The sequence below is a fragment of the Elephas maximus genome, chromosome 8 (assembly GCF_024166365.1).
Source record: "Elephas maximus indicus isolate mEleMax1 chromosome 8, mEleMax1 primary haplotype, whole genome shotgun sequence".
Taxonomy (NCBI): domain Eukaryota; kingdom Metazoa; phylum Chordata; class Mammalia; order Proboscidea; family Elephantidae; genus Elephas; species Elephas maximus.
The window spans coordinates 134,310,237-134,382,325 of record NC_064826.1 but is presented as its reverse complement, the minus strand read 5'-3'; the positions used below and the strand labels follow the sequence as shown (position 1 = coordinate 134,382,325).

At 39.3% G+C, this 72,089-nt stretch overlaps 1 protein-coding gene, 1 long non-coding RNA gene and 1 pseudogene across 2 annotated transcripts in view; 2 read left to right on the top strand and 1 right to left on the bottom strand.

Annotated features, from left to right (window-relative positions):
* Positions 1 to 4,427: 4,427 nt before the first annotated feature.
* On the bottom strand, positions 4,428 to 5,373 carry LOC126081736 (olfactory receptor 2W3-like; annotated as a pseudogene).
* Positions 5,374 to 38,910: 33,537 nt separating this feature from the next.
* LOC126081627 (proliferation marker protein Ki-67-like) lies at positions 38,911 to 68,759 on the top strand. Its single transcript, XM_049893571.1, has 8 exons — positions 38,911 to 39,038; positions 46,828 to 46,906; positions 46,997 to 47,112; positions 49,507 to 49,594; positions 61,956 to 62,184; positions 65,023 to 65,204; positions 66,536 to 66,650; positions 68,653 to 68,759. The coding sequence occupies exons 1-8, from the start codon at positions 38,947 to 38,949 to the stop codon at positions 68,757 to 68,759; spliced, it is 1,008 nt and encodes a 335-aa protein (XP_049749528.1). The 5' UTR covers positions 38,911 to 38,946.
* A 1,992-nt stretch (positions 68,760 to 70,751) lies between these two features.
* LOC126081740 (uncharacterized) overlaps positions 70,752 to 72,089 on the top strand; it is an 11,045-nt gene continuing 9,707 nt past the window's right edge. Inside the window, exons 1-2 of the long non-coding RNA XR_007518432.1 lie at positions 70,752 to 70,882; positions 71,765 to 71,849. This is a non-coding gene — a long non-coding RNA (uncharacterized LOC126081740). The remainder of the gene's footprint in view (positions 70,883 to 71,764; positions 71,850 to 72,089) is intronic.

The following is a 72,089-nucleotide window of genomic DNA, read 5'->3' as shown; positions in this document are numbered from 1 at the left end:
TGGTGCTGGCCTAATTGAATATCCACCCGTAAAAAAGTGAAACAAGACCCATACCTCACACCATGCACAAAAACTACTTCAAAACGGATCAAAGACATATATATAAAATCTAAAATGATAAAGATCATGGAAGAAAAAATAGGGACAATGCTAGGAGCCCTAATACATGGCATAAACAGAATAGAAAAAATATCTAACAATACACAAACACCAGAAGAGAAACTAGATAACTGGGTGCTCCTAAAAATCAAATACTTATGCTCATCAAAGGACTTCACCAAAAGAGTAAAAAGACAACCTACAGAATGGGAAAAATATTTTGGCTATGACATATGTAATAAGGGTCTAATCTCTAAAATCTATAAGATATTACAAAACTTCAACAACAAAAAGACAAATAACACAATTAAAAAATGGGCAAAGGAAATGAACAGACACTTCAAAGAAGACATTCAGGCAGCTAACAGATACGTGAGGAAATGCTCATGATCATTAGCCATTACAGAAATGCAAATCAAAACTGCGATGAGATACCATCTCACCCCAACAAGGCTAGCATTAATCCAAAAAACACAGAATAATAAATGCTGGACAGGCTGTGGAGAGACTGGAACACATACGCTGCTGGTGGGAATGTAAAATGATGGTACAAACACTTTGGAAATCAGTCTGGGGTAGTTACTGTCACATTATAAGGATTGCAACTAGTGCCACATAAGAATACGTATATAACTTTTTGTTTGAGAAATAAACTTGAGCTGTAAGCTTTCACGTAAAGCACACACACACACACACACACACACACACACAAATCCTTAAAAGAAATTAAAGAAGACTTTACTAAATGGAAAGATATTCCATGCTCGTGTATAATATGGCTATTATCAGAAAATTAGAAAATAACATGTATTGGTGGGGATACGGAGACGTTGGATCCTCAACCACTGTTAATGATATTATAAAATAGTTAAACCACTGTGAAAACTGTGTGAGTGGTTCATCAAAAGGTTAAACATAATACCACCATCTGACCCTGCAATTCCACTTCTAGGTGTATACCCAAAAGAAGCGAAAGCAGGTGCACAGATTCTTGTGCACCAATGTTCATTACAGAATTATTCAAAATAGTCGAAAATCTAGAAACAACCCAAGTGTCCATCAATGGATGAATGGATAAATAAAACGTAGTTTACACATACAATGGAATATTATTCAACCACAAAGAGAAATAAAATTCTGATACATGCTACAATATGGATGGACCTTGAAAATACTATGCTGAGTAAATAAGTGAGACATAAAACGGCGTATATTTTATGATCCCACTTATATGAAATATCCAGAATAGGCAATGTATAGAGACTAAAGTTTATTATTATTAACAGAGGTAGGTTTTTGTTGCTGTTGTTGTGTGCCCTTGTGTTGATTCTGACTCACAGAAAGAGTAGAACTGTCCCATAGGGTTTCCTGGGCTGCAATTCTCTTACAGAGTGTCTGGTGGGTCCAAACCTCCCACCTTTTGGTTAGCAGACAAGTGCTTAACCTTTGTGCCAGCAGGGCTCCTGCCAGAGGCAAGTAAACCAACAAAAACCCACTGCCCTTGATTCCGACTCATGGCGGCCCTATAGGTCAGAGTAGAACTGCCCCCATAGAGTTTCCAAGGAGCGTCTAGTGGATTTGAACTGCCAACCTCTTGGTTAGCAGGCATAGCACTTAACCACTACGCACCAGAGGCAAGTAGGAAGGCGGAAATGGAGAGGTACTACTTAAGGTTACTGAGTTCCTTTTAAGGGTGATGAAATATTTGGAAACAGGGGTGATGGTTGTACAAGATGGGGGACATAATTAATGCCATTGGCTTATACACATAAAAGTGGTTGAAATTTAAAAAGTTAAAAACTCAATAACAAGAATGCTGAATTTACCAGAAAAAATGACAAATTCATTCCGAAATTATTTTAAACTGCCTTTCTTTAACGTGGTGTAGAAAACATGGCTATGAAAGACAAAATGTCCCCCACAATTGAGGGGACAATTTTATCCAGGCAGTTTGTGCTCCACTACTAACACAAAGGTTGGTGGTTTGAACCTACTGGCAATCTGGCAATCTGCTTTCCTAGAGATTATGGCCGAGAAAACCCTATGAAGCAGTTATACTCTGCAACACATGGAATTGCCAGAATCGACTCGATGGCAACAGATTGTTTTATTTATTTAATAGAGAGAACATTCTTTAGTAAGGAATATCCCAAAGAAAAAGAATGGGCCCGGGGATTTACAGAACCATTAAACAAGGGAGTCATCTGCAAGTCTTATAGGAGTCCTGAGGGAGAGAGGAGAGAGGGTTTATCTGAGTTATATGGTGAAGGGTGTTTTTTTTTTTTTTTTTAACTGCAGTTAGTTGTTCCTAGGACACAAAAGGGAGGGGTATTTATTAGCTGCCATGATCTTCTGGGAAGATAGGGCTCAGGCAAAGTCAATATTATCCTGGTTTAGACACGGGGAGTCAAGTCTCTTACACAATTTCAGAGGAACAATTTTTACTGGTGACAGGTTAAGAGGATGATCCAGAGGGAAAGCATCACTCGCCGCTCTGAAAAACAATGACTTTCGTACCTCAGAGTTAGGCAAGCCTTTTGTATTCTCTCTGGAGCATTTTTTCAGATGGAAGGAACACTGGCAACTTCAGGGCCCAGAGGGCTGCATCATGGGATCCGCTTGGGTCTTCCTATGAGTTCTGTCCAAGAGGACTGGTTGGGAGAATCCCTGAAAGCACTTTTTAGCAGTTGTCTATACTAGGAACCATTGTGGAGTTTTTTTTTTTCTTTTCTTTCCTTTTCTTAACTCAGGAGAAAACTGTAACTGCAACATAGGTAACCCTCACACCCTTAATCACCATCAGTCCACCGACATCATTACTTATTTAAAAGAACAGTTTTGAATGTTTAGACCAGAGTCAAATTGGAGCACAGGAAACTCTCTTTCAGTGGCCGTTTCGTCCACAATGACCTCAAGTGGCTGGTGCCCTTTGAGCAAGTATTCTCCCAGGTGAGGTATAGGGGAGACGGGGTTAGGAAGGCAGGATAGATACAGGCCATGGTGGAAAGGAAGAGACTGTGGGATGGAGGAAACTGAGAACAGATCCCCCTCAGCCAGGCTTTTCATTCCCTCCTGCCCATTATTCCCCCTTGGTTTATGAGTGCTAACTCGGCTTTTTGCAGAATCTACCTGACCTCTGGATGCTCATAAAGAAAGTGTTGGATCATCTACTTCCTGGACCTGAACCTCAAAGTGCGGTCTGAGGACCAGTGGCAAGGTCATCCACTGGGAGCTTTGTAGAAACAGAATCCCCACCACAGAGGAAATGAATCAGAATCTGTATTTTAATGAGATCTCTAGGTGATTTGTTTGCACAAGAAGTGGTAGTAGCTCTGCACTGTGTTATGCAAGTAATGGGGGCTACACAGGCTCTTTAGACCCCAAAGTATCTTTGATAGCTACTTATCGAATGGCTAAACGTTTTTATTCTTTTTAATATTCATTAAGCAGTAAAAACAGCAGGAACTAGGAATCAGAACTTGGAGTTAATTCCTCGATCAGTTCACCTTGAGGAAATCTCACGTCCCAAGTGGGTAAAATGAAGATAATGGTAATCATCCTGACCTGAGACAGTTGCTGAGAAAAGCAGATGAATCACAGGCACCTGGCACATAGCTGAAACTTAACAAACACGAGGTCCTTCTCTCTAAAAAAATAAAATATACCTGAGAAATAATTATACTTTCAGATGTTAATGACCCATGTATCATTATTATAAGTTAACTTCTTAGTTTATCTAGAATCTGAGACAAGAGAATGGGAGAAGTTCCAGATGTTAATGGTGAATGGTAGAAAATAAATAGTAAGACTTGATGAAAGGCTTTGGATGAGAAAGCAGGAAGTAGAAAACACCAAACTTTGGTGAATTCCAATGTTTGATGGCTACCATGTAAAAGGGACACTTAGTCCATGTTGAGATCAGCGATGGTAGAAGATTTATGATCATTCTGACAAAAAAAAAAAAAAAACATCCAGAATGCTGCAAATGAATTAAAAACAAACAACAAACCAAAGTGTCTGATTAAGAAACCTGTTTCCTACTTGGCACTCTGGTATATGTTGGTGGAAACTCACCTTTGTAACAAGTTTTCTCCCTTTGCTCTTTGGACCTCTTTATTAACCATCTAGGGAGTATAGTGGGGTGGTATGTGTTGTGCAGTTCACACATTGAGATGTATTATTTCAGAACTGAAAGTCTTTTAGAGACCCAAGAAAACACAAATAAGGGAGGAGTCACAGGCCAAGACCAGATCCAATACTTCCGGGCACCATCAATGGCCCATAATGGAGATTGTGGTCAAGGCTTGGCTCATAGGTAGGAGATGCCCTTACTCCTTTCCTATCCCCCTGTTACCCAGCATTAGCCTCCTCAGTGCCCCCTTCACCTCTTTGTTTCTGAGGGTATGGGTCAACGGGTTTAGGAGGGAGGTGACAATGTTGTAGAAAAGGGTTAGGAACTTTCTCTGGGCCTTAGAGGAGCTTGTTCCTGGTTGCATGTACATGTAGATGATGTTTCCATAGAAAAGTGAGACTAACAGTGAGATGGGAGCCACACGTGTTGAAGGCTTTATGTCTCCCTGAGGTTGACTGGATACTTAACACAGCCTTCACGATGTAGCCATAGGAGACTAGGATAAAAGCCAAGGGTTATAGCACGACGCCTACTGCCAGAAAAAAGGCAATGCCTTCAACTGCAGCTGAGTTGACATAGGCCATCCAAATCAAGGCTGGCTTCTCACACAGAAAGTGGTCAACCTTGCGGTACCCACAGCGGGATAATCACAGGGTCATTGGCGACATAATCAAAGAGTTGGCCACCCCACAGACCCAAGCAAGAGATACTAAACCCAGGCAGAGCTGAGGATGCATCATGATCACGTAGTGTAGGCGTTTGCAGACTGCAACAAAGCAGTCATATGCCATGACAGCCAGGAGCAGACACTCTACACCACCCAGACCCAGGCATAGAAGGAACTGGATGGCACAACTAGTGTAGCTGATGGTCTTGTCATATCCATTAAGATTGTAGAGTAGCTGGGGGATGGAGCTGGTAGGGAAACTGAGATCCAGGAAGGAGAGGTGGGTGAGAAAGAAATACATAGGAGTGTGGAGGTGAGGGTCCAGCTGGGACACCAGGATGATGGTAGTGTTGCCCACAAGGGTCAGGAGATAGGCAATCAAGATGACCACAAAAAGGATTCTCTCCAGATGGGGATGGTCAGAAAACCCCAAAAGGATGAAATGGCTTTGGGGGCTGTTATTGGTTACATCCATCATCTCTACTGTACCTGAAGACAAAAATAATGATATTAGTAATAACAAAAACAATAGCAACAACAGCCAACATTAAGGGAGCGCTTCCTTTGAGCAAGGCAGTCTTCTAAGTTTTTTACATTTATTTATTCATTTAACCCTGACAACAATAATACTGAACTGGCACTATTATTATCCTCAGAAAGGAAAACTGAGGCATATACACAAGTAAATTGCCATATCTAGGAAGGTGCAGGTACAGAGCTTTGATGTTTGAACCCAGGAAATCTGGATTAGCATTGTCATATCCTAACCACTGGTGATATTGCTCATTTTAAGAAAGGGAAAGATAAATTTTGTCACGGCAAACCATTTATTCTCCAAGAGACCCAAGTTCTTAAACTCGTGCAGAAACCTCAGAGACCCAAAATGAAGTCCCCAAGTAATTGATTAATTAGAAACAATAAAACTTGCCATAGAGTCATTTCCAATTTATGGCGACTCCATGTGTGTCAAAGTAGAATTGCACTCCTTAGGGTTTTCACTGGCTGTGACCTTTCAGGTGTAAAACACCAGGCCCTTATTCTGAGGTGCCTCTGGGTAGATTTGAGGTGCAAAGCTTTTGGTTAGTAGCCAAGTGCTTAACCATTTAGGCCACCCAAAAAGAAAAACCAAACCTGTTGCCTTCGAGTCGATTCAGATTCATAGTGACCCTATGCCACGGAGGGACTCCAAATCAATTAACAGAATGTAGGAAATATCCATTATATGTAGAACTCTTTACCAAGTTTTGATCCTAAAGACACGTCTCACCACATTCAAAGCAAACCATGTTTGTGGAGATAAACTACAAGTCTTAGAGACAAATATAAAGAAATAGAATAAAACATCTTGTTCTACAGTCCCAAACTTAAATGGTCCAATCCTTTGTCCAACACTACACAATTGTGAAATCTTGGAAAGTTCATTTGGTTTTTCATAGTTTTCTCACCTAATCAGGCCTGGCTTACTTATTTTACAGATATATTTTGAGATTTGCTTTTTAATATGGAAGAACTTTAAGCACAAAAGTTGTTATGTAGGATAAATAAAGCCGTTGTATTATACAAACAAGGAATGGGAAAACAAGCCCAGGAGACTAGGCAAGGCAATTCTGAAAGGGGCAAGGGGTTTGGGGGGGAGGGTGGTGGTGAAGAAAAAGTCCAATGAGAGGAAATGATTCACAAAAAATATCCAAACATATATTGAAAATATAATCAAAACATAATTTGGTGACTGACTAGTCATTTACGGGGCAAAAAGTGTGGATCTCTACTCCACTACTTACACCAAAACAAATTATAAATTATATACTTAAATATTGAAAAAAAATGACAACTACTATAAGAAAGCATAATAGGTTTTTTTTGTTTGTTCCCAAATCTTGGATTTGGGTAGAACTCATCAGGAAAACTGTAGTTCTCTCTCTCTCTCTCACACACACACACACGCACAAGTTGCCATTGAGAGGACTCTGACTCACAGAGACTCTATAGGACAGAGTAGAACTGCCTTATAGGGTTTCCAAGGAGCAGCGGGTGGATTTGAATTCAACATTTTGGTTAGCAGCCAAGTTCTTAACCACTGTACCACCAAGGCTCCAATTCTCACACATCTGTGAAGAATTTTTCTCAGTGGGCATCAAGTGTAGGTTAATGATGTTGGTGTGACTTGAACAACAATAGTGATAATGATTGTACAATTTGAAGAATGTAATCAGTGTCACTTAATCTTATATTTACGGGTCATTGATATGGTATATGTTTCGGTATGTATACTTTCGTCACAAGAAAATTTTAAAAAATATGAAACAAAATACAAAAAAACGCATATTTCAAAAGAATCTGCATTTAAAGAAGCACTACTAACAAATTCTAAAGTTTGGCAATGCTAGAAATTCAGTGTCACAATTGAATGTCTACCTTTCTTAGTTTTAATTTTTTTAATTAGTAACAAAAAGATGAAACCAAAGAAAAATAGTTAATAAGTTGAAGAGGCAGTTCACAGAAAAAACAAATGATTTACAAAAAAAAAAAAAAAAAATGCAACGTATAAACACTGGAAATATTCTCACTGATGATTAAGACTATAAAGATTAATATATAAAGATATTCAAATTTTAAATAGATAAATATTGAAAAACTTCATAATATACATGACTGGGAAAAGTGTGGGGAAAAGAGCATATTCTACCAAACTGTTGTGAGTTTACTCTGGAATAGTATCTTTGGAGGGATCTTAAAAAAATAAAAGATCAACATTTAAAATATACATATTTCTTGCCATTGTATAATGGTATTAAAAAGAAGAAACACCTGGCCTTAAAAAAATATAAAATTCCATTTTTGACCTATTAGTTCTGCATCTAGAAATATGTCTCGTATTTATTATGCCCCCCAATATGTGAATACACATCCTAAAGAATCTTCATTCTGGCATTGTAAATACTTGGAAACAATGCCTATGTTTATAGTTATAGAAATGATTTAAAACCACACCTTCGTGAACTGAATTCCTACTGTTAAAAGAGAGAAACTAACCCACAGGAATTGACAGATTCCTTTTTTTTTTCTGAATGTATCGGAACATTACAAAGGTCACTAGCTGTCACGGATTGAATTGTGCCAACCCAAAATATGTGTCAACTTAGCTAAGACATGATTCCCAGTATTGTGTGATTGTCCTCCTTTATGTGATCTAATTATTCTCCATTTTGGGATGTGTTGTAAATCCTACACTCTATGCCTGTGGTTGGAGCCCTGGTAGCACAGTGTTTAAGAGCTTGGCTTCTAACCAAAGGTGGGCAGTTCAAATCCACCAGCAGCTCCTTGGAAACCGTATGGGCCAGTTCTACTCTATCCTATAGGGTTGCTATGAGTCAGAATCGACTCGATGGGCAACGGGTTGGTTAGTTAGTTATGCCTGTGGTTATGGCCCTTTTTTGGGAGCATGTGTCATTATGTAAATGAGGCAGGATTAGGTCATGTTAATGAGGATTCGGTTATGTTTGTTATGTTAATGAGGTAGGATTAGGGTGGAATGTATCTTGAGTCAACTCTCTTTACCACCCTACAAGAGAGAAAAGCAGAGAGAAGTGAGCAGGGAGAAGAAGGGGAATGGGAACACGGTTGCTGCCCAAAGCTGAGGTGGTGGGGTTGCCATCACCAAGGTGCAAAAGCACAGGGCCTTTCAGGGCCAAGGGGGTGGGGTCACCACTCAGATGGACTGGGAGAATGGGGCTGCCCAGAACCAAGGGAATGGAGTTACCTTCCCAGTGGCACTGGAAGGCAAAGCTGAAGGCCAGGGTTCTCCAGCCAGAATTCAGAGGGTGGGAAGAACACCCACGTCTGGAAGGTAGGGTTGTTGGTCAGATGGTCCAGCTCTGCTGAGTTTTGGAGTTGCTTGGTGCCTGTTATCCCGTCTTTCCATTTGTAATGGAAATGCCCCCCTGTGCCTGTAGTACCATTGTACTTTGGAAGCAAATGACTTTTATTCTAGATTTCATAGGTTCACAGATGAAGAGAAATGCTGCAGAAGATGAGATTTAGGACTTTGAATTAAGACTTTTGGGATGATATGATGGAGTAAATGCATTTTAGATATGACAAGGACATCAATTTTGAGGTGCCAAGATGTGGAATGTCAGCTTGGCTAGACCATGATTCCCGGTATTGTGTGGTTGTCCTCAATTTGTGATCTGATTGTCCTCCATTTTGTGAATCCTAGTCTCTGTGCCTGTAGTTATGGTCCCATTTGGGCGTGAGTTGACCACTATGCTAATGAGGCAGGATTAGGTCATGTTAAAGAGGATTAAGTTATGTTTGTTATGTTAATGACGTAAGATTGGGGTAGGATGTATCTACAAGAGATAAAATCAGAGAGAAGCAAGCAGAGAGAAAGGGACCTTCTATCACCAAGAAAGAAGAGACAGGAGCTGAGCACGTCCTTTGGGTCTGGGATCCCTGCCCTGAGAAACTCCTACACCCAGGGGGAGATTGATGACAAGGACCTTCCCACACAGCTGACAGAGAGAAAGAGAAAGCCTTCCACTGGAGCTGGCTCCCTGAATTTGGACTTCTAGCCTCCTAAACTGTGAGAGAATAAAATTCTGTTAGTAAAGAATTAGGAGTACAAATGTTTAAGCTCTCCTAGCCCAAAGGTTGGCAGTTCAAACACACCCAGAGGGTTTTGGAGAGACAGGTCTAGCTATTGGTTATTTTTTTCTGTTTCCTTTTTTCCTTAAAAGCATTATTGTAACTACTGTGCATCAAGCCATTAGTTTTTTTAGAAGTGAAATGATCTCCTTGTATGGGTACAGAATATTTACTCAAATAAACCCTACATATTTTGGTGCTTTAATTATTTTTTAACAGTACAAAATAGGAATAGGCATATGTATATATACATGCCTACATCTACACACTTACTATACGTGTGTGTATATATATATGTGTATATATATATATATGTGTGTGTGTGTGTGTATGCCATTGAGTCTGTTCCTACTCACAGCAACCCTATGCACAACAGAAGAAAACACTGTCTGATCCTGTGCCATCCTCACAGTAATTGCTATATTTAAGCCCATTATTGCAGCCACTGTGTCAATCCAGCTTGTTGAGGGTCTTCCTCTTTTTTGCTGGCGCTCTACTTTATCAAGCATGATGTCCCTCTCACCAGAGACTGGTCCCTCCTGATAACATGTCCAAAGTATGTGAGACAAAGTCTTGCCATTCTCACTTCTAAGGAGCCTTCTGGCTGTACTTCTTCCAAGTCAGATTTCTTGAGTCTTCTGGAAGTCCGTGGTATATTTAACATTCTTCACTAATACAATAATTCAAAGAAATCAGTTGTTCTTCAGTATTCCTTATTTTTTGTCCAGCTTTTATACGTATATGAGGCAATTGAAAATACCATGATTGGGTCAATCACACCATAGTCCTCAAAGTGACATCTTTGCCTTTTAACATTTTAAAGAGGTCTTTTGTAACAGATTTGTTCAATGCAAAAATTGTTTGATTTCTTGACTGCTGCTTCCACGGGTGTCGATGTGGATTCAAGTAAAGTGAAATCCTTGACAACTTCAAACTTTTCTCTGTTTATCACGATGTTGCTTATTGGTCCAGTTGTGAGGATTTTTGTTTTACGTTGAGATGTAATTCATACTGAAGGCTGTAGTCTTTGATCTTCATTCTATGTGCTCCAAGCTCTCTTCACTTTCAGCAAGTAAGGTTGTGTCATCTGCATAAAGCAGGTTGCTAATCAGTTTCCTCTAATCCTGATGCCACATTCTTCTTCCTACAGTCCAGCTTCACACATTATTTGTTTAGCATACAGATTGGATAAGTATGGTGAAAAGATACCATCCTGACACACATCTTTCCTGACTTTAAACCATGCAGTATCCAGTTGTTCTATTCAAAAGACTGTCTCTTGGTCTGTGTACAGGTTTCACATGAGGACAAATAAGGGCTCTGGAATTCCCATTCTGTACAAAGTTATCCACAATTTGTTATGATCCACACAGTTGAATGTCCTTGCATAGTCAGTAAAACTGAGGGAAACATCTTTCTGGTATTCTCTCCTTTCAGTCAAGATCCATCTGACATCAGAGATGATATCCCTCCTTCTAATTCCTCTTCTGAATCCAGTTTGAATTTCTAGCAGGTCTCTGTTGAGATACTGCTGCAATCTTTTTGACGTATCTTAAGCAAAATTTTCCTTGTATGGGATATTAATGAAATTGTTCGCTAATTTCGGCATTCTATTGGATCACCTTTCTTTGGAATGGGCACAAATATAGATCTCTTCCAGTCTGTTGGCCAGGTAGCTATCTACCAAATTTCTTGGCATAGAGGAGTGAGCACTTCCACGGTTACATCTGTTTGGTATTCTGTCATTTCCTGGAGGCTTGTTTATCACCAATGCCTTCAGTGCAGCTTGGACTTCTTCTTTCAATACCGTTGATTCTTGATCATATGGTACCTCCTGAAATGGTTGAAAGTCAACCAATTCTTTTTGGTACAGTGACTGCGTGTATTCTTTCTTTTGATGCTTCCTGCATGGTTCAATATTTTGTCCGTAGAATCCTTTGATATTTCAACTCAAGGCTTGAATTTTTTTCTTCAGTTCTTTAGGCTTGAGAAATGCAGAGTGTGTTCTTCCCTTTTGGTTTTCTAACTCCAGGTCTTTACACATTACATTATAGCACTTTACTTTGTCTCCTCGAGTTGCCCTTTGAAATCTTCTGTTCAGCTCTTTTACTTCATCATTTCTTCCATTCGCTTTAGCTACTTTACATTCAAGAGCGAGTTTTAGAGTCGCCTTTTACACCCATTTTGGCCTTTTCTGTCTTTTTAATGTTTTTTTTTTTTTCCTTTCTTCGTATATGTCCTTGATGTCATCCCACAACTCATCTGATCCTTGGTTTTCAATGTGCCAAAACCCAGGTGGGATATACTCAAGGTCATATTTTGGTTCTCGTGGAATTGTTCTAATTTTCTTCAGCTTCAACTTGAATTTGTATATGAGCAATTGATGGTCTGTTTTGTAGTTGGCCCCTGGTCTTGTTCTAACAGATATATTGAGCTTCTCTGTAGTCTCTTTCCACAGATGTAGTCAATTTAATTCCTATGTATTCCAACTGGCAATGTCCACGTGTAGAAAAAAATACAGTCGCTGTTAATGTTGTTTAAAAAAAGGTATTTCCAATGAATGGGTCATTCTCCTGCAAAATTCTAATATGTATCTTCAGCATTGTTTCTGTCATCGAGGCCATATTTTCCAACTACTGATCCTTATTTTTGTTTCCAACTTTCGAAGTGCAGTCACCAGTAATTATCAATGAATCTTGATTGCATGTTTGATTAATTTCAGACTGCAGAAATTGTTAAAAATCTTCAGTTTCTTCATCTTTGGCATTAGTGGTTGGTACATAATTTTGGGTAATAGCCACATTAACTAGTCTTCTTTTTAGCCTTATGAATATTATCAATTGACAGCTTGTAATTCAGGTAGATCTTGAAATGTTCTTTTTGGACAGTGAATGCAAAGCCTTTCCTCTTCAATTTGTCATTACAGGCATAGTAAATCATATGATCATATGACTCAAAATGGCTAACGTCATTCTATTTCAGCTTACTAATGCCTAGGATTCTATATTCAAGCATTCTATTTCATTTTTGATGACTTACAATTTCCTAAGTTTATACTTTCTATATTCCATGTTCTGATTATATATAAATATATATAGTCTTAGATATCTAGGGCTGCTATAACAGAAGTACCACAAGTAGATGGCTTCAACAAAGAAATTTATTCTCCTGTAGTCTAACAGGCTTCAAGGCCAATTTCAGGGCGCCAGCATCAGGTAAAGGTTTCTCTCTCTGTCAGCTCAAGGGGAAGGTCTTTGCCATCAATCTTCCCTGGTCAAGGAGCTTCTCAGTGCAGGGACCCTGGGTCCAAATGATGTGCCATTCTCCTGGCTCTTGTTTCTTGGTGGTATAAGGTCCCTATGCATCTCTGCTCACACTTACCTCTTTTATATCTCAAAAGAGACACAATCCAATCCTGTAGACTGAGTCCTGCATCATTAACATGAATTCTGTAATTCCATCTCATCAACATCATAGAGATAGGATTTATAACACATAGGAAAATCATATCAGATAACACAATGGTGGACAATCACACCATAATAGGAATCATGGCCTAGCCAAATTGGTAGACATATTTTGGGGGGGCAAAAGTCAATCCATGATATAAATATACATATATATATTTGTAGTGAAACAAGTTTCTCTAACACCTTCTGCAACACAGAGATTTTTATTGTGACATATCAGAATATAAAATGGAAAACAGGCTGCAAGAACTCAGGCTATAAACAGACCAAAATCCAAGGAAGTATAAGTCCTTTTTACATAATTTTGACAGGTGCTGATTCATTATGAGCAAGCGTTTTTCAACACACCCTTTATAATCATTGCAGCACTTACCTATGAGTAAGTTACTTAAAGATTTTGATTGGTTAAAGTAAAGGCAAAGAACTAAAATCATGATTGGGTGACCTTTTCATGTTTTTCTTTTCTAACAATTTGGTCTCTTGGCTTAAGGGTCTTGGGTCTGTCATATGATTTTATTTATTTATTTATTAATGTGGCATATGTGTAGTATTGGGTAGATCTTTAACTCTTCCTGGGATAAATTGCTATTTAGTTTTGGTACACACATCCACAGTCCATTGAACCAGTTAGAACACTCTATACTAGTTCTTATTATTTGAAGTCCTGTAGATTCTTACAGACAAGTTGGGCTTTCGTGGCTATGGCCTGATGTTAACTCTTTCTCAATATATATAACACTTTCTCAATATTTTTAGGTTAACCCTTCTCAATATATATGTTTTTATATACATACACAAGTCATGGGTTGAACTGTATCCCCCAAAAACATGTGTATCAAATTGGCTAGGCCACAATTCCCACCATTGTGTGAGTGTCCACCATTTTGTCATCTGGTGTGATTTTCCTATGTGTTGCAAATTTTATCACTATGATGTTAATGAGATGAGATTAGCAGCAGTTATGTTGATGAAATCTACAAGACTAAATTGTGTCTTAAGCCAATCTCTTTTGAGATATAAAAGAGAGAAGCAAGCAGAGGGACAAGGGGACCTGATACCACTAAGAAAGCAGTGCCAGAAGCAGAGGTTCCTGCTCCAAGAAGCTCCCAGACCAAGCAAAGAATGATGATAAGGAACTTTCTCCAGAGCCGACAGAGAAATACTTCCCCTGGAGCTGTTGCCTTAAATTTGCACTTGTAGCCTACTAGACCATGAGAAAATAAATTTATCTTTTTTAAAGCTATCCACTTGCGTTATTCAACTAAGACAATATAGATATATATATATAAGTGTGTGTGTGTGTGTATACACGTATATAAAAACAATAACATTTCAAAGAATGGGAATTCCAGAATACTTAATTGTGCTCATGAGAAACCTGTACATCGATCAAGCGGCAGTTGTTTCCACAGAACAAGTGGATACTGCATGGTTTAAATTCAGGAAAGGTGTGCATCAGGGTTGTATCCTTTCACCATACCTATTCGATCTGTATGCTGAGCAAATAATCTCAGAAGCTAGATTATATGAATAATGTGACATCAGGATTGGAGGAGACTCATTAACAACCTGCGTTATACAGATGACATAACCTTACTCGCTGAAAGTGAAGAGGACTTGAAGCACTTACTGATGAAGATCAAAGACCACAGCCTTCAATATGGATTACACCTCAACATAAAGAAAACAAAAATCCTCACAACTGGACCAATGAGCAACATCATGATAAACAGAGGAAAGATTGAAGCTGTCAAGGATTTCATTTTATTTGTATCTACAATCAACAGCCATGGAAGCAGCAGTCAAGAACTCAAATGATGCATTGCATTGGGTAAATCTGCTGCAAAGGACCTCTTTAAAGTGTTGAAAAGCAAAGATACCACCTTGAAGACTAAGGTGCACCTGACCCAACCCATGGTATTTTCTATTTCATCATATGCATGTGAAAGCTGGACAATGACTAAGGAAGATGGAAGAAAAATTTACACCTTCGAATTTTGGTGTTGGCAAAGAATATTGAATATACCATGGACTGCCAAAAGAACGAACATATCTGTCTTAAAAGAAGCACAACCAGCATGCTCCTTACACGCTTTGGACATGTTGTCAGGAGGGATCATTCCCTGGAGAAGGACATCATACTTGGTAAATACAGGATGAGTGGACAAGAGAAAGACCCTCAATGAGATGGACTGACACAGAGGCTGCAACAATGGGCTCAAACATAGCAACAATTGTGAGCCTAGCACAGGACTGGGCAGTGTTTCAGTCTGTGGCACATAGGGTTGCTACGAGTCGGAACTGACTCAATGGCACGTAACAACAACAATGTAGAGACGGTATCTGGAAGTATGCACTGGAAACTGAAAAAAAGACTCACTTCTAGGGAATGAGATGGAGGTTAGTGTAGACTTTGATTTTTACATATTCCCTTCCTTATAAAGTAATAATAATAACATGAATTAGATTTTAAATTAAGAAGTACATATATGCATGCAAATATAATGTAATATAATATAGTACAATATTTAGGAAATTTCTCTAGAAATGATTTTCTTGAATTGATTGAAATACTACTCTATTAACTTTGGCATTCTTCTTTCTTTTTCAGCCATTACTCTCCCCCCCCCCTTTTTTTTTGAGTTAAGAAATTGAAACAAAACGAATGAATGAAGGCAGGAAGGCAGAAAATCAGGAATACAGGAAGGAAAGAAGACTGAAACAAATTCTTAATCACCATAATTACTCCAGTGTTTAAAAAAAAAACTGATGCACCACTTCATGTTTGTGAATTTGAGCATCCTGTGAAATGACAGAAAACAGATTAAGCAGCTGAAAATAAGGCTGAATTCAGTGAAGGGGCATGAGTTTTATTTTGAGTATAAATTGCATTCGAATCTCCTTCTGAATTTTGATGTTTTTAGCTGCATTGTGGAGAGGAGGGGTAAGAATGATCTCCTCATGGGAATGTTTGTGACAATTTAAAGGGAATGTTGATGCTAATGTTTCACCCCATGTCAGCTCTAAACCAAGACGCCTTTTCATCTGTCCTCTTACAACAAGTGGAGCTCTCATATTACCATTGTGGCTCTGGGATGGGGCATCCATAAGCCCTACATGCTGGCAAAAGCCTCCATCCATGGAAGAAATGGGTTTCTCACATGAAATACAAAAATGCCTTCACTTTGCGAATGGAGTAGAGAAGGTGCAGATACATTCTATCCAAACTGAAACTTTGGAAAGAATAAATCAATTGTCTTCTCTCTGTGTGGAGGTCCTTGTGAGAATTATAGTTCAGCATTTATAGCGCCCCCACCATTCCCAGTTTACGTTTTGTAAACACCTACTACACCTACTGTAAATACCTTTATATTTAACCTAATTGTACATCTATTCTTGCATGAGGGAAACTTTACTGTAGTTTTCTATGAATTTATGACCACCTTCTGAAGTTCGTATCCTCCTGAGAGGAAAGACTGGGTAATATCCAGCTTTTTATCTTATAGATTTGGACTATTATTAACATGACGGCAGTAGTGGTTCAGTGGTAGAATTCTTGTCTTCCATGCTGGACACCTGGATCCAACTCCCGGTCAATGCACCTCATGTGTAGTCACTACTCCTCTGAGCGTGGAGGCTTGATTGTTGCTACAATGCTGAAAAAGTTTCAGCGAAACTGACATCCTAGAGGTCTACTTCTGAAAATGAGCCAGTGAAAACCCAGTGTGTCACAAAGATCTGATCCCATTGTGGGGCTGACTCAAAGGCAGCTGTTGTTGTTGTTGTCGTTGGGTGCCGTCGAGTCGGTTTCGAAACACTGCCTGGTCCTGTGCCATCTTTACAATCGTTGTTACGCTTGAGCCCATTGTTGCAGCCACTGTGTCAACCCACCTAGTTGAGGGTCTTCCTCTTTTCTGCTGACCCTGTACTTTGCCAGGCATGATGTCCTTCTCCAGGGACTCATCCCTCCTGACAACATGTCCAAAGTATGTAAGACGCAGTCTCACCATCCTTGCTTCTAAGGAGCATTCTGGTTGTACTTCTTCTAAGACAGATTTATTCGTTCTTCTGGCAGTCCATGGTATACTCAACATTCTTCGCCAACACCACAGTTCAAAGGCATCAACTCTTCTTCAGTCTTCCTTATTCACTGTCCAGCTTTCACATGCATATGATGTGATTGAAAATACCATGGCTTGGGTCAGGCGCACCTTAGTCTTCAAGGTCACATCGTTAACACTTTAAAGAGGTCCTTTGCAGCAGATTTACCCAATGCAATGCGTCTTTTGATTTCTTGACTGCTGCTTCCATGGCTGTTGATTGTGGATCCAAGTAAAACGAAATCCTTGACAACTTCAGTCTTTTCTCCGTTTATCATGATGTGGCTCATTGGTCCAGTTGTGAGGATTTTTGTTTTCTTTATGTTGAGGTGCAATCCATACTGAAGGCTGTGGTCTTTGATCTTCATTAGTAAGTGCTTCAAGTCTTCTTCACTTTCAGCAAGCAAGGTTGTGTCACCTGCATAACGTAGGCAACTAACAACAGCAAAAGTTTAGCACGGAGTAGGAGCTCAATAAAAAAAAAAGAAAAATGAGCAATTAATTGATTTACTAATTAATGTGGCAGTTCACTTCTTTCTTTTCCAGTGATAAAAGTTGAATTTTATCAGAGCCCTTTGTTAAAGAAATCCCCCAACCTTTTATGTTCCAGAAAACAGTGGGGCTTATTGCAAATAACTAAACAAGACTTAAAGATGTACCCTGTTGGAATTAACTTTAGTTTCTCCTTTCTTACTTTCTCCTCTCCTTCCTCCCAGGTCTCCTAGTATCCAAGAAGTCTTAGCGTAAAAAAAGAAAGCATCCTGAGCAAAACGGCACTAATTGCAACCTCAGTACATCATTCACCCAATCCCCCTGAGCTTCTTTTAAAAAACTCCCAGTGTAGGTCTCAGGGGAGTTGGAGTATAGATACAGTTCTAGTATCTTTATCCCCACTGCGGTGGTCTCATTGCCCCATTACAGTGTTCCTCCCTTCTTTCCTTCCTTTATTCTTTCTCCCTCCGTTGTAACTTCCATTTGAATAAAAGCCTTTTTTGCCATGTTTTCACTTTGTCCGTGCAATTTTTTCTTTGACAGAAGGGGAAACATTTCCTCCTCGTGACATAAGCTATTACTAAACGTCAAACTGCAGAGAACTAAGTTCTTCTAATACTAAGTCAGGGTTCCTCCTCAGGAGAGGTGGCACATGAAAAGGTAGAAAAATCAATTTAATGACTGATGACGCATAGTTTTTTAAACACGGTATTGCATGGAAAGGCAGATAGTATGAAGGTACTATTGTAAAATATTTGCCTGTTTGTGTATTTGCAAGTGTGCGTGTGTGTCCACAGTGAATCACAAGGTAAACTATATATTCTCTCTGTAACTCTGATTCAACAGTGTGAACATCAACTCCTCAGGTACACAGTTCAACACAAACTGTAAGTCAGTGACATGTCCTATTTCAGTGGCTGGAATGGGTGATGAAGTAGGATTTACATGATTACATGTTTTAGTTAATTTCCAAAGCATTTTTTAATTCTGGGAATTAAAAAGTCTTAAATTTTATGAAAGGTGTGGGTATAATGGCAGGATGAAAGGAGACAGGATCAATGTTTTCAGAGTGGGGGTTGAGTCCAGATTTTTCTAGTCACCAGCTGTTAGTCCCCCATCTCTCCCCACATGAGGCTGATGATAACCTTCCCAATGTTATTTTTTTTAATGAAACATCTCAGATCTCATTTTCTACTCTTTAAAATTATTTAGGATATACTAAAGACATCATGAAACATCTTAAACCCCCATTATCCTCAAGTCGAATGCCTACTCATATTGACCCTTATTAAAAAATAAAATCCAAATTTCTTAACATATTAATGACAATCCTACGCTTTGTCCTACACACATAACATTTGGGTTCAGTCATTTAAATCTGTAGTATGGTGTTTCCCATTTCTATGATCTTTATCCTATTCTCTTTTTAGAGAAGTTTAACATCATGCACATTGATTAAATATATATTTCAAATTTCTCTTACAATCCTAGCTTCTTCTATGAACCCTTTATTGACGTTTATACCCCCTCAACTATGGCTTTCATCATATTATAGATATTATTTGCTTGTCTTGTTCACTCTATTAAATCCCTTAAGGGGAGTAAGTAGGTTTAGTTTTCTTATCTTAAGCCTTTTTGCATGATTTAACACTGTCAAAAAACCAAAATCAAACCCATTGCAGTTGAGTCGCTTCCAAATGTTACAGATTCATAAAACATAACTACAATGTCACTCTGTTACAGGAACTTACATTGATCCAATTGCTGGACTCAGGGTATGATAGCCTCAGAAATCTGCAAGAAAAGCTTGATGTGGGTATTCTTGATGTGAAACAATTTATTCCATATCTGAGACAGAAATTAATAATAATTGCTAACAATCACATCCTTCCAAATCTTTGCAGCTTATTAACTTATTCCTCATCATTTCTAGTACAGCTTTCTCACTTCAGAAAATAAAACAGCTTTTTGTTGTTTTACTTCCAATGATGCCTCCCTCTTGTGCCTCTGTCTTTGACCATTCTATTCCTTGCCCTTAGAATGTAACAGTCTTCTCTCACACCTTTAGACCTAGTTCAAATCTCATTCATGCTTCAGTCTTAACAAGCTCCAGTCTTAACAGCAGCAACAAAATATTTTGTTTTCTTATATTTTGTCTACTCAGTACTTTATATTTCATCCTTGAAACCTCATTTCACATTGGTAAACTTTATATTTGTTATGTTTGAACAACATGAGTTGAGATGTGTATGTATGTATATACATGTGTGTCTTGGTGTGTCATAATCTATAAATTTTCCAAAAAACATTTTCTGTTTTTCTCTTCCTTTGAAAGAACTCCACATGGCTTTTTCATTGAACAAGGCTACCAACAAGTGCTAAACTCTGTATTGAGCCTATAAATCCAGAAACTGACTCACCATTTTGATTTGAATGTTGAGAGGTGCCATTAATGTCAGGAGGCAGAAGGTGTGGATCTAGCTGGAAGACCTCAGGTGTTAAGCTAGTGAAATGTCTTCTCCCCTCCTGGGCACGCACAGGCACTCCAGCCCGCGGCAGTTCCAGATGTGTAGGGACTGGAGGTACCTCTCTCCAGCTTACCCCATTCATCTATAAATTCAATGGACCACAATATTTGTGCAGAGGGGGTTTATGGTGACCAGAGAAGGGGTGCATCTCTCTGGAGGAAACATTGGAAAGGGACTCTGAGGGTAGTCTGGATTCATCAGCAGCCCTAGGTCCCAGGGAACTCCAGAACTTCTGAACCCAAAGTGTCATTAATGAGGCTTGCAGTAGGAATGCTTTATTCAAATTTTTCAATCTCCCTCTAGAGCCCAGAAAGAAAATGAGGACCATGAGAATTGGTAACTTGATATAAAAGTGTTTATTACATCATGTAGCTAAAGCCAGGAGAATCAAATCATTGTTCTAAGGACATAAACAAGAATAAGCCATTTTCTGGAAATTAAAGAGTCTTAAATTTTATGAAAAGTGTGGCTGTAATGGCATTATTCCCAAGCATTATTAGGTAATGACAAAATAGCTGAAGCATAATCACTTCCATCCTACTTGGTTTGTTTTTAGACTTACTTAAAACAGAGCAAACATAATTTGACATCTTCTTTTTACTAATAATTTAGTATATGAAAAGGGAAGAATTCATTGTTTGAAGTAGTGTGAAAATTTCATAGGTATATTGATTAATAGAAACTTTTATTCTTAAATGAAGGAGTTAACTTTGTAAACTATTTTATTGTATTTCTTCCGGGTTTGAAAGGAGGATGTCAGCATACATGGATTTATACTTCAAAAAATAACTAGCAGGATTTGAGCAATTATTAATTCCCTGATCAATTTGATCCTGGATATTTGGCCATGTTCTTAATGTTATTGTAATGGCTAAAATGACATGACATGGCTGAAAATTTATAAATAAAGTAAACAAATAAAGATGGAGTCCCTGTAATCAGCCAAGCAATATCAGAGAAAACTCATACTAACTAACTTGAGTCAGTTGACTAAGAAACTGATCAAGTTGTTGCTTGGGTAGCTTTGAGTAGATCACAGAATCAAAGAGTAAAGAGAATATTTCATGTAAGTGAACATGTTCTAGATCTGTAGAATACATATTCTATGCATTTGCAGGTCATCTTCCTTTCTTCCTCTCTGAATAATAGAAGAGAGAATCCATGGAGGGCCTGGTAAACATACTAAAGTGTGCACAGAATGCATAGAGTGATCAGAGAGCAGAAGGGTTTAATAAATCCCAGCGTTCCTCGTTACTCTGTCCTTTGGGACCCTAGGAGTCAAAATCACCACTCTAATTTTGCTCAATAATTCCTGTCTGCTAATGAGACTTTTATTTCCCACTCACCAGCATCCCCATGAATCATCCTCCTCTACTTCTCTTTAATCAGAGCTTTCCCTACCTGCCAGAGTAATTATTTAATCAATTCACTTAACAAACCAATTATTTGGGGTGAATGAGAAAAAAACAAACAAACATAATATTTGTTGTTTTAAAAAACATTCGGTCATCTGCTAAAATATAGACATCGCCGTAGGGAGTTAACACTTAGGAAAAAACTAGAATCTAGTGTTGGAGCTTGATGTTTCAATCAGTTTTCATTAGGAAGAAAGGAATTTGTTTGTGATGGTAGTGCTTAAGGAAGTGTCAGAAAAGAAAAAGAAAATCATAAAGATTTAGGTTGGAAAAAAGCCCAGTGTATAACAGAGGGATGCACAGAGCAAGAGATGGAAGGATGGCAGACCCAAGACCTCATGTATATAGAGAAAGTGTTCCTGCTATACAGTTTGGATGAAGAGAGGCACATAAAAAAAGAGTCAATAAAAGCAAAAAAAAAAAAAAAAAGCGTTTTTAGCTCCTAAAAGTTTATAGGAAATTCCCTAAATTCCTAAGGAGTTAAGGGGTGTAACATTGTCCTGGATTGAATTGTGTCCCCTCATAATATCTGCCAACTTGCTAGGTCATGATTCCCTTGTATGATTGTACAATTGTCTATCATTTTATCTTCTGATGTGATTTCCCTATATGTTGTAAATCCTATCGCTACGATGTAATAAGATGGATTAGGGGTAATTATATTGACGAGGTCCACAGACTAGGTAGTGTCTTAAGCCAGTCTCTTTTGAGATATAAAAGCAAGCAGAAAGACATGGGGACCTAATACCATCAAGAAAGCAGTGCTGGAAGCAGAGCCTGTCCTTTGGACCTAAGATTCCTGTGCTGAGATGCTCCTAGACCAAAGGAAGACTGATGACAAGGACCTTCCCCCGGAGCCAACAGAGAGAGATAGCCTTTCCCTGGAACCAGAACCCGGAATTTGGACTTCTAGCTTACTGGATTGTGAGAGAATTAACTTCTCTTTGTTAAAGCCATCCGCTTGTGGTATTTCTGTTATAAACCCAGAAACCCAGTGCCGTCGAGTCAATTCTGATTCATAGCAACCCTATAGGACAGAGTAGAGCTGCCCCATAGAGTTTCCAAGGAACGCCTGGTGGATTCGAACTGCCAACCCTTTGGTTAGCAGCCGTAGCACTTAATCACTACACCACCAGGGTTTCCATTTCTGTTATAGCGGCACTAAATGACTAACACAAACATTTTGAAAGGTGGTTTATGAATTGAGTAGGAGACAATGCATAATTCAAGAGTGTCATTGGGGTGTCTTAGGAAACCAAGATTATAGGAAACTCAATAGGACAACTTCTGGGTTTGTCAAATTATTGTGTCACTAGACTCTATCATCTTTACGAGCTTAGTTTTCTATTCAAAATGTCTCTACTTGAAAATTGATTTTACTCATTTAGCACTTGACATTAAAGGTTATTGGTTGGGGTTGCTTACTTATAAATAATAACAACACTTTAGTATTTTACAATTCACAGAACACTTTCGAGTCTATCATTTAATTCTGCCTCCAGATATTTAATCATTTATTCATCCAACAAATAGGAACTGAATGTCAACCATGTACAAAACAGGTTTTAGGTGTTTGGTATATGTCAGTGGACAAATAGACAAATAGACCTTCATGGTGCTTCCATTTTATCAAGAAAAGACAAAACATCAAAACAGACCTAATAAATAAGAAAACTATATATTAAAAGTCTGTAAGTACTATGCAGACAATAAGGACCTCTTCTGAACCCTGGAGAAGAGAATGGGGAAGGTGGACTCTAAGGCCTGTCAGTTGCCATCTAAATATGTAATCCTTACTGGGAAGCTGGGATTTGAGCAAGTTTTTTTTTATAGGAGGGAAAGGAAAGACTCATGGGGGAATCTGGAGGAAGGGAATTCCCAGCAGTAGCACAGCTGGAAGAAAGTCACTAAGGTGTAGACCCATCCAGGAGGCCAGTATGGTGAGAGCAGAATGAATAGAGAAGTATGTGAGGGCAGATGGAAACAGAAGGAACTGGGGGCCAGATCCATTACCATCTTGTGAAGATTTTGGCTTTAACCCTAAGTTGAAATGGAAAGCCACCGCAGGGTGTTGCACAGAGGACTGGCACATCTGACTTGCTTGTTAAAAGGATCAGTTCAGCTGCTGTGCTGAGAATGGATGGAGTACAGACAGGAGTAGACCCAGAAGTGCTGTTAGGAAACTAATGTGGTAACCCAGTAACGATGGTTATAGCAATGAGATATTTAGGACCAGCTGAACTCTGGACATATTTTTAAGGTCGAGCCACAGTGTTTGCTGATAGACTGGATATGGGCTGGTAAAATTGTGAGAAAAAAGTCAGCCACATTTATGGCCTAAGCAGTTGAAAGGATGGAGCTGTCATTCAATGAGATGAAGATACTAGTGTTTTTTTTTTTTTTTTGAGGCGTCTTGACTAAGTTCAGGGTTAAGTTTTAAGGATATCGAGTTCAAAATGTCTATTTTGATGTCAAGTGGACAGTTGAATATGTAAGACTGATGTTCTTGAGAAAGGTTACTGGAAGAAGGTATTGGGAATGTCAGGTAACAGGTTTGGATTTAGAGGATTTTGCTGGTAATGAATCAGAATTCCAGTGAGAACAGTAGAAGGCTTTTTGGAGTTTGGAAGGAGGGAGATTGAGTCATAATAGGAGAACCACAACGCTTTGTAAAGCTTACAGTGCAAGGGATGAAGAAAGGCTTAGGTTCACTTAGTGATTTACATAAACCATGATAAAATGCATAATGAGATGCCAGAATTTGAGGGAGATAGAGATCAGGCTGTTAGGTTTGGTGGCAGGTGGGGGTGCTCTGGGACTTCCTGTTCATCCCATGAAGAGTAGACATGTGTGGGCAGTCTCAATCCCACCCAGCAGATTTCCTTCTCCTGATGAATGGGTCAATCTATCAGTGAAGGTGTGCTCTCAGTACAGTAACTTTTTTTTTTTTCTGATCTCTGAGGGAAGGGCCTTATTTCTCTGAGAATGATCTCTGTCATTACTCCTGGTGATAGAACAGCCACCTTCCAGCAAAGCCAGCCCCTTACATTAAGTTGTCACCCCCACTTTACCCCTGACTATTGGCAAGAGCGAGCTGAGGCTCAGCACATGTGCCTCTTTCCAACCAGATCATGGGCAGAAGATGCATAGAGCATGCATGGTCTGTAAAGTATGAATAAGAGGAGTATGATGATATGTCATTTTACTTTTGTTTCCAAATGAGAAACTGATACAGAGAAAGAGATGGCTTGCTAATAATGACACAGATAAACAGCCTAGAAAGAAAATTAAGTTAATAATATACATGAAAGGAAAATTATACATACCAAGACATCTCCCTGGAAGGGGAAAAAAAAATGTGAACTTCAATGTAGAGTGAAAGAGGAGGGAAGATTAAAGTTTTCTGACTCATTATGATTATCAATATAATGTTCTCTGATTTTGCCAGTAATTAAATTTTGTTTCACAGTTCAGAGAGTTGGAGTCCTTAATTAGTTATTCTACACAGATAAAGAGATGACAGCAAAGTTACCTTCAATAACTTTAAGAATCCTTGTTGGGTATTACAGAATATGCTTTAAGAATAAGTCAAATAGGGTGGAGCCAAGATGCTGGAATAGACAGATGCTTCCATCGAGCCCTCTTTACAACAAAGACCCAAAAAAACAAGTGCAATGAGTATATTTGTGCCAAGTGGGAGCCCTGAGCATTAAAGGCAAGCTTAGACAACGAACTGAGTGGCAAAGGGAGGAAGAGGCCATTCAGAAGTGGAGAGGAGTTACCGGACCTGAATCGTGGGGAGCCCTCAGGCACCATTCCCGGAGTGGCGGCGGCAATGGGCTGGTACTAGCGTTCGGCAGCAGTTTCCTCAGAGAGAAGCAGCCAGCCACACAGCCCACTCACACCTCCAGAACCTGAGGAGAACGGCACTCTCAGCAAAAGTTAAGTACTTGCATATATTTTACTGCTCCCCCCCGCCACTGCCAAGCCGGCTTCAGTGGCTGAATCCCTGGCATGAGATAGACCCTGTTGAGCACCTAGAGCCATCCTCCCAGCCTTGGGGAAGGAAAAAATTTGCAACTGGGGGAAAAAGATAATTTGCCAGCTCCATTAACTGGGGGAGCTCAGGACAGAAGCAGCTCCTGTCCAGGCATAAACCGTCCGTGGACCTTGAGCACCTTTCCCTTCTGCATGGACCTGTGTGGGCCTATTTTGGCAGAATAGGCCCTTGTTGGCAAACTCCAACCATTTCAGCTGTGCGGTGGAGAGGTGGGTGTTTGACGTTTGACATTGCTTTGCTTGTTAAACAAGGTCCTCACCTACCCACATCAGGGATCTAAGGACTGATAGCTCCACTCAGGTCACACAGCCACCCGCAAAAGGGGTCCAAAGATAACTGCTACCTCCCAATCCTTACAACCAAAAACTTTGGGTGCCCATGGTCCCTCTGCAGAACCCACCCATCAGCACGTTCTAGGCACAGAGACGTGTTTTCCTCAGAGACACTTGGGGGTCGGCCTCAGCCCCCTGCCTTGTTCAGAGCTTGACCTCCTGCTGCAATCAGATGCTGGTATATACGCCAATCACCCATGCCCCCCTAAGACTGTAGGACAGAGCCTGGACCACACACTTGATATCAGCTACCTGGAAACCTGAGCTGAATTCATACAAGAAACTGAATGGACTCCTAGACTGATATACCTGGTAACAGTTCTAGCCAGCTTGGGGCAGGACGCCAGAGCTCCAAAGGCAAAAATAATCAAGCTAGCTCACTCAAGCAACCCATAGGGCTATACCAAAACAAAACCAAGCAAGCAGCTACGACACAGCAAGCAAGCATAAACTAATACAATAACTTATAGATGGCTTGGAGACAACAGTCAATATCAAGCCACATAAAGAAACAGACCATGATCACCTCAACAGGCTCTCAAAACAAAGAATCCAGGGATCTTCCAGATGAAAGTGAATTACCAGATGCAGAATACAAAAGTTTAATATACAGAACCCTTCAAGACATAAGGAAGAAAATGAGGCAATACGCAGAACAAGCCAAGGAACACACAGATAAAGCAACTGAAGAAATTAGAAAGGTTATTCACGAACATAATGAAAAGTTTAATAAGCTGAAAAAATCCATAGACAGACAGCAATCAAATTCAGAAGATTAACAATAAAATTACAAAATTAGATAACTCGGTAGAAAGCCAGAGGAGCAGAATTGAGCAAGTAGAAGCTAGAATTTCTGAAATCGAAGATAAATCACTTGGCACTAATATAGTTGAAGAAAAATCAGATAAAAGAATTAAAAAAAAAAAAAGAAGAAACCTTAAGAATCATATGGGACTCTATCGAGAGAAATAACCTATGAGGGATTGGAGTACCAGAACAGGGAGGGATAACAGAAAATACAGAGAAAATTGTTGAAGATTTGTTGGCAGAAAACTTCCCTGATATTGTGAAAGATGAAAAGATATCTATCCAAGATGCTCATTGAACTCCACATAAGGTAGATCTCAAAAGAAAGTCACCAAGACATATTATAATCAAGCTTGCCAAAACCAAAGATAAAGAGAGAATTATAAGAGCAGCGAGGGATAAATGAAAAGTCACCTACAAAGGAGAGCCAATAAGAATAAGCTCAGACTAAAATAAGCTCAGACTACTCGGCAGAAACCATGCAGGCAAGAAGGCAATGGAATGACATATTGAAAAAATTGAAGGACAAAAATTGCCTGCCAAGAATCATATATCCAGCAAAACTGTCTCTTCAGTATGAAGGCGAAATTCAGACATTTCCAGATAAACACAAGTTAAGGGAATTCGTAAAAACCAAACCAAAACTACAAGAAATACTAAAGGGAGTTCTTTGGTTAGAAAGTCAATAATATTAGGTATCAACCCAAGACTAGAACACTGGGCAGAGCAACGATAAGTCAACCCAGACAGGGAAACCCCCCCCAAAAAACACAAAGCAACATTATTTTTTAAAAAGCCCAAAACAGGGAAACAGCAATGTTATTATATGCAAGAAGACAATATTAAAAGAATTAAGAGGGACTAAGAAATGTAATCGTACACCTTCCATATGGACAGGAAGATATGGCGATACAAAGAAATATAAGTTAGTTTTAAATTTAGAAAAATAGGGGTAATTAATAAGGTAACCACCAAGGAGACAAACTATCCTGCTCATCAAAATAAAATACAAGGGAAAAATACAGACTCAGCGGAAACAAAATCAACAACAGCAAATATGAGGAAAGGACAATATATAAAGAAAATCTACTCAGTACAGAAAATCAAGTGGGAAAAAGAAACTCAACACACAAAAAAAAGACATCAAAATGATAGCACTAAATTCATACCTATCCATAATTACCCTGAATGTAAATTGACTAAATTCACCAATAAAGGGACAGAGTGGAAGAAGGGATTAAAAAACAAGATCCGTCTATATGCTGCCTACAAGAGACACACCTTAGACTTAGAAATACAAACAAACTAAAACCCAAAGGATAGAAAAAAATATATCAAGCAAACAACAATCAAAAAAGGACATGAGTGGCAATATTAATTTCTGGCAAAAAAAGTTAAATCCATCAGAAAGTATAAGGAAGGGCACTATATAATGATTAAAGGGACAATACACCAAGAAGATATAACCATATTCAATATTTATGCACCCAGTGACAGGGCTGCAACATACATAAAACAAACTCTATCAGCATTGAAAAGCGAGATAGACAGCTCCACGATAATAGAAGGAGACTTCAACACACCACTTTCGGTGAAGGACAGGACATCCAGAAAGAAGCTCAATAAAGACACAGAAGATCCAAATGACACAATCAACCAACTTGACCTGGCAGACATATACAGAACACTCCACCCAACAGCAACCAAGTATACTTTCTTTTCTAGTACCCATGGAACATTCTCTAGAATAAACCACATATTAGGTCATAAAGCAAGCCTTAGCAGAATCCAAAACACTGAAATATTACAAAGCATCTTCTCTGACCATAAGGCCATAAAAGTGGAAATCAATAACAGGAAAAGCAGGGAAAAGAAATCAAACACTTGGAAACTGAACAATACTCTGCTCAAAAAAGACTGGATTATAGAAGACATTAAGGATGGAATAAAGATATTCAGAGAATCCAATGAGAATGAAAATACTTCCTATCAGAACATTTGGGACACAGCAAAAGCAGTGCTCAGAGGCCAATTTTTATCAATAAATGCACACAAATGAAAAGAAGAAAGGACCAAAATCAAAGAATTATCCCCACAACTTAAATAGAAAGAGAGCAACAAAAGAAACCCACAGGTACCAGAAGAAAACAAATAATAAAAATTAGAGCTGAACTAAATGAAAGAGAAAACAGAAAAACAATTGAAAGAATTGACAAGACCAAAAGCCGTTTTTTTGAAAAATCAACAAAAATTGATAAACCACTGGCCAAACTGACAAAAGAAAAACAGGAGAGGGAGGAAATAACCCAAATAAGAAATGAGATGGATGATATTACAACAGACCCAACTGAAATTAAAAGAATCATATCAGATTACTACTAAAAACTATACTCAGATTTGAAAACCTAGAAGAAATGGATGAATTCCTAGAAATACACGACCTACCTAAACTAACACAAACAGAGGTAGAACAACTAAATACACCCATAACAAAAGAAGACATTGAAAAGGTAATCAAAAAACTCCCAACAAAAAAAAGGCCTGGTCCGGACGGCTTCACTGCAGAGTTCTACAAAACTTTCAGAGAAGCGTTAACACCACTACTTCTAAAGGTATGTCAGAGCATAGAAAAGGACGGAATACTGCCAAACTCATTCTATGAAGCCACCATATCCCTGATAACAAAAACAGCTAAAGAACCAAAAGAAAAGAAAATTATAAACCTATATCCCTCATGAATGTAGTTGCAAAAATCCTCAACAAAGTTCTAGCCAATAGAATTCAACAACATATCAAAAAAATAATTTACCATGACCAAGTGGGATTCATACCAGGTATGCAGGGATGGTTCAACATTAGAAAAACAATTAATGTAATCCACCACATAAATAAAAGACAAGAATCACATGACTTTATCAATTGATGCAGAAAAGGCATTTGACAAAGTTCAACACTCTATTCATGATAAAAACTCTCAGCAAAATAGGAATAGAAGGAAAATTTCTCAACATAATAAAGGGCATTTATACAAAGCCAACAGCCAACAACACCCTAAATGGAGAGAGACTGAAAACATTCCCACTGAGATCGGGAACCAGACAAGGATGCCATTTATCACCACTCTTATTCAACATTGTGCTGGAAGTCCTAGCCAGAGCAATTAGGCTAGATAAAGAAATAAAGGGCATCCAGATTGGCAAGGAAGAAGTAAAAGTATCTGTATTTGCAGATGACTTGATCTTATACACAGAAAACCCTAAGGAATCTTCTGGAAAACTACTGAAACTAATAGAAGAGTTCAGCAGAGTATCGGGATACAAGATAAACATACAAAAATCAGTTGGATCCCTCTGCACCAACAAAAAGAACATCGAAGAGGAAATCACCAAATCAATGGCATTTACAGTAGCCGCCAAGAACATAAAATACTTAGGAATAAATCTTACCAGACATGTAAAAGACTTAAACACAGAAAACTACAGTACACTTCTGCAAGAAACCAAAAGAGACTTACATAAGTGGAAGAACATACCTTGCTCATGGACAGGAAGACTTAACATTACAAAAATGTCTATTCTACCAAAAGCAATTTATACATTTAATGCAATTCCAATCCAAATCCCAACGACATTCTTTTCATGAGATGGAGAAACAAATCACCAGCTTCATATGGAAGGGAAAGAGGCCCTGGATAGATAAGGCATTACTGAAAAAGAAGAACAAAGTGGGAGGCTGTACTTTACCTGATTTTAGAACCTGTTATACTGCCACAGTAGTCAAAACAGCCTGGTACTGATACAACAACAGGCACATAGACCAATGGAACAGAATTGAGAATCCAGACATAATCCGTCCACATATGCACAGTTGATATTTGACAAAGGCCCCAAAACCATTAAATGGGGAAAAGACAGTCTTTTTAACAAATGGTGCTGGGATAACTGGATATCCATCTGCAAAAAGATGAAACAAGATCCATACCTCACTCCATGCACAAAAACTAACTCAAAATGGACCAAAGACCTAAATATAAAATCTAAAATGATAATGATCATGGAAGAAAAAATAGGGAGACTGTTAGAGCCCTAATACATGGCATAAACAGTATACAGAACATTATAAAGAATGTAAAAGAAAAACTAGATAACTGGGAGCTCCTAAAAATCAAACACCTATGCTCATCCAAAGACTTCACCAAAAGAGTAAAAAGATTACCTACAGACTGGGAAAAAGTTTTTAGGTATGTCATTTCTGATCAGCGCCTGTTCTCTAAAATCTACATGATACTGCAAAAACTCAACTGCAAAAAGACAAATAACCCAATTAAAAAATGGGCATATGATATGAATACATACTTCACTAAAGAAGACATTGAGGTAGCTAACAGATATATGAAGAAATGTTCACGATCATTAGCCATTAGAGAAATGCAGATCAAAACTACAATGAGATTTCATCTCACTCCAACAAGGCTGACATTAATCCAAAAAACACAAAATAATAAATGTTAGAGAGGTTGTGGAGAGATTGGAACACTTATACACTGTTGGTGGGGATGTAAAATGGTACAATCACTTTGGAAATCAATTTGGCGCTTCCTTAAAAAGCTAGAAATAGAACTGCCACACTATCCAGCAATCGTACTCCTTGGAATATATCCTAGAGAAATAAGAGCCTTTACATAACAGATATATGCACCTCCATGTTTATTGCAGCACTGTTTACAATAGCAAAAAGACAGAAGCAACCAAGGTGCCCATCAACAGATGAAAGGATAAATAAATTACGCTCTATTCACACAATGGAATACTATGCATCGATAAGAACAGTGAGGAATCTGTGAAAGATTTCATAACATGGAGGAACCTGGAAGGTATTATGCTGAGTGAAATTAGTCAGTTGCAAAAGGACAAATATTGTACAAGACGACTATTATAAGAGCTCGAGAGACAATTTAAACTGAGAAGAAAACAGTCTTTTGTGGTTACGAGAGAGGGGAGGGAGGGAGGGTGGGAGAGGGCCATTCACTAATTAGATAGTAGATAAGAACTACTTTAGGTGAAGGGAAAGACAGCACACAATACAGGGAGGTCAGCACAACTGGACTAAACCAAAAGCAAAGAAGTTTCCTGAATAAACTGAATGCTTTGAAGGCCAGCGTAGCAGGGGCAGGGGTCTGGGGACCATGGTTTCAGGGAACATCTAAGTCAATTGGCATAGTAAAATCTACTAAGAAAACATTCTGCATCCCACTTTGAAGAGTGGCATCTGGGTTCTCAATCCACCTGAATCAAAGGAGAATGAAGAACACCAAGGACACAAGGGGATTACGAGCCCAAGAGACAGAAAGGCCACATGAACCAGAAATTACATCATCCTGAGACCAGAAGAACTACACGGTGCCCGACTGCAACCGATGACTGCCTTGACTGCGAACACAACAGAGAACCCCTGAGGGAGCAGGAGAGCAGTGGGATGCAGACCCCAAATTCTCATAAGACCAGACTTAATGGTCTGACTGAGACTAGAAGAACCCCCAGTGGTCATGGCCCCCAGACCTTCTGTTGCCCCAGGACAGGAACCATTCCTGAAGGCAACTCTTCAGACATGGATTGGACTGGGCAATGGGTTGGAGAGGGATGCTGGTGAGGAGTGAGCTTCTTGGATCAGGTGGACACTTGAGACTATGTTGGCATCTCCTGCCTGGAGGGGAGATGAGAGGGTGGAGGGGGTTAGAAGCTGGCGAAAAGGACACGAAAAGAGAGAGTGGAGGGAGAGAGTGGGCTGTCTCATTAGGGGAAGAGTAATTGGGAGTGTGTAGCAAGGTGTACAAGGGTTTTTGTGTGAGACACTGACTTGATTTGTAAACTTTCACTTAAAGCACAATAAAAAGTATTAAAAAATTACAAGTCAAGATGATTAAATTCATTTTAAATTTGTAATGCATTTCTTGTTTGATAGCATTTTGATTCCTAGTCAAGTTTAGGAAAGTAATTTCCCCATGTATGTTTGTTGAAGATTCTTCTTTTTCATGGAGATTTTTCGAACGTCATCCTCATGGCTTTTTGCTGACACCAGGCAAGGATGCCTTCTGCAGTTTTATCTCATAACTAATTGCTCACTGGTACTGTTGAAAAATGAAGATACTGTTTTATCGGGTTTGGAGCAAGTTCAGTGCTTCTCTGAGGAGGTCAGTGGAGGTATCTACGGTCTTTTCAGTCAGTTCATATGCATGTGAAAGCTGAACAGTGAAAAACCAAGACAGAAGAATAATGGATGCATTCAAACTATGCTGGCAAAGAATATTGAATATACTGTGGACTGTCAGAAGAGCGAACAAATCAGTCTTGGAAGTAGAATGGTCCTTAGAAGCAAGGATGGCAAGTTTGCAAAGCTCACTTTGTGCACATCATCAGGAAATGCTAATCTCTAGAAAATGAAATCCTGTTTGGTAGAGGGTCAGTGAAATCAAGGGAAACACACAGGAGATGGACTGATAGAACAGTTACGACGTACCCAATCATATTAAAAATCATGGATTGGCAATGTTTCGTTCTCTCATACATAAGGTAGCTGTAGTAGGAGCCAGCTAGAGGGCAACTAGCAGAGCCAAATAGTTACATTGGCCTGGAAAGTCCAATTTTGCATTCAGTTCTGGGCATCCAGCAGGTACATAAGGCAGTGGGAATCAGTGTGGCTATGTGTGAGCCTGGGTTTGGCAGAGCTGACTATGGAGTAGAAGGAGCTTGGGCCAGATTGTGGTGTAGGACCTTGTGAGCTGGGTCAGAAGCTTGAGCTGTCTGTCCAGGGAGGCTTCAGCATAGGGGCATAGTCTGCCCCTCAAATCAGGAATATGGGGCTCTCAGCTATTACCACGGTGGCTCCCAGGGTGTCATCAGGTCTCAGCTCCAACATCTCCTCCTAGTGATTCACCTTATTTTATCACTACCTAAAATACTACCTAAAATGATTTTTTCCATTTGTCTCCTTTTAATTGCTATCCGCACCTTGTACCTCCAAGACTCTGAGCTCCAGAAGGTCAGACTTGGTTGATTTGTATGTAACTGCAGTCCTGGAACACCACCTGGCCCAGTGATGTGCCCTGTAATTACTCCTCATGTAATGAATGAAAACATGAGACAACAGACACATTAGTTATTCCATCTTCTTTTCTTGCCTTTTTGTATTGTTTTCTTTTGTTTTGATATATCTGGAACCTAGCTTTTTCCCTTTCTCTTTATATTGTCTACCTTCCTTTCTATTGTTTTAATTGATATTGCTTTGTAGGATTGGTGTGAGTATGACTATGATGCTGCCAGCTGGTTGGTCTATGCATGGTTGTGAGGCTGCCAGTTGGCTGAGTGTGCTTTCCTCTTAATCACGGGTATGGCGGATCACACACACAATCTAGTCCTATATCACTGGGCACATCTGAGTTGCCTTAGAGAGCTTCTTAACGGTGGACAAACCGGTCCTTTCCCTAATGCAAGGTACCAGGTGTGGGGTGGTCTCAGTTCTTTCATAGCTCTTGAGGAATAACACATTTGCTCTGCATTGTCATGAGCTACTGTTGCAACCCCTGATGTGCAGGATGGTGTGCAGGGAGGGGCGGACAGGATAGGATGTGGAGGCCCACACAGCAGGGCAGGGCATAGGTCTAGCTCGGACAAGGGTGGTCCACAGCACAGGGCACAGAATAACTTTCCTGTGGTTCCCTGGATTTAAAGCTATGTCACACCTTTACTTCACCCTCTCTGGGGTGATCCATCAGTGGCCATGTACTGGCCACCTGGTACTTTCTTTCCAAGGTTGTTTTCACAGGATTTCTGCCAACAGTTGTGCTCTCCTTGAGGTTACTTACCTGGGTTCCCCACTCCAGCCTGGTGCTTAGTGCCATCCTAAAGACGGCCATATTGCACCACGCCAGTAGGCAGGGTGTTATTGATACTCGAATCTCTGTTTTTTCATTAGCTCTGTTCTATCTCTTTTTCCAGTCAATGCTCAGTCTGTTTCTTCAGCTCTCCATTTGATGTTCTGGGATCCAGGGTCATTACTATGTCTGTTTTACTTAGCTTCTTAAGTCTTTGTTGTCCGTGGTCGTTGTCCGTGTGCCTACCTAAAATACCACCTCGACTGGAACTCTTTGGATGTTGGTTTTTCATAACTGCCCTTAATCATGTAGAGGGACGTTCCTTTTATTCCTATCTTGTTAAGAGTTTTTATTAAGAAAAGGAGCTGAATTTTATCCAGTGCTTTTTCTGCATCAATTGAGATGATCATGTAATTTTTTTCCTTTGTTTTATTAATATAGTGTAATGTTGAACCAACCTTGCATTTCTAGTTCAGGTGACTTTTCAAACTGCCAGTTCTAGGAATGGTTCATCCTGTTCCAAAGCTCACCTCCACTATCTACCCCAGTGAAGGGTTCCGGGGAGAGAAGAGCAGAATCAACAGGCCTGAGTCTAGAAGGAGCATGGCACTGGAGGAAAAAGCCTAGGGCTAAAGCCTGGGGAATGGAGTGAGTCATCAAGAAGACGAAGGAGGCAGGAGATCATATATGGCCTCATAGGGCTGGGCAAGGGTTTGGATGCAAAATTAACATTACTGAATGTTGAACAATTTATACCTCTCCCTAAATCCTTCATCCTCCTCCAGCTAAAGCCTCATTGCCCTCTAGAGCAAAACTCCTTTAAAGTATTGGTTCCATTCCCCTGTTACCGATATCCCTGAAATCCCTTTCAATCATGCTTTTGTCCCACCCCTTCACCTGCTCTTCAGGGTCACCAGTGACCTCCTATTGACAAGACCAAGGGTCACTTCTCAGTTCACATATTCTTTGACCTTGACAGCATCTGACATGCTTCATCACTCCCTTTTCCTCCTGGAAACATTAGCATCCTTTCCTTCACTCTCCAGATCTTCCTCCTACCCCACTGACCTCCTTCACAGACTCCTGTGCTTAATTTTCCTCTCTCCCTGTGGGTGGAGGGCTCCAAGGCTCCACCTTCAGACCCTTTCTCTTTCTTTAATACAAGCACTCTAGGTGATGTCACTGAGGCTCACAGTTTGAAAAACCACCTACAGATGCAACACAACCCTGGATGCTTGAACTTCAGACACAAAAACAAAGCCTCCTCCCAACAGGTTTTACCATTGCACTCAATGGAACTCAGACGCTCAAGCAAAAACTTTTAAGATTCTTTCTCTACACACACACACACACACACACACACACACACACATACACATTTGATCCCTGAGCAATTCCTGCCAGCTCTACTTTCACTTTAGGTCCAGAAAACGACCACTCTTAGCCACCCACATTGGATTCTTTCAGTGGACTTGTAACTGGTCTCTCCCTGGTCTGCTTCTGACCTCCTCTGGTCTGGTTTTAACACAGAAGTCAGCGATATGCTCTTACAATATAACTCAGAGCGTTTACTTTTATAATCTTACAATGAATGAACAAGTCCTTTCTAAGCAAGATAATATTTAACTACATTTTTAAAAGAACTATATATTAAGCCAAATGCAAATAACAATTGAGAGAGAAAATTGTAATAAGTTGTCAAATAGTTAATTTCCTTAATTTCAGAAAAACTTAAACAAAAGAGAATCAAAATTAGAAAAATGGACAATGGGTGCATAAGTAAAATAAAATTCATTGCCTTTGATAGGCAGAATAATACCCCCCCTTCCCATATCTATGTACTAATCCCTGATACCTGTGACTATGTCGTTATGTGAATGGCAAAGGGGGATTAAGGTTGCAGATAGAACGAAGGTTGTCGATCAACTGAACTTGAGGGGAGATCAACCTAGTAAACCCAGCGTGATCACAAGGGTAGTTATAAGCAAAAGAGGGAGGCAGGAGAGAAAGTCAGAGTGAGGTGATATGAGAAAGACTTAACCTCACATTGCCAGCTTTAAGTATGGATGGAGTCAAGAGCCAAGGACCTGGGCAGGCTCTAGAATTTGGAAAAGGCAAAGACATGGATTCTTTTCTTGAGCCTCCTGAAGGAATGCAGCCATGGGGACACCTTGATTTTGCCCAGTGAGACTCATTTCAGATCTAATCTCCAGGACTGTGACTCATAGACTTGTATTGTTTTAATCCACCAAGTTTGAGTTCACTTGTTACAGCAGCCATAAGAAATGGGTACAGACACCGACATGGAAAGATGTTCAACCTCACCCACCAGGAAAGACATGCAAACTCAATCAGAGAGAAGATCAGTGTTTTGCTCTTTTGTTTACTACATTGATATTAAAGAAATATATATATATCTCAACATGGTCAATTGGTGGCAAAATAATATTGTGGCACCTTATTGGTGAAATAGTGAGCTCAAACTTTTAGAGGGGTGTTTGGTAATATACATAACAGTATTACATGTACTCATCTTCTGACCCAGTAGATTGCTAGGAAAACATGTGCAGGATTTTTTTTTTCCCAAGCAGTTTTATGGAATTATAATTGACATACAAGAAACTGCACATATTTCAAGTGTAAAATTTCATCAAGTTATAAAAACTATGAAATCATCTCCACAATCACTACAGTGAACATACCCATCACCTTCAAAAGTTACCTTGTTCCCTTTATAATGCCACCTTTCTGTCCCTCCAACCCCTCCCACCACTACCTATGGATTAATTTGCATTTTCTTGAGTTTTTAAATATACATTTTTTGAAACAGAATAGCTTAGTATGTAGTTTTATGTGTTTAGCTTCGTTCACTCAGAATATGATTCATTCATTCTATAATGCACAAGGTGTCTTAATGGCAGAATTATTATTAATGGAAAAACAGTATAAACCTAAATGTAAAGCGGTAGGATTAATCAAATGAATTATGGCTGCCTACAAGAGAATATTCTGCAGCCACCAAAAAACAAGTAAATTGGACGGACAGTTTCTGATTAATAAGAAGAGCCTCAGGATTTATTAAGCAGAGAACAAGCAGTATAGAATAATGTGTATATTATAATCTTTTTGTGTGTGTGTATTATAATCTTTGTGTGTGTGTGTGTGTGTGTGTGTGTAGTTTCGTCAAAGAGAATCATACTTGTATGCCTGGGGAAATACACAAGAAAGTGTGAGAAATAATGGGTTATCTTTGGGGAAATGGACAGAGTGGAGAAAGGTTATTACTTGAAACGTTTTAAACCTAGCAGTGAGTGAGATCAAGTCATGTTCTATGTGTCTGGCCCTTAAAGTAAGGCAAGAGAGGTTATCTTTGTGGTGATATTTTGTTCCGTTTTTGCCCGCTTTAAGCTTTCCTCTGATGCGTGGGGTCGCCATGAGTCAGCACTAATTGGAAGATAATGGGTGCTTGATTTTATGAAGACAACAATAAGATGTTCTTCCTGGTCAAGTGTGCTAATCATCCCCTCCAGCCTCTCCTCTGATGATCCCTTCTGATCCCCTCCAACTCCTCCCTTTTCCTCTGGGCAGTCAGCTCAGTGGGAGCTGGCAGCTGGCCTGACCATTTGTGGTGTCAGTCATTTGTGTCACCTGGACCCTTTGTGAGTTGGCACCTGACAGCACTGAGGACTGGGGTCTGCCAGCTGGCAGGCTTTGTAGGCGATTGGCAGTGGTGGGTGGTGGACGCGTGTAGTGGATTTGAGATTGGTGGAAGGTTACAGAGCTAGTGAAGAGCTTGAACGACTCTTTCTCGGTGAGCTGCTGGAGCTCTGTCCATGGGATCTCCAAGAGTATGACCTGGGTCCTGGAGGCCCTCGTTTACTGCCTGGGTTCTAGATTGGGAACTCTTGGAGGGGGGGGGGGTCCCAATTTATGTACAATGTCCTGGCTGCCTTTCTTTGGGGACCTTGGGAAGATTCTGGAGCCCGAGTAGACTGAGTTTGGTTCTGAGAGATGCCCTCGGGGTGCAGCCTGGGGTCCTGCCTGGAGTTCAAATAGGAGTCATGTAAGTTACATAAGGTGTGAGCTGTAGGCAGTGGAATAGGTTCATTGTCCAAAAAAAAAAAAGAAAAATTTGCCCAAGAGACTCTAAATTGTCCTCTAAGCCACTTTGCAGTTCATTTGCTTTGAGAGTCATTCTTCCACCTTTTTGTTTTATCCAGCGACGTGCTGTTGCGGTGGAAGAGTGGTTCTTCCGTTTGCTTGAGCAAAAACATTTTGTAACATCTGCGGATTCTTTTCGGATTGTGCTATACATACAGTTTAGAAAATGGCTCCCTTGGGACGTGTGGTCATCATCAGACGGACGGGGATAGATGGTACTCATTTTCCTTTGAGCCGAAATTCCTGCCTATTTGGAAGGTAAGAGCTGTTGTGCCTGCGGATGTTGTCCACTTTAGAAAGGTGGCAACAGCCTCGTAACAGTGAACAGACTGAAACTCCTTCTTTCCCTCAGATTCCTTGGGTACTTCCTCCATACCTTTGTTAACTTGTCGTAGCTGTTTATTACCAAATGGGATTTTGAAAATAATTTTTGTGTAGTTCTTTTTTAAAACCAAACACAAGTTTTTAAGTTCCTTTAATAGACTCTTTAGATGAAGAAAGATGTAGGGGACCCCCAAATTTTACTGTGTTCATCTAAAATCATCTGCCATTGGCCACGAAGGGTCACTATAGAGCACCTAAGGAAGGCGGCTGCTCTTGACTGCTCTTTTGGGAAAAATGAAAACACGAGGGAAAATCCTGCTGCTTGTTTTTGAGAAGGCTTCCTATTTAATTGCCTTTCTGCTTTGGTGGTGCTAATAACACAATGCTCACGATCAGATTTTCTTGACGGAATTTCAATTGCTAGATTATGTCACACGTGACTTGATTTTAAAATTTTGGGGGTATTTTTATTTATGAAACAAAATTTCTAACTATTGTTTCTTTAGAATCCTAGAGAACAGCAATTCTTCACTCTCAGCATCTCGACACACCAACATTGTGCTTGTGTGTACTGTTAATAGTGGTAGTTACATAAGCATTTGCAGTTTTTGCTTTCTTTTAAGTTGGTTTATACTTGATGTCTCACATTTTTACTTCCCTCAAGCGGGAAAAAAAAGTAGTTGTCTTAGAGCTGGTACCATAGAGATTGCACGTAACTCTGGGAAACCAAGGGCAGAAATGGCTGTGATTGTTTATAGCTCTCTTGCTCACATCATTCTATTTGCTTCCAGGACTCCCACAGGAGCCTTCTTACTGATTTCCCTTACAGTCAGTCCCCTTTGGCTTCTATTGTCCATTTTCTGTACTGCAGCCAGAGGTTTTTTTTTTTATTTATTTCAATTTTGGTGTTTGTTACGTCCTTGATGAAACTCCTCAGACACTTCCATTAATGAATAAGATCCAAAATACTCTGGTGGCAGTAGAGCTTAACTGTGAAAGGGGGTGTGGGAGGCTGGGTTCAGACTGCCTAAGTGAGATCCCTTGTTCAAACAGCTGGGCAACTAGGATAAGTTGCTTCATTTACTTAACATCCTCAGTTCCCTAGCCATGAAAAGGGATAATAGTACTAACTTCACTGGGTTATGGCGATTGAGAGGGAAGTTGCCTAATAAAAACTATTTGCATCTTGTAAGTGCATACCCTTGATTCTTCATTTATCCGGGACAGTCCTGGTTTTGCCTGGTGTTCCCACATAACGTCCACAATTATTACCAGCACCCCTTCATTCTCTAACACCTTCCAGTGTGGACAAATGATAAGGTCACCTTTCCTGTAGAATCCTCCCTGGCCTGGCCCCTGACTCCCATTCGGGCCTTGCAGTGCCACCGAAGACACACCAGAATCCTGGTGCTTCTAGACCGTTTGGACTTCATCACTGTGTCTGCCCAAGTTTTCTACATGAGTGACCCCTTTCTATTATTCACATTTCAATTTAAATGTCAAGTCAGATGAACCGTTTAACGACCATTGCTCTTGTCTTTCATAGAACCACAGCACTGGTGCTGAGCGCTTGTGGTTTGTCTCTCCCACTAGACTGAGCTCCTCAAGGGCAAGGACTATCTTAATTAATTCATCATTATGGTGTTGTGTCTGACCGACACTGGTGATCAGTATTTAGCACCCTCACCAGTGTTGAGTCGAAATGAGTACTGGAGTATGTGTGTACTGCAATCAGCATCTAGCAGTGCTTCTCAAACAAGGACAATTTTGACATTTGCCAGTGACTGGAGACATTTTTTGATGTCACAATAGAGGTGGGATGTCCCACTAGCATCAACTACTATAGGTCCGGGATGAGGCTGAACACCCTGCAATGCACTGCCTGCACCTCAAACAAAGAACTATCTGGCCTAAAATGTCAACAGTGCAAGGTTGAGCAACAATGATATGCAGTGATTCTAGCTTGAAATCTCCTGACAATCAAATTCTCAGTTCTAATCAGATAGTCTATTTTTTGCCAGAATGTTTCAATACCTAAAAATCAAAGTCTCTCCTTTGCCTTGAAGTAGGTGTTTACTTTCTATAGTTCCCTTTCTCTTCAAAAGAAAAATAAAACACACTTTAGACTCGAATGGCAGTAATTTTAGTTATATACATCAGTGATTATATTTTTATACAAGATTTTTTTTTTCTTTTAATAATATTTGTGTAGTCTGTGAAAGTTTACACAGAAAATTAGGATCCCATTTAAAAATCTCTACACAACTTTTTCAGTGACATTGGTTACATTTTTCACTCCGGGTCACCTTTCTCAGTATTTCCATTCAGGCTGTCCCGTTCCCAGAAATCTAGTTGCACTGTCCCCGTACTTTCTCCTCTTTACTTTCGGTCTCATACAGATGAGTTCTGTAAAGGAGCACACTGCTCACAGGTGATGGTGATCATTTTATGAGCCAATCTGTTATTTAGCTAAAAGTTGACCGCACAGAATTGTTTTGATTCACGTTTTAAAGAGTATCTCAGGGCGACAGTCTCATGGAATCCTGCAGTCTCAACTGGTCTAGTAAGTCTGGTCTTTTTAAGAATTTGAGTTCTGTTTCACATTTTGCTCCCATTTTATCAGGATCCAACTACTGTATTCCTGATAGAATGGTTGGTAGCCGGGCAACATCTAGTTCTACGGCTATCAGGGTACTTGAGGCCCTGGTTCGCATAGATTATTAGATCTGTAGACTAGTTTCTTCTCTGAGTCTTTGGTTTCCTTCTTCTCTTTTAATCCAGACATGTAATGACCAATAGTTGTATCGTAGATTGCTACTCGCAAGCTTTTAAGACTCCAGATGCCACACGCCAAACTAGGCTGTTGAACATAAACTTTATGTACTAAAAAAAAAAAATGACAATTGGATGAGTTGGCCCATGAAACTATAGTCCTAAGTCTTCACACTCCTTAAACTAATCCAAAGAGGCGTTTGGTGACGTCTAAGAAGTCTCCGTGTTTGTGCCCCCATGTGCTTTTTTGTATATATGAATATATATGGATGCATACAGTTAAATATACATATATATACACCTGCATATAGATATATATATAAGGAGCCCTAATGGCGCAATGAGTCAGAATCAACTCGATGACGACATTTTTTTGTTTTCCTTTCTGGTGGTGCAGTGGTCAAGCACTCAGAGGCTAACCAAAAAGTCATCAGTTTGAAACACCAGCCACTGTGTGCCACGGAAACCCTAAGGGGCACTTCTACTCTGTCCTGTAGGGTCGCTATGAGTTGGAATCGACTCAACAGTAGTGGGTTTGGTTTTTGGTTTTGGATATTCATGAGGGATATTGGTCTGTAATTTTGTTTTTTTGTGTTGTCTTCACTTGGCTTTGGTATCAGGGTGATGGTGGATTCATAGAATGAGTTAGGGTGTATTCCTTTCTCTTCTATGTTTTTGAAGTGCTTCAGTAGAATTGGTGTCAACTTTTCTCTGAATGTTTGGTAAAATTCCCTGGTGAAGCCGTCTGATCCTGGGCTGTTTTTCATTGGGAGTTCTTTCATGAGATCTTTAATCTCTTCTGTTATGGATTTGTTTAGCTTTTCTCTCTTTGTTTGTGTTAGTTTAGGTAGATAGTATGTTTCCAGGAATTTTTCCATTTCTTCTAGGTTTTCAAATTTCCTGGAGTACAATTTTTTTTTTTTAATAGTATCTTGTTTAGCTCAGATCTGCTGAAATGTCTCCATTTCACTTTTTTTTTCCCCCTTTGGTTGTTTGCGTCTTTTTTCTTCCTTTATCAGTCTAGCCAGTGCTTTATGAATGTTATTGATCCTTTCAAAGAACCAACTTCTGGTCCTGTTGATTCCTTCCTTTGCTTTTCCGTATTCTATTTTGAGTATTTCTGCTCTGACTTTTATTATTTTCTTTCTTTTGGTAGCTTTGGTCTTCTTTTGTTCTTGCATTTCCATTTTTTCCAGTGTTCTCGTTAAGTTACTGGTTTGGGGTCTTCTTTTATAATGTAGGCCTTTATTGCTATGAGTTTCCTTCTGAGCACTGCTTTTGGTATGTTCCAAAGGTTTTGGTATGTTGTGTTTTCATTTTCCTCTGATTCAAAGTATTTTTTTATTTTATTTTTGACTTCTTCTGTGACTCAATAGTTTTTTAGTAGTGTGTAATTTAGTTTCCATCATATATTTGTTTTATTTTATTTTTTCCTGTTCTTCCTGGTTTTGATTTCTACCTTCATACCATTATGGTCAGAGAAGGTGCTTTGTATGATTTCAGTTTTTTTTTTTTTTTTAATTTATTGAATTTTCCTTTGTGTCCTAAGATATATACTTTGGAGACTGTTCCATGTGCATTGAAGAAGTATGTTTATTATAATGCTGTTGGGTAGTGTGTTCCATATATTTAGGTCCAATTGGTTAATACTGTTATTTAGGTTTTATATATCTTTACTTATTTTCTTCTTAGAAGTTCCATTTATCATCGACAGTGGTATATTACAACCGCCTATTATTACTGCAGAACTATTTAGTTCTGTAAAAGTTTGCTTTATAAATTTTGGGGCTCTGATGTTGGGTGCATAAATCTTGATAATTGTTATGTCTTCTTGGTGAATTGACCCTTGTATCATTGTATAGTGCTCTTCCTTGTCCTTTATAATAGATTTTGACTTAAAGTATATTTTGTCAGGTATTAATATTGTCACTTCTCTCTTTTGATTGCTATTTTCTTGGCATTTTTTTTTCCATCCTTTCAGATTTAACCTATTCATGCCTTTGTCCCTAATGGATGTCTCTTTTAGGCATCATATTGATGAGTCAGTTTTTTTTTTTAAATCCATTCTGCCATGCTCTTTCTTAACTAGTGCATTTAATCAATTTACATTGAGTATGCTTATCGATAGGGATGAATTTGCTGTAGCCATTTTATTATACTATTTTGTGTATTATTGGTTTCTTTACCTTCTTTTTTTTTTTTTTTACTTTCGGTGCCAAGTTCTTTGTGTATAGATTTTCTGTTTCTTTCATTTGTTACTGTTGATTTTTTATTGGCTATGTCTTTTTGTGTTTTTCTCCTACGTTTTGGTGAGGTTTACATTTAACATCTTACAACAGCCTGTTTTACCTTGAAATTACCTTAACTTCCTCATCAGTTCTATAACTGCACCAGTCATTCCACCTTTTGTTTGGATGTTGCTGTCAGTTTCAGCTTTGCATCTCAGATTCCCTGCGGTCGCCGTTTAATTTCATTTTACTGCCGTGATGTCTTCATACGTCTTGGTGTCAGAGTGATGCTGTCGTGTACCTTTACCTTAGGTTGTTGTGTGTTTGCTGGAGCCATCTTTTTCTGTCTCCTCATGTGATTTGCAATTGATTGCTGTCCTTGAAGCATTAAAGGTTTTATTATATATAGATAGGTACATAGATAGATATGTATCATACGTATGTTTATTTGACTTTGTTGTTTGTTTCACTGGTTTAATGTATCTGGAGCTTGGCCGCTTCTTCTTCCCTTGAGTTGCTTCCTTTTTATTTGTATTGTTTTAATTGTTGTTGCTTTGTATTCCTAGTCTATGTATGGCTTTGGTGCTATCCGTTGGCTGGGTGTGCTTTCCTCTCACTTATGAGTATGGTGTGTTGCACACAGCTGGGGATGCTATGTTGTTAGGCAAGTATGTCTTCCCTTAGACGACAGCGTGGAGGTACGAGAGCAGGTCCCTTTCCTGATGTGAGGCACTAGGGGTCAGGTGGTCAGGATCCCTTCACAGCTCATGAGGGATTACTTGTTCTCTCCACTTTGGCACGAATGGTGTGTCTCCTTGAGAACAGGATGAGCCCTGGGCAGGGGCAGAGGAATGGGGGCAAGGACCTGTGCGGGCAGGCCAAACAGGGGTGTATACCAATCTAGTAGAAGCATATAGGGGGTGGGTCGGTGGGGTATGCAAAAGAAGATGGGAAGGGGTGGGGGCAAAGGGCACCAGGACCATGTGGCCGGGCCAAGCAGGGGTGGGGAGGCTGGTGGGAGAGACATGGAGACTCAGGCAGGGGGAAAATTGCTCAAAGGGAGAGAAGGGCAATGGCTGGAGGTCATTTGGGGAGGGTGTTGCTAGTTGTTACTCTGTGGATTACTATTCAAAGGGCATCTCCAGCAAAAATGGATGGGCACCTCTGCTGACCAGCAATACCAGCCTGAGTTCCTAGTTCCCTCCTTCCTCTGTATTCACCAGGGACACTGGATCTCTCCTTCTCCCTCGTGTTGTTTCCCTTTGCCCCCTGCAGATATGCTCTCCCTGTCCTACCTATTCCTTGTCCTGGGGCTCCAATGATTCAGACTACTGCAGTTTGCTCCAGTAGCACTTACTTGTATTTCCCTAACGTTAAAGTTATGGCGCTCCTGTGCATTGGCCTCTTGGGCTTTGTTGGCCCCAGGACAAGTTCTGCTTACCTGCTTACCTTGTTTCCTTCCAAGTTAGTAAATGTCTCTGACTCTGGGAAGTTGTCTGTCTGGGATTCTTACCTGGGGACGATGAACGCTGCCATCCTAAAATGGCCACCCTGTGCCAAATCGGCAGGCAGGTCACATAGGATGCATGATTCTCTGCATTCCCACTGGTTTCTATCCCTCCTTCCGACTGTCGTTCCATCTGATTGTTCAGCCCTCCGTTTCATGTTCCAGAGTCCAAAGTTATTTTTGTCTCTTTTGCTTAGTTTTTCAAGTCTTTGTTGTAGGGGGATGTTATGGTGCATCTAGCTGAGCTGTTATGCTTAACCAAAACTTCCACAATATTTGAAATTTAAAAGGCAATTCATAAGTGTAGAGTCATATGAAATGGGCAGGAAGGGATATTCTTTGACTCCAGAGATAGATACTGAGAACAGACAGGGGATCGTGTAGTTTGTTGCAACTTAGTTTATAAATCAAGAGATCGGTAACAGGAGCACCAGAAAATCAAAGAACACTGATTGCTAATAAACTCTGGGTTAGTTTATGTATAGGCTTAGGAATACTACTTTCTGGTGCTTTGTACTGATATTAGCCCTTTATCGAAAGATAAATTCAATCTAGATAATGCTTTTTTACTGCATGCCAATTAATGTTTTTATGATGAAGAGATTCCTGAATCTGTCATCTCAAACAGTGTAGTATTAAAACCTCAGTAAAATGCTCACACATAATGAGCATTTGCTATGTGCAGGCAAATGATTCACATTGACCTTCAAACACCATCAGGCTAATGCTAAAGTAATACCTTTTTTAGAGAAGAAACTGAGGCGTAAAGAAAAAAAGCATTTTGGGGATGATTAGATATTGAAACATGCAATGGTTTATAGATCAAAAAGCAGGTAGAGTAGTAAAATTTATTAAATTGATCATTCTCCAAACTGAATTAAATTACTCCTTCATTTATGGGTCATAAACATGGCTGTTTTAATCAAATGATTAAGGTTTGTATTCTAGTATATTCTATTATCATAGTTTTTAGTTACTCTAAGTCTTAAATACCTATAATAGTTGTTTAAATAAAAGTTGTAAACATTGCCAAAGGTGAAGTTTATTTACATTGTCCAATTTGTTGTAGCTTAATGTCATTACACTTTGGGATCAACAACACTAGTCAAGTGCTTTTTTATTTTGAAAATTTGAGGTAGTTTTTTTTTTTTTTCAAAGGTGCAACAGCCCAAAGAAGTCTTCCTTTTCTTTTCCTTTTTTTTTCTTTTTAATTAAGGGGGACGGAGTGTGACATCCGTATACAGCTTCCCATGGTGTCAAAACAACATTGTAAAATTGAGATGCGACAGCAGGAGGTAAGTATTTTTTCTAAGTTGTTTTAACTTTTTTTGTTTTTACTTTTTACCTATTTATTAGTTGCATGTTTCTCCTTTTTCCACTTGTAGGCACTCCTGATTAATTTAAGTGATAGCATTCCTACGCAGTTAAATGGAGCCTATGTTAACCATCCCGTAGTACTAAAAAACGGAGATATAATAACAATTGTCGATCGATCTTTCAGGTAGGTAAAACTAATTGGGTTTACAATTAACAGCACATTCTGATTAATCATCAACTAGTTGCAAAGTTCAACTGTGATCTTTCTTTAATGCTGATGATTGTCAGAGTGTTTCTTATTGTCATTCTCAACAATTTCTTAATCTATGGCATACGGATTTAGGAGGTGTGAAAATTGAGCCTTAAATGTGATCTTAATTCAAGGATTTGAGCACACAGGTCTATGCCAAAGAAGGGCAATCTGGTCCTTAGGGAGCTTGTTATTTATTTGAAAAGACTGACTGGATGTGAAGCTCTATGAGTCTTTTTGTGTCTTGATAGTAAAATACATGCATAGGAGAGGGCACAAAACAAACTGTATAGCTCAGTTTTCATGAAGTGAGCACCCAAGTGATCATCACTCATCATGAAATAGAGGAGTTCCAGAAGCTTCTTTCATTGTGTATTCTAATCTCTACTTCTTCCCTTCGCCAAGTAAACCACCATTATGGTTTACGAAGTCATAAAAGTTTTTGGTCCTTTACTACCTGAGCATGCATCTCTAAATATCACAGTTTGTCACTCTTTATTAAACTCCATCTAAATGAAATAATATATTTCATGTGTTCTATGTGTTTGAAAAGAATTTGTATCGTACAGTTATCGTGTGTTTGAAAAGAATGTGTATTGTACAGTTATTGTCTGTAGTGTCCTATCCACATAAGTCCATTACATTCAAACCTTCTATTTTACTCTTTTTCCTCATGTTTATTAATTACTCTCAAAGGAATGTTGAAATCTCCTACTATGGTTGCTACTTTGTTAATGCCAAAATTCTTCACCTTTCATTTCCTTGGGCATAATAAACTTAGTTATTTTAAAGACTGCACCATATTACACTACCTGGATCCTAATGTTTCTTTAGTCTATTGTTTATACCTCCAGAGACAAAACAGTCCCAAAGCTGGTCTATATTACCAAACTTTCCATTACAGACACACCAAATATATAGGGTGCAACTGTCTTAATCTACAAATCTACCTGTATCTGTGGTCGAATATCTGCCTTTCCTCTTAAAATGAATTATCTAGGTGCCTTTCTTAAGACAACCTTCCCCTTATTTGTAGATCGGTTCTCTTTGCCTACTGAGATCCTCACTCTTGGAGGAGAAAAAACACAACTCTAGTGATTTTTCCATGTACTGGGTCTGTTCCAATGTTGTTCAGACAGATTATAGCCCTCGTTCCCTAGAGCCTATATTCAGTCCGAGAGTGTCCAAGTCATGATTTCCTTTTATGGAAAACTCCATAAAATAGTTTATTAAGATAACCATCACACTGCCAAGTCCAACAGTTAATTTTACATTCTCATCTTGACTACGTCTAACTCAATTGGTTACTTCTTTCTTTTGAAACTCTTCCTTTGACTCTCACACTCTGTGATTCCCCCATTACTGGCTATTCCCTAGCTGTTTCCTTCTTTTAGTGCTTCGAAGCTCAGTTCTTGCATCTCTTCTGCTTTCTTTCACAGTCTTTTCTCATGTGATCTCAGTCTCTCAGCAGCACTCTGAACTTCAACCGCCATCTCCAATGTTACATCAAGATGCCTAAGGGGCATGTGAAATATGTAGTCAAAAACCAAAGTCCTGATATCTTCTGTCTCCTGCAATGTTCCCCATATCAGCAAAAGGGCAATTTAATTTTTATTTAAAACCCATAAAGCCATTCTCTTCTTGTCTCATATGTAACATTTTTCACGAAGTGCTAAAGGCTCTACCTCAAAGTATATCTGGAAATAGACCACCATTCATATCCTACATTTCTACCCTCAAACAGGTATCTCCATCTCCAAGCTCCTTAGAATTGTTTCTCTGCTTCTGCCCACACAACCAGAATTATCCTTCTAAATGCAAGTCACATGATTCCTATACCTCTAATTGCTTCCCATCTCACTTAGAGTAAAATCCCATCTCTTTTCCATGCCTTAGGATTCTGGATCAGTTGCCTCCTGCTGACCTCCTTGACCACATCCTTTTTTTCCCCCTTTACAGTAGCCACCAGTCTTGCTTTTTACCTTCCAAACTAGAAGTAACACGATTATAGTTGCTCTTAATCTCTACTAGATTCACCCACTGATGGTGCCGAGGATATTGTTGAATCATACCCAGTCTAATCAGTGTTCAGAGATTACTCTGGGTCCCCATCCTCTGACAAGGGTGTTCCAAAAGAGACATGAGGCAATGTAGATCTAAGTGTTTATTGTAAACACACTAACTACATTTGCTTCCGTCAACAAGGTAATATCTGGAACAAAGTCTTAAGTTTGTTCCTTGACCTTGACACTAACCAGATATGGAAATTTTAACCACAGGACATAACATTTTCATCTGAGGCTCAGTCTGTCATTCTTTGCACTCCAGGTTTGAATGTGGACATGTTCCTGGAGGAAGCAACACAACTGAATATCTGGAACAAAAATGTAAAGAGGTGATGGAAAAGATCATCAAGGTTTGGACTTTGATTCCTTTGCATGACGATATAAAATCCTTTATATGTACTTTAAGGAAAGATTTCTCGCTTTAAGTCAGTGACAGGGAGTTGGCTCATTGGTTATAATATGAGAATATGACTATGGTATTAAAATCAAATTTAATTTAAGCATATTAAAATAATCTAAAACTATAAGACCAAAAAACCAAACAAACAAACAAAAAAAAAACCCTGTTGCCATCGTGTCGATTCTGACTCAGCAATCCCATAGGACAGAGTAGAACTCCTCATAGGTTTTCCGAGGCAGTAATCTTTACAGAAGCAGAGTGCTACATCTTCCTCTCGAGCAGCAGCTGGTAGGTTCAACCTGCCGAGCTTTTGGTTACTAGCTGTCTTAGTTATCTAGTGCTGCTTTAACAGAAATACCACAAGTGGATACCTTTAACAAAGAGAAGTTTATTTTCTCACAGTAAAGTAGGCTAAAAGTATAAATTCAGGGTGTGGGTTCCAGGAGAAGGCTTTCTGTCTGTTGGCCTTATCATCCTTCCTTCCCCGAGACTAAGAGCTTCTTTGTGCAGGGACCCCGCGTCCAAAGGACCAGCTCTTCTCCTGGCACTGCTTTCTTGGTGGTATGAGATTCCTAACTCTCTGCTTGCTTCCCTTTCATCTCTTGTAAAATAAAGGTGGTACAGGCCACACCCCAGGAAAACTGCCTTTACATTGAATCAGGGATGTGACCTTAGTTAGGGTGTTACAGTCCCAACCTAATCCTCTTGAAGAGAAAATTACAGTCACAAAATGGAGGACAAACACACAATACTGGGAATCATGCCCCAGCCAAATTGATACACACCTTTTTGGGGTGATGTAATTCAATGCATGACACCAGCCCAGTGCTTAACCACTGCACTACCAGGGCTCCTTATCTATATATTTATTTTGAGTAATAAATACATATTTATTATTCAGAATAAGAGTACGAGTCAGCCTTACAATTTTGGTGTAAAAGACTCCTAGAGGATCCGCTGATATTATTGCTTGCAACCTATGGGTGGAACAACCTCAAAACATAAGACTCAAATTTCTGAAATTTTTTTTTTATCTTATTTTGTGACTCCTTTTGTCTCCCAGTCATTGCCCCCATCCATCTTTGTGTGTCTGAAGTCAATCACATTATGAAAATTCTGAGTGTCTAAGATGCTTCCCAGTTTTGATTGATAGGTGTCCTGTGAAACTGGAGGAGTAATACTATCCTTTCCCAAGTGAGACACTCTTTCATTACTTGAGTGTATCATTGGAGAACAGGTATTCTAAGTGGTGCATTTTATTAAAACACAATTCTAGGCCAATCCTTGCAATGTTCTGATTTTGTATGTTTAGGATTATTCCTGGTAATTTCTATTTTTCACATTTTAGGAAGCTTCCCAGCTAGTTCAATATGACCCAGTAAGAATCAACTGACTTAGGAGACATATCATAGGCGCACCTGATATGAGCAATGTTGTTATTGTTAGGTGCCATTGAGTCAGTTCTGACTCATTGCGACGCTGTTTTTTTTTTTATACAACAGAAGGAAACATCGCCCAGTCCTGCACCATCCTCACAATTGTTGTTATGCTTAAGCGCATTGTTGCAGCCACTGTGTCAATCCTTCTCATTGAGAGTCTTCCTCTTTTTCGCTGACCCTCTACTTCAGGAAGCATGATTTCCTTCTCCAGGGACTGATCCCTTCTGACAACACATCCAAAGTATGTGAGATGTAGTCTTGCCATCCTTGCTTCTAAGGAGCATTCTGGTCGTACTTTTTCCAAGACAGATTTGTTCATTCTTTTGGCAGTCCATGGTATATTTAATATTCTCTTCCAACACCACAATGCAAAGGCATCAATTTTTCTTATGTTTTTTCCTTATTCATCGTCCAGCTTTCACATATTTAGGAGGTGATTGGAAATGCCATGGCTTGGATCAGGTGCACCTTAGTCTTCAAGGTGACATCTTTGCTTTTCTACACTTGAAAGAGATCTTTTGCAGCAGATTTGCCCAGTGCAATGCGTCTTTTGATTTCCTGACTGTTGCTTGCATGGGTGTTGATTGTGAACACAAGTAAAATGAAGTTATTTACAAATTCAGTCTTTTCCCCGTTTATCATGATGTTGCTTACTGGTCCAGTTTTGAGGATTTTTGTTTTCTTTATGTGGAGGTGTAATCCATACTGAAGGCTATGGTCTTTGATCTTCATCAATAAGTGCTCTAAGTCATCTTCATTTTCAGCAAGCAAGTTTGTGTCATCTGCATAATGCAGGTTGTTAATGAGTCTTCCTCGAATCTTGATGCCCCATTCTTATTCATATGGTCCAGCTTCTTGGATTATTTGTTCAACATACAGATTGAATAAAAAAAAAAAAAATTTTTTTTTTTACAGATTGAATAGGTATGGTGAAATCATACAACCCTGACACACACCTTTCCTGACTTTAAACCACAAAGTATTCCCTTGTTCTGTTCGAACGACTGCCTCTTGATCTACGTACAGGATCTGCATCAGCACAATTAAGTGTTCTGGAATTTCCATTCTTCACAATGTTATCCATAATTTGTTATAATCCACACAGTTGAATGCCTTTGCATAGCCAATAAAACACAGGTAAACATCTTTCTGGTATTCTCTGCTTTCAGCCAGGATCCATCTGACTTCAGCAGTGATATCCCTGGTTCTGTGTGCTCTTCTGAATCCAGCTTGTATTTCTGGCAGTTACCTGTCGATATACTGCTGCAGCCACTTTTGAATGATCTTCAGCAAAAATTTACTTGTGCGTGATATTAATGATAGTGTTTGATAATTTCCACATTCAGTTGGATCACCTTTCTTGGGAATAGGCATAAATATAGATCTCTTTCAGTTGGTTGGCCAGGTAGCTATCTTCCAAATTTCTTGGCATAGATGAGTGAGCACTTCCAGTGCTGTGTCCATTTGTTGAAATATCTCAGTTGGTATTCCATCAATTCCTAGAGCCTTGTCTTCTGCCAGTGCCTTCAGTGCCGCTTGGACTTCTTCCTGGTTCCTGCTCATATGGTACCTTCTGGAATGGTTTAATGTCGACCAATTCTTTTTGGTAGAGTGACTCTGTAATCCTTCCATTTTCTTTTGATGCTTCCTACATCGTTTAATATTTTCCCCCATAGAATCCATTAATATTTCAACTCAAGGCTGAATTTTGACTTCAGTTCTTTCAGTTTGAGATATGCTGAGTGTGTTGTTCTGCCCGTTTGGTTTTCCATCTCCAGGTCTTTGCACATGTCATCATAATACTTTAGTTTTCTTCTCGAGCCACCCTTTGAAATCTTCTCTTCAAGTCTTTTACTTCATCATTTCTTCCTTTCTCTTTAGCTACTCGGTGTTCCAAAACAAGTTTCAGAGTCTCTTCTGACATTCATTTAGGTCTTTTCTTTCTTTCCTGTCTTTTTAATGACCTCTTGCTTTCTTGATGTATGATGTCCTCGATGTCATTCCACAACTCGTCTGGTCTTCGATCATTACTGTTCAACTTGTCAAATCTATTTTTGAGACGGTCTCTAAATTCAAGTGAGATGTACTCAAGCTTGTACATTGGCTCTCATCAACTTGTTCTAATTTTCTTCAGTTTCAACTTGAAGTTGCATATGAGCAATTGATAATCTGATTCACACTTGGCCCCTGGCCTTCTTCCGTCTGATGATATTGAGCTTTTACATCGTCTCTTCCCACATATGTAGTCAATTTGATTCCTGTCTATCCCATATGAGGGGGTCCACGTGTATAAAAAAAAAAAATTTTTTTTCTTAGCCACCTTTTATGTTGGTGAAGAAAGGTACTTGCCATGAAGAAGTCATTCTTGAAAAATTCTATCATGCAATCCCATGCATTATTTCTATCACCCACTACCGATCCTTGTTTCCAAGTTTCGCGTTCCAATCTCCAATAATTATCAATGCATCCTGATTGCTTGTTGGATCAATTTCAGACTGCAGAAGTTGGTGAAAATCTTCAATTTCTTCATCTTTGGCCTTAGTGGTTAGTGTGTAAATTTGAATAATAGTCATATTAACTGGCCTTCCTTATAAGCATATGGATATTATCCTATGACTGACAGCGTAGTACTTCAGCATAGATCTTGAAATTTTTTTTTGATGATGAATGCAATGCCATTCGTCTTCAAGCTGTCATTCCTGGCATAGTAAACCAGTTGTTCTTCGGATTCAAAATAGCCAACACTAGCCCATTTCAGCTCACTAATGCCTAGGATATCGATGGTTATGTGTTCCTTTTCATTTTTGATGGCTTCCAATTTTTCTAGATTCATACTTCATACATTCCACGTTCCAATTATTAATGGATGTTTGCAACTGCTCCTCATTTTGAGTCATACCCCAGCAGCAAATGAAGATCCCTAAAGCTTGACTCCATCCACGTCATTAAGGTCGACTCTACTGTGAGGAGGCAGGTCTTTCCCAGTCGTCTTTTGAGTGACATCCAACCTGAGGGGCCCATCTTCTGGCACTATATCAAGCAACGTTCTGCTGCTATTCATAAGTTTTTCACTGGCTAAATCTTTTCAGAAGTAGACTTCTGGGTCCTTCTTCCTAGTCTGTCTTAGTCTGGAAACTCAGCTGAAACCTGTCTCCCATGACTGACCCTGCTCATATTTGAATACCAATGGCAGAGCTTCCAGCATCACCGCACCATGCAGGCCCCACAGTACAACAAACTGACAGACACGTTGGGGGATATTAGCAATAGGAACTTTAATTTCAAGGTCTCCACTGTTGATAAGTATTGCTTCTTACCTAAGGCATAACCTTAATGATGAGACTGCTGCTCATCAGCTTCTGTGGGACAAAGGTAGTTTTTGAGGAATAGCAAACACTGCCCACCATCTTTCCTTATTTGTACGTATAAGGAAACTGTTATATATTCAACTGTGTCCCCCAGAAATGTGTGTCAAATTGTCTAGGCCTTCATTCCCAGTATTGTGTGATTGTCTGCCATCTAGTCATGTGAAGTGATTTTCCTATGTGTTGTAAATCCTACCTCTATGATATTAATGAGTTCTGATTAGCATTAGTTATGTTAATGGGGCAGGACTCAATCTACGAGATTAGATTATGTCCTAAATCAATCTCTTTTGAGATTTTAAAGAGAGCAGAGATACAGGGGGACCGTATACCATCAAGAAAGAAGAACAAGGAGAATAGTGCATCTCTGTATTGATGACAAGGACCTTCCCCAAGGCCAACAGAGAGAAAGCCTTCCCCTGGAGTTGACACACTGAATTCAGATTTCTAGCCTCCTAGATCATGAGAGAATAAATTTCTCTTTGTTAAAGCCATCCACTTGCAGCAGGTATATCTGTTATAACACTACTAGAGAACCAAGACAGAATTTGGTACTAAGAAAGTGGGGTGCTGCTCTAACAAATACCAAAATGTGGAAGCAGTTTTGAAAAGTGAATGGGGAGAGGCTGGAAGAGTTTTAAAGTGCCTAAAATTAAAAGCCTAGATTGCCTTGAAGAGACTGTTGGTGAAATTATGGACATCAAAGAAAATTATGTGAGGACCCAGAAGGAAGTGAGGAGGGCCATTACACTGGAGACAGCACAGAAGCAGCAGCAGAGAAATGGCATTAGCAGTACCTGGAGACCGGCGCAAGATGGCACTGGAGCTGACACATGGAGCAAGAGAGCAGAGTGCCTTTGCACAGGAAGATTCCTGGTGGACTGGGGTGCCTATGAGCACTTATTGGTGGAGCTAGGCTTGACAGCCCAAGGACCAAGAGAGCTGTGTGCCTCCTCGCAAAAGTTTTCTGGTGGAGTGGGGTGCCTCCAGGCACTTAACGGTGGAGCTAAAGAGCTTTGAAACACTGGCCCAAACAGGGCACATGCAAGCAGTGAAGCCAGAGGGGCAAAGAGGCCAAGGAACCAGTAAGCAGAAGCTGAAGAGACGGGGAACACAGGAAGCAGAACTGCCTCAGTCTCAAAGTTTAGAGACATGACTTCTAGGGTCTCAAAGAGTGGAGTCATCACTCAGATGGACTAGGAGAATGGGGCTGCCCACATGCAAGGGAGCAGTGTTGCCTTTCCACTGGGCCTGGAAGGTGGAGCTGAAGCCCAGAGCCCAAAGAGTGTGGCCAATACCAGAGTCTGGAGGGCAGGGCTAATGTTTAATTGGATCAGAAAACAGAGGATTACTTTCAAGCCTAGATTATTTTCAAGGCTAATGTAATGGATTCAGCTGACTTGCTTGGTGCCTGTTATCCTTTCTTTACCTCCAATTTCTCTCATGTGTAATGGAAATGCCTAGCTTGAGCCTGTTCCACAATTGTACTTTGGCAGCAGATAACTAGTAAACTAGATTTCACAGACGAAGAGAAATATTTTGGATTTTGGATGTGGACTTGATTTAAGACCTTTGTTACGATATGATGCGGTGAATGTGTTTTCCATGTGGCAAGGACATGAATTTTGGGGGGCCAATGGGTGGAATATTATGAATTGAACTCTGTTCCTCAAAAATGTGTGTCAGTCAGCAAAAGCAGTGCTCAGAGGTCAATTTATATCGATAAATGCACACATACATAATGAAAAGCCAAAACCAGAGAACTGTCCCTACAACTTGAACAGATAGAAAGGGAGCAACAAAAGAATCCATCAGGCACCAGAAGAAAACAAATAATAAAAATTAGAGCTGAACTAAATGAATTAGAGAACAGAAAAACAATTGAAAGAATTAATAAAGCCAAAAGCTGGTTCTTTGAAAAAATTAACAAAATTGATAAACGATTGGCCAGACTGACTAAAGAAATACAGGAAAGGAAACAAATAACCGGAATCAGAAATGAGATGGGCCATATCATAACAGACCCAACTGAAATTAAAAGAATCATATCAGATTATTATGAAAAATTGTACTCTAACAAATTTGAAAACGTAGAAGAAATGGATGAAATCCTAGAAAAATACTACCAACCTAAAATAACACAATCAGAAGTAGAACAACTATATAGACCCATAAAAAAAAAAGATTGAGAAGGTAATCAAAAAACTGCCAACAAAAAAAAGCCCTGGCCTGGACAGCTTCCCTGCAGAGTTCTACCAAACTTTCAGAGAACAGTTAACACAACTACTACTAAATGTATTTCAAAGCATAGAAAAGGACGGAATACTACCTAACTCATTCTATGAAGCCAGCATATCCCTGATACCAAGACCAGGTAAAGACACCCCCAAAAAAGAAAATTACAGACCTATATCCCTCATGAACATAGAAGCAAAAATCCTTAACAAAATTCTAGTCAATAGAAATCAACAACATATCAAAAAATTAATCCACCACGAACAAGTGGGATTTATACCAGGTATGTTTTTTTTTTTTATGCAAGGTTGGTTCAATATTAGAAAAACCATTCATGTAATCCACCATATAAATGAAACAAAAGACAAAAACCACATGATTTTATCAATTGATGCAGAAAAGGCATTTGACAAAGTCCAACACCCATTCATGATAAAAACTCTCAGCAAAATAGAAATTGAAGGAACATTCCTCAACATGATAAAGGGCATTTATACAAAGCCAACAGCCAGCATCATTCTAAATGGAGAGAGCCTGAAAGCATTTCCCTTGAGAACGGGAACCAAACAAGGATGCCCTTTATCACCGCTCTTATTCAACATTGTGCTGGAGGTCCTAGCCAGAGCAATTAGGCTAGACAAAGAAATAAAAGGCATCCAGATTGGCAAGGAAGAAGTAAAATTATCTCTATTTGTAGATGACATAATCTTATACACAGAAAACCCTAAGGAATCCTCAAGAAAACTACTGAAACTAATAGAAGAGTTTGGCAGAGTTTCAGGTTAGAAGATAAACATACAAAAATTACTTGGATTCCTCTACATCAACAAAAAGAACATCGAAGAGGAAATCACCAAATCAATACCATTCACAGTAGCCCCCAAGAAGATAAAATACTTAGGAATAAATCTTCCCAAAGATGTAAAAGACCTACACAAAGAAAACTACAAAGTACTAGTGCAAGAAACTAAAAGGGACCTACATAAGTGGAAAAACATACCTTGCTCATGGATAGGAAGACTTAACATAGTAAAAATGTCTATTCTACCAAAAGCCATCTATATATACAATGCACTTCCGATCCAAATTCCAATGACATTTTTTAAAGTGATGGAGAAACAAATCACCAACTTCATACGGAAGGGAAAGAAGCCCTGGATAAGTAAAGCATTACTGAAAAAGAAGAAAGTGGGAGGCCTCACTCTACCTGATTTTAGAACCTATTATACAGCCACAGTGGTCAAAACAGCCTGGTACTGGTACAAGAACAGGCACATAGACCAATGGAACAGGACTGAGAACCCAGAAATAAATCCATCCACATATGAGCAGCTGATATTTGACAAAGGCCCAGTGTCAGTTAATTGCGGAGAAAACAGTCTTTTTAACAAATGGTGCTGGCATAACTGGATATCCATTTGCAAAAGAATGAAACAGGACCCATACCTCACACCATGCACAAAAACTAACTCCCAGTGGATCAAAGACCTAAACATAAAGACTAAAACAATAAAGATCATGGAAGAAAATATAGGGACAACATTAGGAACCCTAATACAAGGCATAAACAGAATACAAAACATTCCTAAAAATGTCGAAGAGAAACCAGATAACTGGGAGCTCCTAAAAATCAAACACCTATGCTCATCTAAAGACTTCACCAAAAGAGTAAAAAGACCACCTACAGATTGGGAAAGAATTTTCAGCTGTGACCTCTCCGACCAGCGCCTGATCTCTAAAATCTATATGATTCTGTTAAAACTCAACCACAAAAAGACAAACAACCCAATTAAAAATTGGGCAAAGGATATGAACACGCACTTCACTAAAGAGGATATTCAGGCGGCTAATAGATACATGAGAAAATGCTCTCAATTATTAGCCATTAGAGAAATGCAAATTAAAACTACGATGAGATTCCATCTCACTCCAACAAGGTTGGCATTAATCCAAAAAACACAAAATAATAAATGTTGGAGAGGCTGTGGAGAGATTGAACTCTTATGCACTGCTGGTGGGAATGTAAAATGGTATAACCACTTTGGAAATCTATCTGGCGTTTTCCTAAAAAGTTAGAAATAGAACTACCATACAACCCAGAAATCCCACTCCTCGGAATATACCCTAGAGAAATAAGAGCCTTCACACAAACAGATATATGCACACCCATGTTTATTGCAGCACTGTTTAGCAAAAAGCTGGAAGCAACCAAGGGGTCCATCAGTGGATGAATGGATAAATAAATCATGGTATATTCACACAATGGAATACTAGGCGTCGATAAAGAACGGTGACGAATCTGTGAAACATTTCATAACATGGAGGAACCTGGAAGGCATTATGCTGAGTGAAATTAGTCAGATGCAAAAGGACAAATATTGTATAAGACCAGTATTACAAGATCTTGAGAAATAGTTTAAACTGAGAAGAACACATCCTTTTGTGGTTATGAGAGGGGGGAGGGAGGGAGGGTGGGAGAGGGTTATTTACAGATTAGATAGTAGATTAGAACTACTTTAGGTGAAGGGAAGGACAACACTCAATACAGAGAAGGTCAGTGCAACTGGACTGGACCAAAAGCAAAGAAGTGTCCTGAATAAACTGAATGCGCTCTTGAAGGTCAGCGGAGCAAGGGTGGGGGTTTGGGGACTATGGCTTCAGGGGACTTCTAAGTCAATTGGCAAAATAAATTCTATTAAGAAAACATTCTGCATCCCAGTTTGAAGTGTGGCGTCTGGGGTCTTAAACGCTAACAAGTGGCCATCTAAGATGCAGCAATGAATCTCAACCCACCTGGATCAAAGGAGAATGAGGAACGCTAAGGTCACAAGGTAATTATGAGCCCAAGAGACAGAAAGGGCCACATGAACTACAGACTTACATCATCCTGAGACCAGAAGGACTAGATGGTGCCCAGCCACAACCGCAGACTGCCCTGACAGGGAGCACAACAGAGAACCCCTGAGGGAGCAGTAGAACAGTGGGATGCAGACCCCGAATTCTTATAAAAAGACCGGATTGAATGGTCTGACCAAGACTAGAAGAATCTCGGCGGTCATGGTCCGCAAACCTTCTGTTGGGCCAGGACAGGAACCATTCCCGAAGTCAACTCAGCAGACATGGATTGGACTGGACAATGGGTTGGAGAGAGATGCTGATGAGGAGTGAGCTAGTTGCATCAGGTGGACACTTGAGTCTATGTTGGCATCTCCTGTGTGGTGGGGAGATGGGAGGGTAGAGGGGGTTAGAAACCGGCAAAAAGTTCACGAAAGGAGAGACTGGAAGGAGGGAGTAAGCTGACTCATTAGGGGGAGAGTAAGTGGGAGTATGTAGTAAGGTGTATATAAGTTTATATGTGAGAGACTGACTTGATTTGTAAACTTTCACTTAAAGCACAATAAAAATTATTTTTAAAAAAATGTGTGTCAGCTTGGCAAGGCCATGATTCCCAGTATTATATGATTGTTCACCATTTTGACATCTGCTGTGATTTTCCTGTGTGTTGTAAATCCTACGTCTATGATGTTACTGGAAACCCTTGTGGCATAGTGTTTAAAAGTTGGGCTGTTTAGCAAAATGTCAGCAGTTCGAGTTCACCAGGTACTCCTTGGAAACCCTACTCTGTCCTACAGGGTCACTATGAGTCAGAATCAACTCGACGGCAACGGGTTTTTGTTATGATATTACCGAGCTGGGATTATCAACAGTTAAGTTAATGCAACAGGACAAAATCCACAAGATAAGTTGTGTCTTAAGCCAATCTCTTTTGAGATATAAAAGAGAGAAGCAAGCAGAGAGACAGAAGGTCCTCATACCACCAAGCAACAAAAGCCAGGAGAGTAGTGCATCCTTTGGACCCAGGGTCCCAGCTCCTCGACCTGGGAAGATTGATGACAAGGTCCTTGTCTAAGAGCAAACAGAGATAAAGCCTTCCCCTGGAGCTGGCACCCTGAATATGGACTTGTAGCCTCCTAGACTGTGAGAGAATAAATTTCTGTTTGTTAAAGCCATCCACTTTTCGTATTTCTGTTGTAGCAGCACTAGATAATCAAGAACAGAAACAAACCCAAAATTTAGCTGAATTGTGGGTAGAAGTGCCACCAGCTGGTGTGGATGAACTCTTTGTTACTGGTGTGCTATAAAATAAGTATTACAAGTGAGTACTGAGACAGTATTATAGCAAATTGACAGAGTAATTATTTGGCAATTGAGTATAATAATAAAAATGGGCTTCTATTGCCTCCTTTTAAATTTTTGGCAATTCATATGTATTTATTGTAAAATTATTAGTTCTCGTCATATTGGAAATAAAATACTGCTCACTCACATTGATAGTTTGAGAAGCCAAAAAATTTGAAATTGGATAAAGAAATACATTAAATTATTTGCTTTGGTAGATTTTTGAATTGCCCTCTGTAATAATTCAGATGATATAATTTTCCTCCTTTGAAACCCCATTAGATTTTAACATGTTTTTTAGGATATCCTTTAGTTGCTCCGTCTAACCCCCCTCAAAATTTACATATGCAAAAATGTGAAGGTACTATTTATGGGGTGTGCCAGGTAATGTTCCGGAATCTGACTCATATGTTCCACGATTGCAGTGCCTGGGGATACCCAGTTTTCACTCTTGCATTCATTTCTGGGAAGAAGCCCTGGTTGCACAGTGGTTAAGGCATTCGACTGCTAAACAAAAGGCTGGTGGTTCAAAACCACCAGAGGCTCCGTGGGAGAAAGGTGCGGCAGTTTGCTTACATAGAGATTACGACCTGCAGTCAGCTACAGGGTTGCTGCTGTGAGTCGGAATTGATGGGAGAGATTTTTTTTTGTTTTGGTTTCGGTTTCACTTCTGCACTTTCATATATACACACACTAAATGGACCTAAACTTATGAGTCCTATAGACAGTTACTGATAACCCTGATTATTAAGTTCTAATTCTGTGCCTATGCTGGGTGAACAGATAATTACTGTTGGTGATGATTAATTTTAGCTTTGCTTCTTTCATATATTGGAAGACATATTTAAGGAAGTTATGAAAATCTTTGAGGTTTTATTTAAATAATTTTAATCCTCAAGTTTGTTTTTCATTACACCATTGAATATTTAAAGTCAGCTAATAAATGCTTGTATTATTTCTCAAGTGAAGTTTCTAAAAGTCAATAGGAGCAGTTTGGTAAAGAATATAATCAAAAGCAAGAACATTTTCATAATTATAACTTTCTGTATTTGGAAGAAATTTTTATCGCTGTTCTTATTTTGCCAATTCTCAGGAGCCACGAAGTTTACTTGTGCCTGCAAACTCTCCAGAACTGTCTGAAGAGAACAGTCCTACTGATACAAAAGTTCCACTGCACCAAGAAGATTTCATAAGGAAATTACTAATAAATATTGATCAAAAAGTTAACAGTGCTTCTCTGCAGAAGTCTGCAATGAGCTTGGGATCTCCTATTATCAGTGTAGCTGACGTTAGCAGCTCTTATGATTCTTCATCAGGCATTGGTAAGTTTACTTTACCTTAAATGTATTTTTCCCAAAATTTTACACATCTAATTTTTTTTTTTTTACCTTATATATAGAAAAAAAAATAGACGTGAATTAATAAAATACCTTAATTCATTCAGGACTGATTTGCTGCGTGGTAGACACTCTACTAGGCATCAAGGGTACATGATTCTTGTCTACAGTGATAGATTATTAGTGAAGACCTAGATAATTATAACCAGGTGTCACAGAGGAAGTGCAGGTGGTTAGGGAAGTAAACAGGAGGGAATGAATATCCAGGGAGATAAAAAAAAATAAAAAACAACCATTGCTCTAGAATCAATTCTCACTCATAGTGACCCTATAAGAAAGAGGAGAACTGCTCCATAGGGTTTCCAAGGCTGTACATTTTTTACAGAAGCAGACTCTGACATCTTTCTCCCACGGAGCTGATGGGGTGTTTGAACCACTGACCATTCAGTTAGCAGCCAAGCACTTAACCACTGTGCCACCTTTCCATCTCCTATGACCCTTTGCCGTCGATTCAATTCTGACTCATAGAGACCCTATAAGACAGTGTAGAACTGTTCTATAGGGTCTCCAAGGAGCTGCTTGTCTATTCGAACTTCGAACCTTTTTGGTTAGCAGCTGAGCTCTTAGCCACTAGGCTACCAGGGCTCTCTTTCATCTACACCAAAGCAGAAAGGAGACTGCAATATTTTATGCAAATAACAAATGCCTTCTATATTTCTTTGCCAAAGGCTCCCTCCCCTTGGGATGTATTTTCAGAAGCCCTGATATGCCATTTTTTCCACATGTTGCTGTAAAAAAATTAGCATAATGTGCTTATGAAAATACATTGCAGGGTAGGGAGAGGTTGGCAGACAAATATAGACCGTGGGTGTTATTTTCTTAAAAATATAGTAATTGCTTTTAAAAGGGGATATGAACTACAAAGCAACCTTATCATGGGAGTTTAATCCTAGGGATCAAGTCAAAAGAAATCCTTGGGAATCTTTGAATTTATGTGTGGCTCTCATGTTTTTTACATTGTATTCTCAGGCTACCCTACAAACAGTTTCTTGTAAAACAGTGAATTAGTATGGTATACCATGGATACTTTCAATTAAAATAGGAGATAAGACTTACACAGTGGTAACTGTGTGCTAGGCACTCTTCCACATGCTTTACGACTTGAAACTTTTTGATCCTTAGTGCAATAGGAATTATCATGTGGTAGGTAATGCATTTATCTCCATGTTACAAATGGGGACACTGACAAGGTCACACAGTAAGTGGCAGTGATATGACTTTGACAGTAGGCTTGGTAGCTCCTTGACATCTGCTGTATTTATCAGGGATAGTAACAATGGGCTCAAGCATAAACAAGGATGTGAGTGTGGAGCAGTACCCGACAGTGTTTCCTACTGTAATACACAAGGTTGCTATGAGTCGAAACTTTCTAGATTGGCACCTAACAACAGCAACAGCTTTTAGAAAGGAAAGATCTCCAGTGATCCTAGTGCAATGATCCCAGTATAAAGTCCTCTGGCTCCCCAGAGGGCTAGTATATGGGAGACATGTGTTTGTCTATCAGATAGACAAGTACATGTCAGTCAAAGTTTTCCTAGTAGTCTACAAACGGGAAGCATCACTTAGACAAGGGATTTATGCTGACCAGTCCTTCACACGGATCATGTGGTGGGGCTGAAGTTGTGGGAGGTGCCTGTCAGATTCATCTGGAGGACTTTTCACAGGTCATAAATTCTCAGGCCCGAAGGAGCCCTGCTTGCCCAGTGGTTAAAGGAGTTGGCTACTCATCAAAATATCAATCATTTGAACCCATCAGCTGCTCCTCAGGAAAAAGATATGGCAGTCTTTCTTTACATAAAGATTTCTGCCTTGGAAACAATATGGGGCATTTTCTACTCCGTCCTATAGACAGGATTACTACGAGTTGGAATCGACTCAATGGCAAAGGGTTTGGTTTTTTGGGTTTGGTTAGAGAGGATTGGGGTGAGGCCCAAATACATGTCTTTTTCAAAATCTCTCTGAGGTCACTGCTAAAGCAGGCATCTTCATCCTCCTCCTTCCTCCAAGGTGAAAACCACTGCTTTGGATTAATCAGTTTATTAAGCTATGTCTAGCTAGGATGTTTTGGTATTCTGCACGAAATCATTGTCCTGTCCAGTTGGGACTGAACTCTTAGTAGTTTGTCCTCAGATCCCTCGTGAACGCTTGAAGCAGTTTTACCTTCATCAACATTACTAAAGAGTGAAGCTGTGCTGTTGATTTTAGGTTTTAATAAATTTTAAATAGAATAGTTATAAATAGTATTTTATAATTTTTGTAATGTTTTAATTAGTACCATATACATGATTTTTTTGTAAGTAATCATGATAAAAATTGTTTTGGTACTTATTTTAAAATTTTTATTGTGTAAACAAGTAACAAAAAGCTCGTCATTTTAACCATTTCTAAGTACATACAATTCAGTGACATTAATGACATCCACCATATTGTGCTACCAATAATTAATAGTAATTTGGTATGAATTATAAGTTTATAATTGTAATTGTTATAAATTAAAGGAGCCCTGGTGGTGCTAACGGTTAAGCACTTGTCTGCTAACCAAAAGGTTGGTGATTCAAACCCACCTTGACTCTGTGGACAAAGATCTGGCAATCTGCTTCTGTAAATAAAGATTACAGCCAAGAAAACCCTATGGAGCAGTTATACTCTCTCACATGGTGTCACTGTGAGTTAAAATCGACCGGACATCATCTACCAACAAGTATGGATTTGTTTTTTTCATTGCATTTTCCATGCCTTTTTTTTTTTCCTTTATTATTTAAGAAGAAAAGAAGAAAGAACAAATACCTTTACAGAGAAAGAGGGTCTCCTTTGGTGGCACCCTTAGACCAGAAGTATTTGATAAACAAATGCCATCAAACATGCCTCTGAGAAGAGGAGAAACACCTAAGAAAAACAAATTTCTTGGGACCCAGCTTCCGTCTATTCTAAAGAAGACTGTTAAGGTAAATTTTCCTGTATTTTCACTCATATTTCATGTGTACATACTTGGTACAGGGTCTTTCCAAACTCCTGACACAGGAAGGGTTTCAATTAAGTCATTTTTTGACAAAATAAATAAATTACAAAAAAGTCTAAAGGAAAGCTCATCCATTTGGACGCTGGACAATAAAAAGCTATGTTGTTAACTATGGTTGTAATACAGGCCAGGCACAGATAGGCCATGGAGCCTTTCCACTGAATAGCAAAGCTTCGTTAGGTCCCCTGACAGCCACTCATACGGGGACACATAAGTGGCCTTGCAATTCTAGTAAAAATTTACCACTGAAGATAATTTGGGTGTATCTTAAAAAAAAAAAAACATAAAACCCGTTGCCATCGAGTTGATTCTGACTCATACCGACCCTATAGGGCAGAGTAGAACTGCACCATAGGGTTTCCAAGGTGGATTTGAACTGCTGACCTTTTGGTTAACAGCTAAGCTCTTATTCACTGTGCCACCAGGGCTCCAAAACATAACCATATGGACTTTTGTATCATTTTGCTTTAGAATTCTGAGACTATTTTAAAGTCTTTAATTGTTGGGTGAAGAAAAGGAACCTTGTATGACCGAACACGTCTACTATATGTCATCAGCTATTTAGAACCTTTTATCACCTATACCTAGGTTATGTTGTCCTCTCTCGTTTTTAGATGTGTATAAAGGTCTGGCTCCATAGCTCACCTTCATCTAGGGCCTATGAAGTCCCTGCTTTCTTTTTGCACCAAAAGGAGTGGTGAGGGATGGGTGGTTTCCTCCCATTTTGGGGGGACTTAGAAGTGAGCAGCCCACCTTCCATATAGACCAAAGGGGATCAAATAGCCACGGGAGATATTTCTTCTGATCGGGACCAGAGCATTCTTGCCCCTCGCTCATCAGGAGGCTCCTTCCATCTTCCTCCCTGAAATTCCTCCCTGAAATTCCTCTATTGTTTTCTTTCTTTTTCCTCTAATGAGTGGGAATGACAGCCATCTCTACCTTGGTCTTCACATACAAGGTAAAAAAAAAAAAAAAAGTAGCACGGCTAAAACATGTGTTCCTTTATGATTTAAAAAAAACTGAAATTCTTAGTTAACTAGGCACTAGCAAACCACACATTAAAGTTGAAAAACAGGACTTTCAAAGACACATAAGGATATAAGGAAAAAACAAAGAAGCAATCATACTCCACAGATATGAGGTTACAATATGAGTGGCTTTTACTCGTCAATGATATTATTATTTAACGTAATATTATGTGTGCTTTTATGTTCTGAGTTTTGTTAATTTTGTTATTTATTTATTATTTATGTACAGGTGCCAATGGACCAGGTTCCAAATGTGTTCAGTACAGGCTATGGAAACACTTCCTGTACGACAACAGCAGGGACAGCTTCTGTGGAAAATCTAAAAGTTCCTGAAGATTTTTCAGGTAACAAAGTCTTCCCTCCCCATTTCTGCTGTTATGACACCCCCCCAAAAAAAACCCCAGTGCCTTTGAGTCGATTCAGGCTACATCATTATACTTTGTTAGTATAAGTCTGTGCTTATTATTTATGCATTTGTTGTTGCATTGCTTGTGGAACTTAACTGCTAAGTTTGTTGTTGTGTGCTGTCAAGTCAATTTTGATTCATAGAGACCCTATTAAGTTTACCCCGTGAGAATACACACAACTGGTCCTTATATTTGCCTATACCATATAGGGTCGCTGAGTCGGAATCAACTTCACGGCACTGGGTTTGGTTTTTTGGTTTTATCACCTTTATTGGAGATCTCTTTTTCTTTTTTTTTCTACTTTCCCACATGCAGAAGAATAACTGTGTAGTCTTCTTCTTCTGTCTTCAAAACTCCGTTAATTTTTTTTTTTTTTTTCAGAGAAGGTATGGTGGTTATGAATTCCCACAACTTTATTTGGCAATGTCTTGATTTCATTCTAATTTTGAATGATAGCTTTGCTGAGTAAAGAATTCTTGGTTGATAAGTCTTTTCTTTCACTACTTTAAATATGTCATTCCATTACTCCTGGAGCCCTGATGGTGCAGTGCTTAAGAGACCGGCTGCTAATCAAGAGGTCAGCAGTTCAGATCCACCATCCACTCCTTGGAAATCCTACGGGGCTGTTCTACTGTGGCCTATAGGATCCCTGTGAGAATCAACTAGATAGCAACAAGTTTGGTGTCATTTTCCTCCTGGCCTCCAGGGATTCTGAGGAGAAATCCACACTAATTCTTATCAAGGACCATTATATGTTATATTGTACTTTACTCATGCTGCTTTCAGGACTCTCTCCTTGTCCCTGGTTTTCAAAAATTTTATTAAAAATATATCTTTGTGTAGACCTCTTTGTATTCCTTCTTTTTGGAGTTCACCTGGCTTTGTGTATTTTCAGGCTTGACTCCTCATTCAGGTCTGGGAAATATTCTGCCATTATATCTTGGAAAATTTTTATAGCTCTTTCTATCATTCTGGAAATCCAAAAATCCTAATGTTGGCTTCCTTAATTGAGTCCCACAATTCATTTGGCTTCGTTCGCTTTTTGTTGCTTTTTTTCTCTTCTTTCTCTTGAGGCTTGATATGTTTAGTTACCCTGTCTTCTAGTCCAATTATTCTGTCTTCTGTCTTCTTGAATATAATTTGAATCCTTCCCTTGTATTTTCCATTTCAAGTATTTATTTCAATTCCAGTTTTTTTTTTTTTTAATGATTTCTGTATTCTTCTTTTGAGTTTCTTGTTTGTTTGTTTTTTCCTGATTTTCATTAGTTTGTTTCCTGTGTGTTCTTTACTTTCTGTGAGGATATTTAACATTGTTTGAAGGTCCTCTGTTTTTCACACTAACCTGGCCTACATAAAACTAATTTTTGCTTTTTTATGGTTTTCTTTTAATTCAGACATTTTCTCTCATGTTCATGGATGTCTTTTTTTGTGTTTTGTTGTACTTGAGGCATTTGAGTATATTATTGAATTAATTCCAAGACTCAATCTTCTCTTTTTCTAAATCATACAATTTTCCCGCTTTCTCCTTATTTCCTTGCTCTTCTCCAAATATCAAACTCACTCTTGCTATCAAGTTTTCCAGCACCGACTCAACAGTTCTGGGGACTTGTGTCCCCTCCCCTCTTCAGTGGGAGTGAACCAGGTAGTTTTTTTGTTTGTATTTCATGGACTGTGCTTGCTTTTTCCATCTTGTATGCTGGCAGGATAGGAGGGAACCCTTTAATGAGATACAGAGTTTCCTTAGGCACCCAGTTTTAGGTTTGTGTGTAGTCTTCTCTGCCTCCGGTACCCATACATATGGCTGTCTGGCTAGCTACAGAGTCCAGGTCTCGCTGTATATCACACTCTCTTCCTTCCCAGGAACCACATGGTCCCAGATTTGACATGTCCCTTCTTAGGTCTGAGTGCACTAGCTTCACTGTTGTCGGTGCCCTCTCAGGTGGCTGGCTGCCTGTAGAGCCCTGGTCTCACTCTGTGCTGCATGATGTTCCCTTCCGGGAATGCCAGGGCACCAAGGTATCAGTGTGCCAAGGTGCCCTTTCCTAGGACCACTTTCCTATGCTTGCCTGTCTATGGGGCCCCAAATGGTGCTTGAATGTTTGAAAATTCCAAGTCTCACTGTGCTCTGTACTGGCTTCCACCCTCCCAAGTTGGCCGTGCTGTGCCTGGGAGGAGCGTGGGGTGAAGATACTCTGTGAACCCTGCTCTCTGGCAGTTAGCGTGTTACCTTTTACTTGATTCAGACTTCCCTTTGGTCCTCTAGTCCTTCATCAGTTGTCTGGAATTCTGAGGGTATTTAATGTTCCAATATGTTCTTGTTTTATTGTAGTTGTAGGGAATTTGAGGCACGGACTGCTTATACTGCATCTTGCTCTGACCCCTGCTTAACTGTTTCTTGAAACAAAGTCTTGTGAAAAGGTTTCCTTAAAACATTCATAGTTGAGTCATTAACAATAGTTGGCACTTGTATTCCACTTTCAGTTAAATATGTGTCTTAGTCATCTAGTGCTGCTGTAACAGAAATACCACAAGTGGATGGTTTAACAGAGAGAAGTTTATTCTCTCACTGTCCAGTAGGCTAGAAGTCTTAGTTCAGGGTGCCAGCTCCAGGGGAAGGCATTCTCTGTCAGCTCTGGGGGAAAGTCCTTGTGATGGATGCATCAGCCTTCCCTCGGACTGGGAGCATCTCAGCACTGGAACCTCGGGTTCAAAGGATGCGCTCTGCTTCCGACACTGCTTTGTTGGTGGTATAAGGTCCCCAAATCTCTGCTTACTTCCCTTTCCTTTTATTTCTTGAGAGTTAAAAGGTAGTGCAGGCCACACCACAGGGTAACTCCCTTTATATTGTACCAGGGATATGACCTGGTAAGGGTGTTACAATGCCACCCTACTCCTCTTTAACATAAAATTACAATCACAAAATGGAGGACAAACACAGAATACTAGGAATCATGGCTTAACCAAGTTAATACACACATTTTTCAGAGGACATAATTCAATCCGTGACATTGCGATATGACTATACAATGGGAGATTGTATCATACTAGTACCATGGCAAGTACACAGACTTTAGTTTTCATGTTACATTATTTTATCTGTGGCTTCCACTGTGAAAATGTTTGGAGGAAGTTGAGATTTAAATCAGTGCAGAGAATCTTTAAATTTTTTTTTCCTGGCAGATTTTAAGTTGGAAGAGTTATTTTACTGTTCAGTATATCCTATGCCAGTTTGGTTTCTATCAGAATCACATTTGGATTAATTAATCTTTAAAGAAACTCAAAAATCTAGAGACAGAATTTTTGATAGCATGCCTCATCAGTAAACAAATTTTGAGCATGTTCCATCTAATACTACCCTAGCAGCTGTGAAGAGATGGTTGAAACCACGTATAGTAACCCTAGAGCTCCAAGATCTCAGAAAAAGTACGAAAACTGAGAAAAACACGCGTGAGTCAGGAGAAAAGAAAAGAATATTCCCAAGACTATGGAGACATAATAAAGTATTCCCAGAGATTCAAGATCACCTAGAGAATCAGAAAAGTACAAAAAAAGAAGAGAAAAAAACACTTCAGTTAAGAAAAACATCAATATTTCCAAGACTCTGAAGTGCACTAGTATAAGCCTGTAACACATGAGAGACCTGGCCAGCATAAAAGATGGTATGAACCCACTACAGTAACCAGGTGAACCAGTGAAGCAGAAAACCGATTCCTTAGTAAGCCCAAAAGGCAAGAAACTGATGAGATCATCATTAAAGTCAAAACATCCCCAATGACAACAGCGATATTAAACCTTTTAAAAACTACACAACAAATTGTGCAATCAGATCACCAGCAGTCAACAAGAAACTTGGTAGTGCTCCCAGAGAGAAGCCAGAGCCTCTGAGGAGCATCAGTAAACATCTAAGGAGGCCAGGTGGATGGAAATCTGGCAGGTTAGAAGAGCCTTGTGAAGACTCCTTGGGTATACCCAGAAGATACACAGATATTACCATGCTGTGACAGAAGCTGATCCAGGCATTCCCATCAATGCAGACACATTACAAGAAAGGCAGTTTCCTAAAAGACCTGTCATAAAAGAATTCCAGTTGAAGCCTTGAGGATGCAAAAGCCAACGGAAGGTGACTCTACCGAGTGTAAAGAAAGGTTAATTCACCAACTAAAAATAAGGTAAGAGCATTACATCATCATAAAATGTCATCTCGAGTGTATATTCTCAATTTCTGTATATTAATTTGTAAGAATATAATTTATAATAATTGGATATCCCTTTCCAGAAGAATTTGAATCCAAATTAATTCTATGTGATAGTAAAGGAAAAAAAATAACAGAAGAATGTTTGTGATTTTTAGAGGGACTATAGTAATTTGAAAAAAAAAAAAAAAAACCTAGCTAACATTATTTTTCACATTTTAAGAAGACTATCTAAGGAAGGGGAGGAATGGTATTTATCTTCAAATGTGTGAAAAAGGGCTCAGAAAAAGGGTGGGCAGATCAGTTCTGTGTAATTCCCCTCACTGCTACCAGGACCACTGCCTAGAAATAGTATAACAAATCCCAGGAATATTTTAAAAATTAGAGCAATATAAATAAAGGGTGGGTATCCTTGAGAAGTACGTATCAGGATTGTTATAGAGATTTCTCCATTATGAGAAGTCTGATGAAATTCCAGAAATCAGGTTTTTCCTATTTAGATTTAGAAATTTTTTTTTTTTTTTTTATAAATGATTTTTAAACAATTAGGAGTTCATGTGTTGTCCATCTAACATGGCATTTTACTACAGTGGAACTTGTTATAATTAGATTTGACTTAGATCACATTCAAGCATGGTGATTGAAATTTATCTGAAATTCCTTATTTCTGGTTTATCAGTAGAGATTTTTTATTTTCATTGCTTTGTAGGAACATACTGTCAAGGCATTACCTTGAATATCTTAGATTACTTAGAAAATAAATTAGTGTAAAGTTTTGAAATGAATTCCTCCTTGAATTTACATATGATTAGGTTGTACTTCATGTTGGGTTTTGAAAATTCCTTTGCCTATGATCAGAATTTTCTAGACATCTTCTGGTATCTTTGGGATGGACAAGAAGACATCAGTCAAGAAAACTCCTTTTGTAATCTTTGTGAAGATGGTAAGTAGTCAGTTTCCTTTACATGTTATTTTTCTAACACCATATTTACAAGTTTGGGCAAAACTGGAGGGTTTTTTTTTTTTTTTTGGAATCACTGAAATCCCCGAGGTATAGGTTACCGTTGTAGCTGTTCATCTGTAATCTCTTGTCCCCAGTGTGCGCTCCCTGAGATTTCCAGGGACTAGCTGAAATCAAAGACGAGTCGTCATTCCTGTATGATGCTTTTGAGAAATTTACTGT

Bases quoted from the DNA above. Each gene is read 5' to 3' on its own strand.
- LOC126081627 (XM_049893571.1), top strand. From the start codon at position 38,947: ATGGCTCCCTTGGGACGTGTGGTCATCATCAGACGGACGGGGATAGAT. The intron at 49,595-61,955 runs GTTTGGACTTTG...GCCAATTCTCAG, and splicing joins TGATGGAAAAGATCATCAAG to GAGCCACGAAGTTTACTTGT. The intron at 65,205-66,535 runs GTAAATTTTCCT...ATTTATGTACAG, and splicing joins TTCTAAAGAAGACTGTTAAG to GTGCCAATGGACCAGGTTCC.